The following is a 72089-nucleotide window of genomic DNA, read 5'->3' as shown; positions in this document are numbered from 1 at the left end:
TTCCAGATCCTGCGAATGAATGGACATGCCAATAAACAGTGTATGAGATTAGCTTTGGTTTGTCCACATTTTGGGCAATCACTACTCTCCCTTCTATGCATTTTAAAAAGCACTTTCGGGGTCAGATAGGTTCTGTGCAGCAGATTAAGAAACATTTCCCTATATATGCTTGAAGGTAAGGTGTGCCATAATTGTTTGTACATTTTGAGTATATCTTCCATTCCTAATTCTGGTATATCTATTGTCCACTGTTTAGGTCCTGTGGGTAAACTGTCATAATCAATATTGTCCTGTAGGAATCTATAATTTTGTGATATAACTCCTCTGGTAGAATTGGTTCGTAAGAGGTATCTGTCCAGAGAGTTATCCCAGTCTTTGTCTGCTAAAAGTCTTATAGTCCTGCTAGTGTACGTCTGAGCTTGTAGAAAGGCAAATATATTGTGCATTATGGGTGGAAATTTGGTTTGAAACTGCGCAAGTGTTAGAAGTTTGTGAGTATCATTTTTCGTCAATTGACGCACCGTTGTCACCCCTTCTTGTCTCCAGCTTTGATATATCGCTAGTGCCCGCCCACTCTGGAAGTCAGGATTCAATAGAAGGGGTAGGTATAGAGAATGATTGCTATTTAAATTGTTTTGTTTTCTCAATTCCTTCCAGGTTAGCCATGTAGAATATAGTAAGGGGTTTTCTGTGATGTCAGTTGAAAGTTCCGCTTTGTGCATATGTAGAATATGTAGTAAATTTGTCTGAGGGATAAACTGTTGTTCTTGGTATGTGTTAGTGTAAATGTCCAAATTGTGAATCCAGTGTTTTATTGTAGCTGCCATGTTATATTGTTTGATGTTGGGAAAATTGAGGCCTCCATTTAAAGTGCTTTGCTGGAGTTTTTTTAGGCTAATTCATGCTTTTTTTCCCATTCCATATAAAGTTCCTAAACATTTTATAGACTCATCTTGGATGAGAAAGTTTAATTTTTGCCTTTTTTTGAAGGTCCCAGGGATCTTCTGTATCAACGCTTCCATAAATGTCAAACAATGTGATATTTCTAGTCCTGCAGAAAATTGCTCAATGAGAGTCAGAGAGTTTGCATGGATTTTATTCTGATTAATTTACTTTGAACCCGGACAGAAGTGCAACAGCTCCAAGGGGCACAAATGGGGTGTAAAATCAATTGGTTGATATCTAAGGTGACGCAGTGCTTAGCAAGGCACACTGGGGCTGCAGAGAGTGGTGAGGTTTCCCTTACTTCCACCCCCTCCCATCTGCTTGTGTCTGGCATTGGCGCTCACAACCTCCAATACACTCAGAGGAGCACAGCATAATTCCCTCTCCCCACAAGGTAACAAGCACCATCTTACATTGCGAGGACAGCAGCGCCTTTCTCCTCGCTGCTTCTGCCACTGAGTCAAGGGGGCATTGTAAATATAATTAAGGGATTTACCAGCATGGTATAGGGCCCCCCTCCCCCTGCCATGACTAGTTTATTAGAACAATTGCATGCCAGAATGGCTGTAGAAGGGGTTGATTGGCTCCAGGATATTAGCAATCTTAAGCAAAAACCTGTTGAAAGACCAGGGAGAAAGGCAACTAAAAATGATTGACCGGCTCACCGCTTCTGCCCGCCTTCTGCACTAGTTCACCTAGGTCCAAATAGGGGGGCACCTTCTTATTCTGTGTCCAAGTCCTTGCCTACAGGAGAGTCTGGGGGCATTCCCTCTGTTTGTTCTCTCCTCCAGTTAGGTCTAGCAAGAGAAAGGCCCACCCATAGCTCTGGTCGGCGTATCAGCCACCAGGCTGCTGATAAGATGGCACAGCCTAGCAGCCTTTAGTTAGGCTAGGATAGTAAATAATAATAATAACAACCAGGATAATAAAGCGACATATGTTTGGTTGTGTTTAGTGACAATGCAGCTGACTTGAGAGAATGAGAATGCTCATTCTGTGGCAGAGCACATGGAACTCTAAACCAGATTGGTCTTACCCACCTGACGGAGGTAGTCTAAGCTCTGCCAGCACAGAATTCTATACAGGATCTGGGGTTACACAAGTAGGGTTACAGCATTACACAGTAAGTAACACTTATGTTTTGGGAAAATTTCTTCTGTAGGAATGCCCTTTACAAGCTCCCTTGATACAGTTTGTTTTGTTTATTATATATAATAGCAATCAATCTATAATTTTTGTTTAATGAAAACAAGTGAATCAAGGGTGTGAACAACGAGCCAATCTTCTTTTTCTTCTGGGGAATTGTCTTTACAGGAATTGAACATATAAATAATTTTCCTCCACGCATTGCCTTTGTACTTCTAGACACTCTATTTATGAAAAAATACAACTGATTTTAACTTTTAGAAGATGCTGTATTTTAACCGTCGTAAGGGTTCTTTATGGGGTGACCTTGACCCTTTTGGGGTCACTAATTGGGACCAGTGTGTGACTAGACCTCCTTTGTTCCACTCTCACAGGCATTACATTTAAATCATGGCAAATGGTTAAAGTGTTACAGGACCAGCTTTGGGATCTTCTTCATGGCGTCGGGGGACAGACAGAGAGGAGACGTCCAATGAGGAGGACCCATCTCGCTCAGCCCAGGATTGCCACGCATCCCATCAGTCGGGGCCGGACATCATGGAGAGCAGGAGACGAGCACCGCGCTGGGTCAAGGCGGCAGTGGAAGGAAGCAGTTGTCGGTCTGGGTGGAAGATGAGGTAGATTCTGATCATGGCAGCCAGGTAATCGAGGTAAGGCCAGGCACTCAGGGGGGCCCAGAGGCAGCAATCCACGGGCGGGTATGGGCCCTACGGAATCCACCCCTCCCCCCCATGTCACCAAGCAGCACCGGGGGGTGGCGATGACAGTGGACCGCACTCGCCAAGGAGCGAGATGTCATTGGGGGGGGCCCAGGAGCACTGGAATAAGGGGAGATAGGGGGGGCACCAGTCCCTCCCCTCCTCCAATGTCCCACAGCAGTACTGGAGGGGAGGGTGGGAAGGGGGCTAAAGTCCACGGGGGTTTCAGGGGACTGCAGGGCCCGCCCCCCCGGATCTCATACTACCACTGGTGAGGGCAGTGTACACGGGCCCTGTTCACCTGGGGCCAGTGGGTCTCAGAGGGGCCCAGGAGCGGCAGTCTACGAGGGGGTAGGGGGGATACAGGTCTCGCCCTTCCCCCCAGGTCCCATACCTCAAAAAGAAAGGCCAAGACTTCCGGGCCTGGTTCACCAGGGGCCGGCAGATCGCAGGGCGAACCCAGGATCAGCAGCCCACGGAGGAGTAGTTGGGATACAGAACATTCATCGCCCCCGGGCCCACAGTCAGGCAGCAGCAGGGGGCGCAAAAGAGCCACCAGGGTCAACAGTCCACATGGGGTAAGGGGAGTGAGGGATCTGCCCCTCCCTCTGGGCACAGTGCAGGCAGGGGCCCCCTATCTGCAGGCAAGGGGAAACAGCCGGCTACCCGGAAGGGTGCCCAGGGTCAATCCGGACGGGGACAAGGCAGTGGTCTAACGGCCAGGGCACATTTGCCTGACCAGGGAAATGAGGCGGCCCTGGAGGAGGGGCATGGCTCATGCCAGGACCAAGCACCCCATGCAAATGTCGGTCTCCACCACTCGGGAAGGGAATGGGGGATGTAGTAGTAGTAGGGCCAAGATAACTAGACCAGGGGACACCAGGAACAGAGGTCGGCACAGCAGGTCCAGGAGCAGGTGGTTGGGGCGAGATCGGCGGCGACCATCTAGGTCCAGTAGTGGGTCCCGCACCCGGGAGAGATCACGGAGGAGCAATACAGCCCAGCGAGGGGCCAGGGCGGGCAAGGAAAGGGCCACCAGGACCAGAACCCCCCCAGGGAGCGGGGTGGTGGGAGGAGGAAGGAACGCTATCACTCTTACATGTCTTGCAGGAATGGTTCCAGTAAGCGAAGTGGAGACCGGGATAGGATCGATGGATCACGGCGCAGACTGACTACTAAAGACAACTCTCCCAGTCGGGGTACAAGATTCCACAGGGGCCATTCCTCCATCAGCCATAGAAGGACCATCAGAGGCCGCTCATCAGGCAGGGGGACCACGAGGAGCCGGTCCCATAGCAGGTCCATGAGGGACATCGGGAGTGGTCCATCCGGTGGCAGATGGCGAGTCAGCGTTCACAGGTCACCCAGCAGAATGAGTACGGTGGACAGGCAGACAACTTTGCAGAGGCCGCAAACGGGCCAAGGAGTATCAACACGGCTGGCAAGTCTGGTTACAGTCCCTGAGGTTTCGACGGCCAAGGGGCCAGGAGGTGAGATCCGGGGCTTAACACAAGGGGCAGGGCAAGGGGAGGACACCGCTACACTTCTGAACGGGTTAAAGCAGTTCCTAGCTGGCTGGGAGGGCCAGAGGCCTGGTTCAGCGGGTGGCCCATCACAAGTTTGGGACTCGGGGGCGAAGGTGGCAGCCGCCGTGGTGCCCTGGGCGTCAGCAGTCGCGGCGGGGTAGATGACGCAGCAGTGGCAAGCGCGGGTAAGGATCCGGCACCGGGGGAAAAAGGGGAAGTGGAGAAAAGGGAATCAGAGAGGGAGGTTTTAAGAGGCATAATGGAAACGGCCAGACAGAATGCCTATGTGGCATTTGCTGGCCCCCTAGGAGTTTATGTTAAATGGGAGGTGAAGGAAAAGATTTGGAAAGTCGAGTTCATGGAATTGTTTTCCCTTCTCCCCTTGGATGAGACTATAGAGTTAAAGGAGGAGGATAAAAAAGATAGCAAAAAAGAGGAGGAAGAGTAAAAGAAGAGGTATTCCAGATTGCCCAAAACCTTTGGTAACTGGCTGAGGGCGTTTTGTATTTTGCCCAGTATTATAGGGGAAAAGCACCCAGAGAAATGCTCTCCACTGTTCTGTTATGTTGATGGGGCTTGGGAAGCATTTAAGGTGTATGACAGCCTGACCTGGTGGCGTTACGGTGAACACTTCCGGCAGCAGCTGGCAGCTAACCCTACCATGAGATGGAAACCAGATGGACATTACCCTCTTGCTCAAACTCATGATGGCCCAGAAGGCATCCCCCTTTCAGAGGGGGGCCGGGGGTTGCAACATGCCACCTGTTCGGCCCCAATTAAGCAGGGATACTGTTGGCTTTTTAACGACAGTCACTGTAAGTTCGGCAATTCCTGTAAGTACAAACACGAATTTTCAGGTTGCGGGGTTGCACATTCTTACGTCCGCTGCTTTAAGAAAGGAAAGGGAGGAGGGCGTGGCCTGGACGCTGAAGGAGATGGCCGCCTAATCCCGCAGCTCCGCTTCAATGCCCACCCTAAGCTATCATTAGCACCCTAAGCACCTTGTACTCTGCTGCCCTTACACAGCGTTGATTCCCGCAGACACCCCGAGCCCTCCGATGCTCATCGTTGGCAGCCAGAAGTCCTCAGTGACCCCTTCCCGGCGGATCTGTAGGAAGGGAGTGGAACGCGGCGGCCATTTTTCAGCGTGGCTCGCTTAGCCGGCTCCCCCGCAGTCCCTCACGTGATCCGGAACGGGAGGTGAGCGCCGCCTGCTACATAACTGTACTGCCGGTATACTGGGAATCGGCGATTACGGCCCAAGTGCCCTGACCACGTGGATGCCGTGACGTCCCCCCACGAGGCGGCTCATTAGGCCATTGACCCTCTCCACGCTGCTGAGCACCGGGTCCCTCCGGAAGTCGGCAGGGGAGTTGTTGAGCCTGCTTCTATATATGTGGGCCACAGCCTAGCACCCCTCAGTTGGGACGCAGAGACACATTCTGCACACTTTATTGCCTTACCAGCAACTGACTATAAAGGCCTTCCCTTGGCTAACCCCCTCTCAAGGGTCACCTTGTGCAGCTAATGTAGAGGCGGTTAGGGCGAAGTACGCATCACCTGGCTACTTCGGTCTCCCCCTGCTGAGAGATCAAGTTCAGTCTCACTGGGGATCTCGGACAAGATTGGAGAGTACCAAACCTGTTGTCCACACTTACCTCCACCAGGTTTCGATCATTTCACTTGGGACACATACCGATCTTTCTAAGAGACTCTCCCCACTTACCATCGGCTCACCATGTCGAGCAGACGACAGCAACAGACAGCTAACCCCCCTGATGGTGCGTCTGATTTTTTCAAAAGCAAATCTACCAAACCTGCCAAAACTCCGAGCACACCTATGGAACCGGAATCTGATTCGCCTTGCACTAAAAAAGATATAAATGAACTCAAAGCTCTCCTCCTGGGATTCAAGGAAGAGATCCAAAACGAAATACGGAACTCTCTTACGGATGTTAAATCTGACATTGCAACATTGGACACTAGAGTTCAAGTGTTGGAACAGGCTCAAGACACTGTCCAAGAATCCACGTCTACCATGGAGACTCTGCTTCAGGATCTACAGACACAATTGCGAGACCTCCAGGATGCTCATGAGGACCTTGAGAATCGCACTAGGCGAAACAACTTGCGCTTTCGGGATATTCCGGAAACGGTACATTTGGACACTTTTTTTCCGAAACTTTTTAAGGCCTATTACCAGGAGTTGACGACAAATACCATCTGCTGGATAGAGCCCACAGAGCCCTTCGTGCTAGACCACACCCGAATATGCCGCCCAGAGATGTAATTGTCCGGTTCCATTATTTTCAGACCAAGGAGGCTGTCCTGAAGGCGTCCCGAACCGCACACATGGAACTTGATGGTGTGTTTCCGAAAATTTACGCTGACTTGGCCTCCTCAACATTGCAAAAACGGAAAGACCTCAAACCTTTGACAGAAGTGCTGAGACAAAAAGGCATCCCTTACAGGTGGGGGTTCCCCTTTAAACTCACGTACCAACATAATGGCCTTACATATACCGTTAAACATCCTAGCGAAATTGAGGAGGCACTGCCTTATCTTCAGGACCCTCCAATGGACTCTTCGGAGACGGAGCCACAGGATCCTAGGGAGCAGGATACTCTAGCATGACCGGAGACTGAGTCCGCTTTGTAGTGTGGTCGACGATTTCTTGAGACGATTATAGAAAGATATTTTGTCCATTGCACCGAACCATTGACTCATTGCTGATGCCTGCCTACGGCTACACTTCGGTGGCCCATATACCACTTCCAATCGTACCTTAAGGTCGGATGAAAGCTGGGCTCTGGGCCCTTAGACTCGGCAGCTGGGAACCTGGGTAACCCCTAAGTTGCTTGCTACAGTACTAAAGCACTGACAATCTCTGCCTGAGATCCCTAAAGTTAATATGCTATCGATCCGTTCAACTTCTTAGTCGGACCACGACACAACTTTACTTAAGGCTTTCTGATGTTTCCATGCCTTGATACTTTCTGAACAGTTAAACTCCTACGACTATGAGGAACTGTTGAATCTCTTGTGGATATTCTCTAGTTACAGCTGACATAGCTTACATGTTTTCTAGTTAGTTATAAATTGAATCTGCTAATACTTGTCATCATTTGTGTTAAACTATATTATCGCTTAGATATAGGGTATAGATTGCATTATTATGGGGTGGGCTACGCGGACTGGCTTCCTTTTTAGTCTCCACTCCGTGACCCCACCTATTGAAGGTTTCCTAGAGAGGGGCGTCAAACCTGCCCTCTCTCCTCCTCCTTTTTTCCATATTTTCCATTTTTATTTTTAATTTTAGGAACCTTCACCAATCTTCCCCCTTTTTGGAAGATTATACGTCGCTTGACGTGTACTTAGTTTTGTGTTTTTTTTGTTTTTTGTTTTTTTTTAATCTTCTGTCTTCCCCCCTTTCTCCCCTTTCTGTTTCCTGACCTATCACTACATTCTTACTTCTGTTTTTCTTCCTTCCCCCTTCCTTTCTCCCTCACCTACCACCTTTTCTCTACTGTTTTGCCAAAGCAATTCCATTACCCCCTGTCTTCAACTCCTCTCACTGTGTGTTTCCCCCTCCCTTATTTTTTCCTTTCTTTTCTTTATCACTAGCATATCGTCGCGGTGACGTCTTGCTCCCTCGACACTCTCCCGAGATGGCTGCACGGGTACCCCCGGATCCCCGCTCATTTGACCTGAAGGTAGGCTCGCACAATGTTAATGGCCTCAATGTGCCTCAAAAACGCACTATGGCCTTCACTGAATATTTCAAATTAAAGCTTGATATCTTGCTGCTGCAGGAGACACATTTCAGTAGAACTTCATCACCCAAATACCTTTCCAAACACTTTCCCCAGATCTATTTGGCCAACTCGACCACAAAAACGAGAGGGGTAGCCATCCTTATTGCTAAACAGGTAAAATTTCAACTTATACAGCAGTATATAGATCCCGATGGCCGATTCATCATCTTAAAGGGACACCTCCAGAACCACCTGACTACGCTCGCTTCAGTTTACGCCCCCAATAACTCTAAACAGAAATTTTTCAGAATTTTTTTTAAAAAATTATCAGAAATCTCGGAGGGCAGAATCATTGTGGGGGGTGATTTTAACACGACCCTGAATAACAATTTAGATAGATCTCGGGACATTTTGGACACACAGCCAACTGGCACAGGTGATAGAGACGCGAAACATCTTCTCACTCATCTGAAAGAGGAGGCGCTAGTGGACGTTTGGAGAGAGAAACACCCAATAGATAGAGACTATACTTTCTACTCCTCTGTTCATGCCACCTATTCACGTATAGATTTCATCCTCACCACACCTACGTTATTACACTATATCCACTCGGTTAAAATTCACGATATTACTTGGTCAGACCACGGAATGGTGGAAACACTTTTCAAAAGATGGGACAAGATCAGGGGAGGAGGGAACTGGAGACTAAATGATTCCTTACTGCTAGATAGGGATATCTGTATGGAGATATCCACTTCCATTAAAGACTACTTTCATGATAACACTCCGGCGGATACTTCCCTCGCTATCAGATGGGACGCCCACAAAGCTGTAATTAGGGGAATCTTAATTAAACACGCTTCCCGAAAAAAGCGGACTAAGGCAGAGAAGATTACACAGTTATCCCAAAAACTCCACGATGTAGCCACGACACATAAAAAACTCCCCACCCCGGAAAAATACAGGGAAATACAGGAACTTAGGACGAACCTAATACAATTGCTTTCGGATACAGCTGCCTACACAATGCGCAGAACTAAATACCACTACTATGAATACGCAAACAAGCCCCATACAATGTTAGCACGCAAACTAAGGGCTCTCCACACTACACAAACCATCCATGCCATTAGAACTCATTCAGGGACTGTGACGAGAGACACGACACAAATTCTCAATATGTTTCATTCCTTCTATACGGAATTGTACTCCGCAGATAAGGCCCCACAAGCTCACCTAGCCCGAGAATCCGACTTCTTGTCTACATGGACCCCACCTCGGCTCACTAAAGAAGACCAGGACATGCTAGCTGCACCCATAGCAAAAGAGGAGATTGAACATGTAATTAAAATTTCCAAATCTAATAAAGCCCCAGGCCCAGACGGCTACACGGCACGGTATTACAAAAACTTTGCCACACTTTTAGGCCCACACCTACAGGATCTATTTCAGTCGCTCCTAGATGGCTCTCCCTTGACAAAACATATGCAATCGGCAACCATAACGATGATATTAAAACCAGGAAAAGACCCCTGTAATTGTGACAGCTATAGACCGATTTCATTAATAAATACTGATATCAAGCTGTTCGCTAAAATACTGGCCAACAGACTCGCTCCGCTCCTTCCCAAGTTAGTTCACAGGGACCAAGTGGGGTTTATACCGGGGCGACAGGCAGCAGATGGCATACGCACGGTGATCGATCTGATAAGCATAGCGCATACGATTCCCGCTTCCTCCCTTCTATTATCTCTAGACGCACAAAAGGCATTCGACAGGGTAGATTGGAGATACATGTTTGCAGTCCTCGAAAAGTTGGACATACCACGACCTTTCCTTGCGGGGCTCAAGCAACTATATGACTCCCCTTCCGCACAGGTACTTAGCATGGGCTTGTTGTCCACACCTATTGAGATCAAGGGAGGGACGCGGCAGGGATGCCCCCTATCACCATTAATCTTTGCATTGTCCCTAGAGCCTCTGGCCAATGCTATTAGACAAAACCCAGATATCAAAGGCATCCCTGTATCAAATGAGGAACATAAAATAAATTTATTTGCCGACGACATTCTCCTTACACTTGCTTCTCCCCAAACTTCCCTACCTAATCTACTACGTACCTTAGAACACTTCCAACAGATTTCGGGATATAAAATCAATTCTACAAAAACGCATGCTCTTCCATTAACAATGCCCGAAACCGAACTGAAGCTACTCCAACTTAACTTTGACTATAAATGGGAAAGCGTTCATCTAGAATATTTGGGAATCAATCTCACCCCGTCTTACAAATCCTTATACAAGGCTAATTATCCGCCGTTGATAGATAAGCTTACGAAGGATCTATCTGTCTGGCATACTTACTCTCTGTCCTGGTTTGGCAGAATTGCATCTGTGAAGATGACTCTATTGCCCAGACTCCTATATCTCTTCCGGGTTCTACCTATTAACTTTCCTGAAAAAACGTCTCTCTCGCTTCAAAAAGCTATTTCGACCTTTGTATGGGGAGGAAAGAAACCCAGAATTAAGTCGGTGATTATGACCAAACCGAAAACAATAGGGGGTCTTGGAGTCCCACATATATATCGATACTACCTGGCAAGTAGATTAGAATCCATGGTGCACATACACGCTCCTACGGAGGAATCTTGGAAGTTGATTGAAAATCACTTCTCTGCACCCATGCAATTAGCGCACCTGTTTTGGATTCCTAGAGCGCATAGAGACGTCCCCAAGGGCCTCTTGCCCTCCTCGCAACAAGCTCTGGATTTATGGGACTCCGTAGCCCTTAAGGTGAAATTGAGCACACGTTTCACTAGATGTAGGACAATATTTTGCAATAAGACCTTTCTACCGGGATGCCACCCCCTAGATTTTAAGCCGTGGATAGATGAAAACATGGTCACTATAGCGGACTTCTGTCCAGATAAAGTCACTCTCTCATTCCAACAGCTTAAGGAACAACATAACATTCCCCAGCCACAATTTTTTCGCTACTTACAAATCCGACACTATGTTGAGACCGAAACCAAATCTCAGAACACCCAACCTATGACATACTTTGAAAACATCTGTCTCAACCGCAAATACCCGACACATCTAATATCCACACTATACGGCCGCATAGCATCAGATACCACTGATATATGCCAACCTTACATGTCTAAATGGGAAACAGACCTGGATCTCCCAATTACGGATAAGACATGGTTATATATCTGGGAACAGGCCAAAAAAACATCTATTTGTGCATGTTCCAGCGAAAGGGCGTATAAAATCATCTATCGCTGGTATTATACCCCAACACGCTTAAGTAAATTTAGTGGCAACCCAGGACATGCTAAATGTTTTCGAGGTTGTGGTGCTCAAGGATCCTTCCTACAGATGCAGCCACTTTGGTTTGTCTGTTTGACACAGAATAACTAAACACAGATATCCCATTTATCTCATTTAACACAGAAAACTGTGACATAACATCCCATCTAATTAAAGCATTCACCATTGTGAACAATGGTGCTTTGGTATGCTAATGAAAAGGTTAAATGCATTAAATGAGTTAAGATAACTTTAGATAACACAGTTTCTTCAATTAACTCTGAGTCATGACGCATTTAACTCACAAATCCAAGTGGCTTCATCTGTACATACATGGTGGACCTGCTTAGTAGCCCGGGAATTCTGGACGATGATCGCCTCTCTGCTCTCCGAGATTCTAAACAGCACTATCCCGGCCACCCCACAAACCTTTCTATTGGGCATGAAAATTGAGAACATTAATTCCAAATTGTCCCATAGATTAGCCACACACATCTTGACAGCAGCAAGATCTCTCCTAGCTGCTAATTGGAAACGTCCACAATTGCCTGGTTTACAATCACTGATAGCCAAGGTAAACTGGATCCGCGCGATGGAATCCATCAGAAATATTCTCTTAGACAGGGCCTATGGGGGGGAGCTGGAGTGGTACCCGTGGACCCGATACTTGGAAGACACCCATTCTGAGCCTCATTCCCCTGACTCTGGAACTATTTGATCATTATGGTAATTGAGTTATCATTCGGTAAATATGCATTGTAGTTACGATTCCTGTTTCTCTTCTTACCCTTTCTTCTCCCTCTCCTTTTTTCCTCTCTTCTAATACCTGCTTCTCCCTCCCCCCTACAAGCCAGCTATGCGAATAGCATTACACTGAGCTATCTCGAGCAGGGCAGGTTTTCCTTCACGTGAGCCCCTACGGCCAATGCTATTATCCGGACCTACGCCTGTTAGATCACGGGCTGTGGTCGACCATTGAAATCATTCTGTGAAGAATTGCTTAATATATTTGGCCATAAACAGACCTGCGGCTGTGAATATGTTATACTTTGTTGCATCTTTTTTACCTGTTATGTTGAAAAACAATAAAAACTTTGAATAATAAAAAAAAGAAAGGAAAGGGAAGCCCCAAAGCCAGCGAGGCTTCCAAAGGGGAAAACACTGGTGAGGCTAGACGTGATGCGGTCGTGGCTCGACCGCTATGGCAAGCGGAAGGAGGCCATGTTGTTAGAACAGGGGTTTCGGGAAGGGTTTAAGATTCCATTCCGGGAAAAAGTGGGGAACAGGTTTTACATAATTTGAAGTCGGCCCAAGAATTTCCAGAGGTGGTGAGGGCCAAGTTGGCCAAGGAGGTGGAGTTGGGGTGGGTGGTGGGCCAATCTCCCAGCCCACCACTGAGCAATTTGAGGGTTTCCCTGCTCGGAGTAGTCCCCAAAAAAGACCCCGGGAAATTCCGGTTGATACACCACTTGTCGTACCCTAAGGGAGGGTTGGTTAGCGATGATATCGACAGGGACTTGTGTTCAGTCTCGTATACTTCCTTCAACCAAGCTGTTGCGATGGTACTGGGGGCAGGTTGGGGGGCCCTTATGGCCAAGGCCGACATTAAGGCCGCTTTTCCCTTTCTCCCCATATACCCTGAATGCCATCACTTGTTAGGTTGCTGGTTTGAAGGAGCCTTTTTTGTGGACCTGTGTTTGCCGATGGGGTGCTCCATTTCTTGCGCATACATTCGAGGCATTTAGCACATTTTTGTAATGGGTTGTGCGAAAGCAGTCAGGTTTACACACAGTGGTCCATTATTTGGACGACTTCCTTTGCATGGGTCCAGCGAAGACGGATATTTGCTTCCACATCTTACAAACATTGCAAGAGGTTATGGAGCGATTTGGGGTTCCTATGGCAACGGAGAAAACTGAGGGTCCTGCGACCACTATGCAGTTTTTAGGATTGGCCGGGGAATGTCATCTTCCATTCAGCAAAGTGCGGGATTTAAGGGACGAGGTCAGCAGGATCATGCTGGTTAGTAAACCCACTTTGCGGAAAATCCAGTCTTTACTAGGGAAGTTAAACTTTGCCTGCCGAGTCATACCAGTGAGCAGGGTTTTTAGTAGGAGATTGGCGCAAGCGACGTCAGGCGTGACCTCGCCCCACCACCATGTGTGGCTTAACAAGGAGGTACGGGCGGATTTGGAGGTTTGGGACACATTCTTGAGGGACTTTAATGGTACCATCCTGTTCCAGGCGTCAGAAACGTTGGAACTACAAATTTTCCTGACGCGGCTGGGAGCGTGGGGTTTGGGGCATACCTAGCCAGGCAGTGGTGTGCGCAAAAATGGCCCAAGGATTGGGTTGATTCGGATTTGGTCTGGAACTTGGCGATCCTCGAGTTATTCCCGATAGTGGTGGAGTTGTTTGTTTGGGAGGCTGAGCTGCGCGACCGGAGTATTGTCTTCTTTTCGGATAACATGAGTGTGGTGCATGGGATCAACAGTTGGTCAGCATCTTCACTGCCGGTTGTTAGGCTGCTTAGGGTTCTTGCCTTAACTTGAACATTCGGTGCAGGGCACATCATGTGGCGGGGGAAATTAAAGTCATTGCTGACGCACTTTCTCGCTTTCAGTGGGAATGGTTTTGGCAGGAGGCGCTGGACATGAAAAAGGAGGGCTCCCATTTCCCAGATCATCTTTGGCAGCTCGGGAACGGAAATTGGAGTTGGTGGAAAAGTCAGTGGCCAAATCGACATGGGCGGCATATAGTAAGGTGTGGGATGAATGGAAACAGTTGGAGGAATGGTCAGGTGGTTTCCACTCAAAGGAGGATAGGAGGGCTGTGTTGATTTGGTATGTGACTTGGTTGGCGGAGGCCGGCAAGTCTGCGGCAGTAATCGCGAAGCACATGGCGGCTTTAGCGTTCCTTTTTAAGTAGTCCCCAGAGGGATCTGGGGACTACACAAAAGACTTTCTCATCAAGCAGGGTATCCATGCCCTTAAGAGGAGAAGGGTCTCTCGGAACACTAGGTGGGCAATTTCCTTTGAATTGCTCTTAAGACTACAGGCAGTGATGTCACATTGCTGCAGTTCAGTTTTTGGGACGTTGCTATTCCAAGCGGCTTTTGTGCTGGCCTTTTTTGGAACATTTCGGGTGGGCGAGTTGGTGAGCAGCAGAAAAAAAGTGCCAGGAGGATTGGGGGTGATGGACCTGAGCATCAACGACTCTTCGGTCCAAGTATGGCGTCGTAAGTCCAAGACAGACGTACGGGGAAAAGGCGTGGATGTGGTTTTGTACAGAATGAATGGCGAGTTAGCTTGTCCGGTGGGGGGCATGGAGAGGTACTTGGACGTGAGGCCCAACATTGGGACATCCTTGCACGTTCACGAGGACGGGTCCCCGCTGACTCAATTTAGATTTTTGAGTGTGCTATGAAAAGGCTTGCAAGAAGTTGGTGTGCAGCCGGCCGACTTTGGTATGCATTCATTCAGAATTCAGCAGTGACCGAAGTGCCGCCGTTGGGTTTAGGTGATGACATGGTCAAAAAGATAGGAAGATGGGAATCAAGATGGTTCCAGGGATTTAAAAGGCCGGGGTTGCTGCTCTAGAATGCACTATGAAGTTTCATTTACTGTTAACACTTACGATTTTAAGCTCATGTTATTAAACGTGGTTGGTTTGATTTTGAGGATGTATTTAATATTCTTTGGAAAATGCTTATGTTCTTCATTGTATGGAAAAAAAAGGGTTGTTTTATGTGCAAATATGTACTTATGGTTTTGTTTTAACAGGTGGTGCAATTTTGGTGTGGCTACTTGGTCATTCTTTCAACTACTGGGCTAGAAGGGGAGTTAAGACATTGGGTTCGCAGCTGGGCTTTCCAGAAGGTCGGGTGAACATACACTGGTTTGGTGTTCCAGGCCTGCGGTGGCCTGGAGTATGGCCGTTGTTATTACAGAACGTGTTGGAAAAGAAGCAGGACTTAGATAAAATTTGGCAATTGTTCCCGGATTTAATACTGCTTTGGTCTGAGATGATACCGCGTTTGGTTTGGAGGTTTGCCAGGGATGGGGACAAAATGGATAAGAGCAGGGGCAAGGTGAACAAGTTGATAGCCTCTTTTGTGAGAAAGTTCGGGGGAATTGTGGTACGGCACACAAACCTAGACAATAAGATGCCAGAGTATTATAGAGAGGACGCAGCGCACTTGTCAGTGTTGGGCATGTCCTTTTTTACATTGGCCCTTATGAAGGGCATTGAACAGGCCCTAGGTCACTTGGATGGGGGGTCGTGCCACACTTAAGGTTTCAAGCGGCCACGCCAGTGGTGGAGGGCACCTTTAAAAGGACCCCAGGGTATTTCATAGTGAGTGGAAGTATCCTGGTAGGCCTGGGTCCTCATGGGAAGGTAGGCAGCCCGGTTTAGGGCTTGGGAGAAATGCAACAGGAACCTATCTTGGCAGTTGGGGTACAGCCACCCCACCCCCATTCCCCTTTCCCACGGGTGGGGGAATAATATTATAAAGGTTTGTTATAGAAACGGTTGGTAAAAGTTTAACATGTTATACATGTTAATTATTTTTATTACTGTGTTAAAATAAACAACTGTGGCCATCTCTTTCCAAACCAGTGGTGTGTATGTATTATTTGGGGTAGAAGGTATGTGGTATGTGGAAGGGAGAGGTGCAGAATCGACACTGTACCTGTCATGTAAAAATGAAAAGAATTGATGAGCGTTATTTTACAGCTGGGTCCGCTAGGACATTTCCTGGTACCATGTCAGGCCAGTTGGACCCTGATTGAGACTGCCATTCCAAAATAACAACAGCCAAGATGTATACAAGCATTCTTGGGTACATCAGTCAACATTGGTACTAAATATATTTTACAGGATATTCATGGTTATGTAGTAACTGCAATTAATTTTGCCTTGTAGAACTAACATAAATGTCAAATGTTCAGATAAATGAGCAACAAGGCAGATCAGCTTATATAAGGGGCCAATAACAACCTATAGGTCTGCAAATCTAACTGCAGTACTTGCATCAACATGCACTCCTTACACTTCAATAGTTGTGTTCTGTGCCGCTTCCTTAAACTTGCCTCCTGCTTCAAATTAAATGCAGTATGCAGTATAGTCGCAGGGGAACCCTAAGCTACCACCACTTCCAAACCAGGTAGTAGCTCCAGGGTTCTAACAGCAGCATATGCTAATTGTCACAGTGCAGTTGTGCTGCAAGAATATGGGGCACCTGAACCGTCCCACTGAATGACAACAATTAAACAAACCGGGCATAGGAAATTTTTAGGGCTACTGTGTATGATTTGTAACAAAGTGCAAGCGCAACTGCAATTTTGATGCATCAGTGTAATTGTGTCAGATTCAACACCACCTGGCGACCGCAATTTCAGTGCATTGTATGTAAAAAAACATGGTGATTACACTAAAGGTTCAAAGCTCAAATTTTAGAGTTTTTTTAGACCTCAAATAAACTAAGATGAAATCACAACTGGAATGGTTTCTAACTTAAGAAAAACTTGAATTGAATAAACTCGAATTAGCGAGTTCAGGGTTAACAACCTGACAACTGAATTGATGGAGATTTCAGCAAAAAAAACATAAATAAAAGTGGAACCAATACAGAACCTTATAGAATCTCTAGGTGTCTTGCCAGCTTAGGTATTGAAGGTATGAAGGTATGAAGGTATTGCTCTTACTCATGAATAAAACACATGTTCATCAAAACTGCAGGATGCTTACACATGCATAAAGTCTGTTGTGCAGTACTTAAACAAACATGTGCAAGGGGTTTTTGTTTTAATAACAACTATCAAGAAAAGACTGATATGCATTTATGCATTCCATTGAAAACTTGAATCGCTTGAATTGATTGCGTTTTTCTGGCAAAACCCTCTGAAAAAAACTCGAACATCATGAATGCTATAAACATCTTCAAATGGTTCAAGGGACCTCTGCCATAGACTTCTACACGACATCAACAGGTTTTAGATGATGTATTTTTGGATTCATGCTATTTGCAAGGTCGGAAGTATAATAAATATTGAAAAATGTAATTTTTTTTTTTAAATAAACTCGAAAAATTTGAGTTAAGACATTGGGTTCACAGCTGGGCTTTCCGGAACAGGCCCGGACTGGCAATCTGTGGATTCTGGCAAATGCCAGAGGGGCTGCTATAAGGTGCCATAGAAAGTCAGTATTTAGTGGGCTGGTGGGTCTGTTTGAGCCTCTATGTGGGCTGATTGGGCCTCTGTGTACCTGAAATGGCAGGGCCTATTTTAATTCTCAGTCCGGACCTGTTCCGGAAGGTCGGGTGAACCTACACTGGTTTGGTGTTCCAGGCCTGCGGTGGCCTGGAGTATGACTGTTGTTATTACAGAATGTCAGGTCAGGTCATCATCCAGATGTGCTAGTTATACACGCTGGAGGCAATGAGGGGGCTGCGTTCTCAGATGGAGTTGGTGTTGGAAATGAAGCAGGACTTAGATAAAATTCGGCAAGATGGACCCTGAGCACATATGAGCTTATCTTATATATTATTAAACACTGGCATTTAGTGTCTTAACTGGGGAAAGCTAGGGGTCATGCGTTGACCCTTGAAGAGGACCCTAGCTCCTGTATAACTAAGTAGTATAACTTCAGTAGCCAAAATTTAGGGGAATGCAATATAAAAGAAGACACATTTATAAGTCCCCTGTTATTGCAGGATTTTTACACCACACTATTTAGCCATGTGATACATCTTATATATGCCTATAAAAATCTAAAAGGGAAAAGAGGGTAGCAGATGTTACCTCTGGTGACCTGCGGTGAGATCTGTCTCTCTTTTTTTAACAAATATGTCTCGTTATTTTAAGGCTCAGAACCAGGAATAAGTACAGGCAACAAAAATGGATAATTACTGCTTTAAATTGGGATGACATTTGCAAATAACTTTAAAAAATGTTTTACAAATTTTCATCACTATATTTTAGAGTTTCTTGAAGGACCCCTTAAAATCAAGGCATAAGAAAATATTAGTTATGTATACAGCTTGACTTGATTAATGAAAGTCAATAAATCCTAGAGCATAAATACACTTTAATAATAATACACTTTAAACAGCTATGTAAATAAATCTGTGTATTCCCATTTATGTCACTCAGGCTATCACATCAGGCTAATCACTCACACACAGTGATTATAATCAATCGAAACCCCAGGCCGGTGCTCCTATTAGCAGAAAACTACACATACATGGGGAGGGCACCACAGAGCGATTGTCTTCTTATGCCTCTTTTTTCTCCAATGAAGCCATGACCTAATGCTGACTCAGAAGTACCCTGGGCCTGTGCTGTTTTATGCTTACAGGACCACCAGCCTGGGGTATCAACAGCCTGGGGTATCAGGTAAGTTATTATAATAACTGGGGGTGCCTAACATTTAGGTTTCCACAATTATGTTACCTTTAACGCCTTTAATATCTCCAAGGGGTCAGGTCCTTAGTATAAATGACACACAATGTCAGAGCCGGGCCAGGCCGGCCAGGCGACCTAAGCAACCTGGCCAGTCGTGTCACCAGCTGGTCGCACGTATGCGCAAGATGCCGCTTGTGGCACGCATGCATGAATCAATGTGCGCATTTGCAGAAGCGCAAGTACACAGGCAAATACAAAAGACAGTTGGAGAGAGGGGACCAGACATGGGTTAGGCAACAGAGGAGGTACGGCGCCCCCCCCAGCATTTGCGCCCTAGGCACGTGCCTACTCTGCCTACCCCTAGTTCCGGCCCTGCACAATGTAAATGGAACACACAATGTAAATGGAACACACAATGTAAATGAGAAATTCATTCAGTGTCAGATTGGAGATCCAAGGACCCAGCAGTGCGTGACTTCTAGGGCCCTATTCCACAAACCACCCCTCCCAGCTGCCAACCACCCACCAACTACAACCAAATTTAACTTTCCTTCAAACACCACCTCCCCCCAGCCACCACTTGCCCCGGCCCCAGGGTTTAACCCGCTGAATTCTTTAATGAAGAATGAATAAGATTGATATTGATATATATATAATGATAAAGGAAAAAAAATAACAAACATTTTAAAGGAGATTGAAAGGAAAAATTCCTCAGTACATCTAGTTAAGCACCCCTCTGTGACAATAATCACACATCTCCAATCCCAGACTAGTGCTCCTCTCTGTTAAAATACATCAGGGCCATTGTGATGGGCAAACCTGACCCATTTTGCTGAAAATTCACCGAAATGCATTGAAGTCTAGGGGCGACAAAATGTTTTTGACTCGCGGGGCGTTGTGACAAAAAAATTTTCATCTATTGGAGTTTGCGGGCATCATCTTTGCTGTATAACTCTGCAAAAAATGTAGCTAATAAGGGGATCTTTCATCCAGAAAGTCTAATTTCTCTGTGTATTTTATGTATATTTTATGACCTGGGTATCGTCAAGGCAACTGGTCATTCTTACCATACCTCATAAATATACAGTATATATATCATAAAAACACCATGAGCCCCAAGTGAATTTGAAAAGGCTGCAGTTTTTATTAACAATGTTATCAAACACAACTGTAAAATGACAGTTTAAAATGACAAACATTGCATACATTACTCCAACAGAAATGCTAGCCTATAGGACCCCACTGGAGTGAGCGAGGTACCTCCATGCCAGCCATCCAGATGCTGCTGCATTTAAATGGTCAAGTAAACGCAAAGTAAACCTCAATTGAACCCTTACCTCTTGGGACCAAAGTAGGTTACGACCAAACTCTACAATAGGGGAATACTCAACCATTCCCCTCTCCAGCAATCATTCCTCCTAACACACATGGTTAAGGGCTTTTCGGCTGTGCAGCTGTACCCTTCCTCTCTCTCCTTGCTATTTATCCCCTCCCCCTTGTACCAATTTTCAAATTACTCAACACCTTCTGATGGATGGTCTATGGCAGTGACCAGCAACCAGTGGTATACAAGCAGCATGTTGCTCACCAACCCATTGAATGTTCCTCCCAGTGGCCTCAAAGCAGGTGCTTACATTTGAATTCCTGGTTTAAAGGCAAGCTTTAGTTTCATAAAAAACATGTGTACAGCTAAACAGATATAGGCTGCCAGTCCACTTAGGGGCTATTTTGCAACCCCAGGATCTTTTTTCAGGCTTATGTTACGGTACAGCTTTTTTACATTTGAATGAGGCTCACGGGTAAAAAAGGTTGCAGACCCCCGTCTATGGCTTGAATCTAAACAAATTCTAAATGGACTCTTAGTTCTCTATGCCTTGAAGTCCAAATGCTGCCATGATCTAGGTTTTTTGATGACTGCATTGAATGGAATGCAGAAATGCATATCAGTCTTTTCTTGATAGTTGTTATTAAAACAAAAAACCCTTGCACATGTTTTTTGAAGAATGTAAGCACGTGTAAGCATCCTGCAGTTTTTATAAACGTGTTTTATGCACGAGGAAGAGCAATATCTTCATACCTGCATATGTTCAATACCCAAGCTGGCAAGACACCTAGGGATTCTATAGGGTTCTGTATTGGTTTCACTTTTATTTATTGATTAATGATTAATGATTTAGGGTCAAATATTATACAATTATTCATGCATTAGTGTTTGCAGATGACACAACCCTATGCAACCATATTAAATACATCCAGGATGTAGCATCCTTGCTGCAGGATCTTGAAAATTGCAAACTGGAGAGCTGCTGAATAAAAAGTAACTCAAAATAACTCAAAAACCACAATTAATAAAAAATGAAAGCCAATGGCAAATTGTCTTAGAATATCACCTTCTACATCATACTAAACTCAAAGGTGAACAACCCCTTTAATGAGAACTGTGGCACTAGGTGAATGACCCATTAAAGGAACAGTAACACCAAAAACTGAAAGTGTTTTAAAGTAATGAAAATATCATGTAGTGTTGCCCTGCACTGGTAAAAGTGATCTGTTTGCTTCAGAAACACTAGTATAGTTCATATAAACAAGCTGTCGAGTAGCAATGGCGGAAATTGAAAAACGGCTATATGGCACAGGTTAAATAGTGGATAACAGATAACAACATTATGTTCTACAGATCTTATCTGCTATCTGCTGCGTAACTTGAGCCTTTTCTCCTTTGAATAGCTGCCCCCATGGCTACACAGCAGCTTATTTATATAAACAATAGTAGAGTTTCTGAAGCAAACACAGCAGTTTTACTAGTGCAGGGCAACACTGCATTATATTTTTATTACTTTAAAACAACTTAATTTTTTGATGTTACTGGTCCTTTAAAAAGCAAACAACTGAAAAGAGAACCAGTAACAAGTGTCTGTTCAAATTGGAACAGAAAATAAGGGCAAATTAAGGGCAAAATTAAAAACCTAGAGAAACACAAAAAATTGCATAGATGCACTTGCAGAAAATAAAAAAAATGAAATGGATAAAACTATAGAAAATTGTAACTCCGTTCACAATGTAATTGAATATATTGATAGATTTAAATATGTGGGTGCACTTAGGCAACTGTTTTTATTTTACTCATAGAAATATGGATTAATAGCAGTAGAAGTAGGAGGAAACTCTATGAAAGCCCTGTACCAATAGGACCAGCCAACCATCCATTTTTGTACAGCACCATTGGAAAATGGGAAAAACCAGCCACATTCTTATTTCTTAAGATCTTATTAAGGAAGCATGGCAACATGTTGCATTGACAGCAAATTCACTACAAATTTCACCAGCTTCCAAAAACTTTAAAAAAAATATATACATTTCATGCGGTTAATGCGAACTGTGGCACTAGGTGAATGACCCATTAAAAAACAAACAACTGAAAAGAGAATCAGTAACCAGTGTCTGTTCAAATTTGGACAGAAAATAAGGCCTCACTAAGGGCAAAATTAAAAACCTTGAGGAACACAAATAATTGCATAGATGCACTTGCAGAAAGTAAAAAAAAATTAAAATGATAAAACTATAGAAAATTGTAACTCCGTTAACAATGCAATTGAATATATTGATAGATTTTAATATGTGGGTGCACTTAGGCAACTGTTTTTATTTTACTCATAGAAATATGGATTAAAAGCACTAGAAGTAGGAGGAAACTACATGAAAACCCTGTACCAAAAGGACCAGCCAACCATCAATTTTTGTACAGCACAATTGGAAAATGGGAAAAACCAGCCACGTTCTTATTCCTGCTACTTTAAATCTAAGAGGTATAAGTAAGGGTATAGAGAAGGGACTTTTGATAGGACCCTACATTTGTTTACTGCAATGAGGTAGCCTGAAGTGGTAAAGACTTTTATGATTCTTTTAGTTACCTATTAAGATTAAGATTTTTTTTTTACGTTTCTGAATAGGATTTACAAAATATATCAAAGATGAAATTATTAAAATATGTCTTTGACATTGCGGGACAAGTATGCAAATTAATTTTTAAAGGGAATTTTAAGATGTTTGCAGTCAATCAACTGTTTGGGCCCTCCAGCACTAAAGTCAAATATTCTCTGCTGTTTAATCTTGAATTCCACATAGCCCCATCCCCCATTTTTTCATTTGATAATGACAGATTGGCTATGCTTTAGGTTTGTATATAATATTATGTAAATATATATATATATATTTTTTTTACTAAAACACACCCCTTCCCATTTATCCTCAGTATTTATAGCACATTATTTTAGGAAGAGGTTGCTTATACCATTTACTGAGACCAGCATCTAAAAGCATCGGAACTCATTTCTTCATCTATATCAAGGGTAAAGTATTCATATACATAGATTTATGAATATCAAAATTATAAATGTTTGGTTAAGTTGCCCTTTTTAGGATAAATTAGCATGGAATCTAAGTTAGGCAAAGGAAACAAATCCACAGTGGCATATCATTTATTTATAACTGCATTAATGTAATTATAGAAGTGCAACATGCAAATTAATAAAAAATGAAGCAAATGTTTAAACAAGGGAGATTTCGGGATGATAGCATGCTTTAGGGGCAAATTTATCAAGGGTCGAAGTGAAAATGAAAATTTTTGATTTAGAATTTTTTTAAGTGGAATTCAAATAGGGAATGGTTAAAATTCAATTCGAGTTTTTTAAAAAATTAGATTTTTGAAATTTATTATGTACCAGCCCTTTAATAATTCAAATTCACTATTCGCCTCCTTAAACCTGCCGAATTGCTGTTTTAGCCTATGGGGGCCCCTTGATTTTTAGGAAGGGTCGATCCCATTTACCCAAGTTTGAAAAATTTGAATTTTTTGATAAATTTCAATTGGTAATTTTTTTCAAATTTCGAGTTAATGGGACATTATGGGAGTTTTTACAAACTCCCATGACCTCTAAATTCGACCCATGATAAATCTGCCCCTTAATGTAGTATGTACATCAGAGATGGAAATGTGCATATTTCTTTTCACTGTCATTTACACATGTTCATATGTGCGTACCTTCTCCTGCCGGTAAACCAAGGTAAAATAGGTCATACTTTATTTAGGCTTTATTTGACTTGAAACTAGATCTCAATAAGCAGATAATGCCCAACAAATAGCGATAATGGCACAGCAGCAATGTGCCTCCAAATGTGCCTCCAAACTTGTCCACCAAAGAGTGATATTCCCCCCCCCCTCAATAAGATGTCAATGAGCACCTACAGTAGCTCAGATCCTAAATATTTCTACAGAGACTGGTAATCAAGCAGAAAGGTGAGGACACTGTTTAACATTAAATAATAATTTAAAACTATTGTGTAATTAAAGGTTGGTAGACATATTTACTGTTGGTATTAGCTATATTTTTAGGGTCTGTCGAACAAATTCAATCATCTAGAGACTGCTATGTTTTGGCACACCATTCTGAGGCAGAGCACCGAAATTGTAACAGAAAAGAATGGAAGCACCTTTTGGTAGTGTAGTAGCAGTAGGTTACTTCTAGAACTCATCAGTAATTTTGTTTTTTTTATTATAGGTGATTATTGCCAGTACTTTACTTCCAGTACTAATGTATTTATCCCCAGCAAAGCAAAATATCAGTGTAGATCACAAATTCTTTATTTATTATTCATTGTTTATTGAAAATTCTGAAGGGAAACAAACTGAGGACCATTTACAATACTGTAAGATGTTTGTTTAAAAAAGTGTGTCAAGTAAATACTACTTGCTGATTGGTAGCTGTGAGTTAGTAGACCAGCAATGTTAAGCATTGAAATGGTGGCTGGTGGATGCTTAGAAACTTGGCAAATTCAGAACTCGTGAAAATTGGGGATACTTTTAGTCATTCCAAGGGGAATGTTCTGATTCCAACAAAAGCTAAATACACCAAAGCAAGGGATACTATGTTACAATTTTAGCTTTAGAAAGTTAAAATTATGAGAGTTTATATTAGATTACAAAATAAAAAAAAAATATATAAAATAGTGAATACACTCTAGCAAAAAGCATTAATGAGTCATTCCAATAAATGGCTCATAAAACCACTCCCTAGGCAGTTGGTGAAATTGTGTATGGCTGTGCCTTAGCAATACAAGCTGATTTTATATTCAAGCATGAACTACATGGTAACTTAGAACTTGTGCCTCATTAATTGATAAGCTCTATGTGCAGTGGTGCATGATATACAAAACATCACTATTTTCACATTTTAAAGCTATCATTATAATTTATTATTGTTTTTGTATTTTACCATACTTAACTCAAGTCCTTTTTTAGGGTATGAGCCATCTCTGCCTTTATAGTTCCACTACTGTATATGTTTTTATGGGAAAGGAAAGGTATAATAAATTGAGTATGGCTTTACAGTATATGTCCCAGCTAAAATATAGCAGATACATTCACCAACTACAGGGGAGTATTGATCTTTTATTCCAGTTTGTGAACGTTCTGGTTTCCTTATTGTACTGGTTTACTTAGATATGGGCTACCATAATATAACTATATATATATATATATATATATATATATATATATATATATATATATATATATATATATATATATATATATATATATATAAATGTAAATTATAGCATAAAAGAAAGTTTAACTAAGAACAAAAAAACAGCAATGATATTTTTCTACCCCTGAACTTGTCCCATTTACAGTTTTATGTGTGAAATTATAATTGTAAACTATTGGTCCAGAGGTTTTAATTGAATTAGAGTAAAGGAGTTGTTCACGTTTAAATTAACTTTTAGTATTATGTAGACACTGATATTCTTAGACAATTTGCAATTTGTTTTCATTTTTTATTATTTGTGGTTTTGAGTTATTTAGATTTTTATTCATCAGATTTCCAGTTTGCAATCTGGTTGCTAGGATCCAAATTACCCTAGCAACCATGCTCTAATTTGAATAAGATACTGGAAAATTAATAGAAGAGGGCCTGAATAGAAAAATGAGTAATCATAAGTAGCAATAACAATAAATGCATAGCCTTACAAAGCATTTGTTTAGCATTTGTTTTCAAAAAGTGACCCCATTTGAAAAAAAAATTAGAATTTGTTTTAATTTTTTACTGATTTTAGTCTGCAAATAAATGGCTTTTGCAAACATATGCAGTTTATGTAATAAAATTTAACAAATCATTTAACAAAACTCCAAGCAGGAGTTAACTCTAACCTTGATTAGCAGTAATAAGCAATGTAATATTCACCAGCGAATCCCAACATATCTATTTTGCTTACATTCTTTAGTGTAGGCTGCCAACAATTAATAGTTGCAATCTATATGTCTCCACAGCCTGTGAAAATGAAGTTATATCTGGAATTCTTCCTTATTCTGTGCAGCTTTACTACAGGTAATATGGTGATATTAACTGATACCAATAGTCCAGTCTTCTTGTGAAAAAATATGCTTATGCATTTTCATACAGTATGAAGTGCCAGTTTGTTTTCTTTATTGAAATTACAATTTTCTTTGATATTCATAAGAGAAAATATTGAATTCCAACTACAAAAATAAAATAAGGAAGGTGAAGGAAATGTTCAGAATATACTTTCCCAAGATAATTCGTTCTGGGTTTCTTTTCTAGGGTCCTACTAAGCATAATATTAAACATCAAGTTCAGTTCAGTTATCATAGCTAACGTGTGGTTACCTACTGGTGATTACTCTCTTTCCAGCACAAATTAACATTGGCAGAGAGCAGGAAAAGGCAAAGGAATTGTTTCACACTGTTGAATTATACTAACATGTACTATACTAGATTCTCAGATGGAATATCATGACATGAGATAAACTAGCAACAAACTAGTCCCATTTGCATAGATAGGGTGAAGGTAAATCCTTCATCCTACCTATACTTTTATAGCTAAGCAACCCTCACTGCAAAACTTTTACTTACAAAGGCTTTTACATTGGGCAAAAGTTTTGTTACATTAAGACTATGTTATATTTAGAACATACTCTGAACATCAGATGTATTAGTAGAAGGAATAGTATTATCAAACCCCTACAGATATGGGCAAATATGCTTGGAATCATGATGAGATGAGCTTGCACTGCCTTATACTTCATGTGTATTTGCAATTCTTATGTCTCTTACTTTAGTTTTTACACTCTGTCCATCATGCGTTTCGGATGAGACCTGCAACACTACAACCAATAGTTGTGATTGTAATCCTTCAAAGTACTCTGAAACAGGTAAACACTTTCTCTGAACCAGAATTCATGGTGAATTAGTTTCTGAATATCTATTGACAATACTCTAGGAAGCTACTGTATTGAACATATGCAGCTCATGCTATTTAAACTAGGGATGCTGAATCTAGATTCAAAGGACCTTTTTCAGGCCGAATCAAAGTGCCTGGCCGAACAGAATCCCAATCCAAAAAATCATGTGACTTTTCATCATACAAACAAGGAACTCAAAATTTTTTAGCCCCACATTGCGTGCATGGTTCTTTTCTCCTTGTTTCCATAATTTACATATGCAAATTAGGGTTCGGTATTCAGTCAAACCTTTCACAATGGATTCAGAATTTGGCTGAATCCTAAAAAAGTGGATTAGGTGCATCCCTAATTTAAACTGAATTTACTAGTGTGCATTTGTGCTTGCATGTTGATAAGATATAACTATAACTGTGGGTATTATACTTTTATTCTTCCCTTGATGACTCAGTTATTATTCTGACTTCCTTCTGTGTGTTTGTAGAGCAAAACCCACTACCAGAAATTACATGCAACTATAACATGGTTTTGCGGATGCCAAGATGTCAGATGGAGAAAAATGGATATGACTCTTCCAGTTATGCTCTGAATAATCCAAACTGCAAACTTACTCCATACTTGGATAATATCTCATTCTTGGGTATTTTGTGGCACATAGGGGCAGGAGATTGTGGTAACATTAAAACGGTGAGTTTACTATAATCCAAGTGCATAAAAGCATTGAATAACATTGCTTCACAAAATGGATATATGTCTATTGTCTGCATGGGGAGGGTGAGGTGGCCAGCTGGTATGTCTAGGGTGCCTGGCACTGCTGTTATTGGCTTGATTTGATAGACTCGTAGAATACCAGCCTACAAGAGCTTCTGTTTGGAATAAGCCTGTATTATAAAAATAAGCATCTACTTTAGGCCACTGCGAAAAACATCAAAAAAGGGTGATGAGCACCCTGTTGGTCTCAAGCCCCTGGTTGGGGATCACTGACCTAGAGTATGAGGTTACTAAAATTGATAAACAGTACTCAGCCTTCCAAAACATGCAATGCTCAGTTGTTAATCCCATCGGCACAAGTGCTGGAGTTGTGTCCCTCAGGATGAAAAGTGCAATTCTGTGGATAAAGTGTGGCCCTGTTCTTATTGCCTGCCACAGGCATGTTCTAAGTACAGGGTCCCAGTGCACACCCGTTGGTGTTCCCAATGTTAAATGTCTAAATGGCATGCAAGCTAAGGGGCATCCAAGGGAACACCAATGTACTATGGGAAAAGGAAAGATTTTTGCACTCCATTCTGGTGAGAGGTAGGGTACATATATACTGGCAAATGACAAGGCAACAGCACTCTATTAAGTATGTTGCATGAACGCTTGACAAAGAGTGCGAAACATGTTGCGTGTTTTACCCAAATAGAAGGGCTGAGGTTTAATACAGGTACAATTTTCTGTACAGTGACACATCAGATAAGGGTGAGTCTTCAAGGCAGTTTGATCTGCTGGGACACATTACTGAATTATACCTAGCAATATACTGTTGTACCAAAACACAAGGCTGGATGCTCTGACAAAAATAAGCACTACAGATGAATGGCCAGTCTAGTGATGGGCGAGTCTGTCCTGTTTCACTGAAAATTCACAAATTCTTTCAAGCCTCGCAATTATTTTTTTTAATTATTTTTACAATACATTGGAGTCTATGGGCATTTTTACAGCAAAGCATTATGATTATATTGCTTATATAATATCCACACTAGGGGGCAGATCTATTAAGGGTCGAATTGAAAATTCGAATTAGATTTTTCAATTTTTTTTTATGGTCAAACTCTCAAATTCAAATTGTGAATTATCCAAACTTGATTCGAGTTTTAATTCGAATTTCGAGATTTATCATACTCAGGCCCTTTAAGAACTCGAATTTGTCTATTAGCCATTAATCAATGGGAGAGGTCCAGGGACCAATTTGGACATGTTACTAGCCTTCCTGGCATTCAAGTTTAGTCAAATTCGATTCAAGTCTATTCAAATTCTAAACGAGTTTTCGTGTTGGTCAGTAGAATTTAAATATAAGTAACCCCCCAGTCGAATTTCAAGTGCATTCAAATTTAATAGGCTTTTAAAAAAACTCAAATGAATTCGAAATTCGACCATTAATAAATGTGCCTCCAAATGTGAAAGTCAGCAGGGACTTATATGAATGATAAGTTATCAAGAATAAGTTAGCACAGTACAAATAAAACCTAATATTAATAAATGCAGTTTACTAATGTAGTCTGATTAATACTTTCATTTTTTAATAGGAGAATTCAACTCATATAACTTACAACAATAGTTTGTACATAAGCCCAAAACCATCTGCATTCATCACAAAAAATAAATTCATATATAATTTTTCCTGCATTTATCCACGAAACATGGATACTGCACTTTTTCCATTGAACGTTGCAACAGGGTGAGTGATGAACCTTATAACAATCACAATATTGAGAAAGGTCAGTCTTGAAAATGTAGTTGAAAATCCATTTGACATGCTTTACTGAAGAAGATAAATATTGAATTAAAATGTGCATAAGATGGGAAAAGCAGAAATACTATGTGGTTATGTACATGAAAGTATTGCTGAAAATGTGGCTTACTGGATCATATTTACACAATAACAACAGAGAAGTAACACTTGGAGAGACTAGCAAGCCATGCAGCAGTGCTTTTTCAGCTGCATTCGTATACACTAATTTTCCTGTTCTATGCTTCAGGCCTTGCAAAGTTTAAAGAAAAACAACAAATTATTAATATCCTATTTTGTCCTGTAGTGTTTTATTTATGGAAACAATGATAGCTATTTTTTTTTAAATAAAACTGCTTTGAGCTATCGGGATATCTTTCTATTTTTTCCATTTTGGGTACAGACACCTTTGATTCAGCAGGCCTGAAAAATGTTTTTTGGAACTATTAGCAGTGATTTTGTATTTATACTTATTGTACACATTTATACACATAGGGGGTCATTTTCCAATGGCCCAGATGCAAGGTGGTGCAAAATTATACCACTTTATTCATTCACCCAGCACTTGCATCTGGGACATTGATGTACTCTGCACCTTGTGACAAATTAGAAACCTGGCATAGACCATAGCAGTGGTAGGCCCAAGACAGCCCTGCATTTATATTTATACCTTGCCATAGGGGAGGTAGTAAGAAAATGGCTCTTGAGTACCCAGCACCCATGAGTGCAGGTTAGGGGGGGGTGTAGGATGGGTTATGCCTATGTACTTCTTCCAGCCCACTGCATAGCTACTTGCACGATATTCATGGGGGGAAGTGCAAGTCTGCAGCTGTTCTTTGCATCTTGCATCTTGCCTAACACTTTGTAAATGAACTCTACAGAATCATATAGACTCTCACAAAAAATTTATTTTCTTATGCAGAAGTAATATGGTAGTTTAGGTGTTTATGAGTATACTTATATTTCAGGATCAATACAACTATTCTCCCTGGAGTAATTGGCAAAATCACTGTAAGCATGGCGGTTTTCACAGATTCTTCATTTACCAATGCTGTCACCGTTAACACCTTATTGGTGGTGGAGCAAATGGTTTATGTCTCAGTGCTGATGCAAACAGTGGACAACTACGCCCTAAAAGTGGTCAATTTGTACACCTCTGCATCAAATCGCTCTACTGATGTAAAGTATTATCTGCTCCAGAATGGGTAGGTTATGTCATTCCTTATATCCTTTAAATACCGAAAAATAATTAATTTATTTTTTGTAGATGAAAATAGAATAAAAAAATTAACCAGATGCAATGTATAATTTTACACTATGCAACAATAATATGACACGACTATGGCAAAAAATAAGTCATTATTTACATTTTGGGCTTAATTAATTACAAAACAATATTTCAGTAAGGAAAATAATCTTTACCTGGCTTGATAGTCAAACAGGTTAGTATATCATTCTAGAGATCTCTCACTAATACACATTTCTGTCTCTTGCCAGCTGTCCAAACACTGCCCTTGGAAACTTCCTATTCAAAACTATATGGAATGGACAGTTCACTGAAGCACGATTTCAAATGAAAATGGCCAAGATTTCTGGCTCAGATGTTATTTATCTATTTGCAGATCTTGTGCTGTGTAATAATTCCTGTACACCGGTAATATCTTTTAAGGGACCGTTTAAAAATGTCTTTCATGAACTGAAGTGCATTTTAAAAAACCTGCATAACCCTTTATAAAGTGTGATATTTGTATTTAGATTAGACATATGATTTGACATTGTAGGTGTTCCTGGTCCAAGTTTTGTTTATTATTTAAAGTAATATTGCCCAAATTTGGAAAGGGTGAAGGATGGCTTAGGCAATAGAATACGTCTCCACGAATGAAAAATGGACACCTGTATCAAAGGGAATATTGTTAGATGCTGGATCTATTATTTTGAAGCAGCTCTGGAAACGAAGCATTACCAACCCTGTAAACACTTCTAAAGTGATTAGGGATGGGCGAATTTGACCCGATTCGTCAAAAAATTTGCCGCTGACGAAATGTCATCGACTCCCATTAAAGTCTATGGGCATCAAAAAAATGTTGTCGTGCAGTGAAATTTTTTTGACACGCATCTTATGGGCGTCATTTTTGCGGCGAAACAAGGTGAAAAAATGCGCCCATCCCTAAAAGTGATACATTAGTTGATACATTTCTTATCTTTATCCCACTAAGCAGAATCCCTGAGTTTTATTGAAGGAATTATGCCATGATTTTTCTGGTTTACTTTTTAATTCTAAATTTCACTGTTTACATTGCAAATAATTCATTTTAACATATAAAATTTTACTCTTGAATGAACAAATGTATTTTTTTTAACTGTAATATTGGTGTGGAGGCAGCCATCTCAATGCAATGATATCCTTGCAGTGAGCACCAACCATTTAGTTTTTTTGCATGCTGCCACCAAAAATGTGGTTATGGTTTTAACATTTTTTTTGTGATAAAAGGGGCGTGGTTTAAAGTGGGTGTGGTTAAATGGGGATTGGTCAACAATGGCTTCCATTATTAGGCCTCAACCACATAGACCATAAAAATTCCCTCCCTACCACAGAAGTTGGACAGCACTGAGCTATTTTTTCTCCTACTCAATGTAACTGGATGAATCTCAGTGGGACTGCTGTTATCCTGTTACCTTCCCATTGTTCTATTGTTAGGCTGCCGGGGGGGGTGATATCACTCCAATTTGCAGTGTAGCAGTAAAGAGCAACTGAAGTTTATCAGAGCACAAGTCAAATGGCCTGAGGGCACCTGGGAAACTGACAAGATGTCTAACCCCATGCCAAATTTCATAATTACATTTTTTTTAAAAAATCAGTTCTTTTAAAAAATGGATTTTATTGCAGAGTTCTCTTGGAGCAGCATTAACGTATGCATTTTGAAAAAAACATGTTATATCTGGTGAATAGTGATGGGTGAATCTGACCAACTTCGCAAAAAATTCGCAAAATGGTGAAATATCTATGTGTGTACCTGATATAAAAATGCAAAGTTACATAGCAGACACAGACTGGCTGATGCCATTTTGCACCACTTTTGACATTGTAGTAACAAGTTATATGGGAAGGGAGCTAATGGAGGGGGTCTGGGGTGTGTTTACTTTAAAAATGTTATTCATTTGCTTGCATATTACAATATCTAACTCTCTTCTGTCTATTCTTGAAATAGAACTGCAACAGCCGCTCAACAATCGATCAGAGCTATGATACAACAGTCAGCATGCGCCTCCAATTTGGTAAGTGGTCACTTGTTTTTGCCACCTTGCTTGTACAACACAGGAGTTAATACCTACTGCATTAATTGTTAGTGTGAATAGATTACATACATTATTTTAAGAATATATCTATTTAAGTCTTGAAACAATGATTTGAATTGTGTCTAGGTAAAACATCAATACCACACATTGTTTTTTTAAAGACAATTGAATTACTGTTGAAAAGGAGAGGAGGGTAACATTTATTTTTGGTGAGGTTACTAACAGTTGATCTGATTTTGGGGAGAATAATTCTCCATTCATTATTTTCCACCTATGTTACATAGTTACATAGTTAAATTGGGTTGAAAAAAGTCCATCAAGTTCAACCCCTCCAAATGAAAACCCAGCATCCATACACACACCCCTCCCTACTTTTAATTAAATTCTATATACCCAAACCTATACTAACTATAGAGTTTAGTATCACAATAGCCTTTGATATTATGTCTGTCCAAAAAATCATCCAAGCCATTCTTAAAGGCATTAACAGAATCAGCCATCACAACATCACCCGGCAGTGCATTCCACAACCTCACTGTCCTGACTGTGAAGAACCCTCTACATTGCTTCAAATAAAATTTATCTACTTCTAATCTGAAGGGGTGGCCTCTGGTATGGTGATCCTCTTTATGGGTAAAAAGGTCCCCTGCTATTTGTCTATAATGTCCTCTAATGTACTTGTAAAGTGTAATCATGTTGTCAAACAGAATTAGGAAAGATAATAGTTCTGGCACAGTCACAGAATAACAAAACAGGCCCAACCATTATTATAATTACTGAGCAGGGAGATACAATTAAAGAGGACCTGTCACCTTGAGACATAAGTAATAGATATCTTTTCCCTCCTTGGTTTAACCCTTTAGTCAGCTGTTTTTGTCTATATCTGAAACGGATTCGAAAATATCCTACATGTAAAAAGTGCTTCATAGGCGCTGCCATGTTGAAACAGGACCCCTTTGTTTTCTGTGTGTGGATTGTGCCAAACTACCAAATCTCATGTATGCTTAGTCATAGAGTATACTCTGTGATAGACTGGCTCTGTACAACTCATGTCACACCAGGACTTGATATTCTATTAGGATTGTTTGAAACACATTGTTCTATTCAGATTGTGTGGGCTTTTACTAAAAATCTCATAAACTATGAAATTATCGAACCGCTAAAACCTGCTAAGAATGTGCAGTTCTTGGGGCTCATTCATAAACACTGGGCAAATCTGCACCTGGACAATAACCAATTAAATGTTTGCTTTCAAAGTTCAACCTGCAGCTGCCTGTAAAAAGCCAGTCACCGATTGGTTGCTATGGGCTACTGCCCAGGTGCACATTTGCCCAGTGTTTATAAATGAGCCCCCTTTATCTTAAAGTCAACCCACAAAATAAAAATGTGCCTAATAAAATAAATAAATAAATAAATAAATAAATAAAGACACTGCTGGGATTTAGGGTTAAATATAAAAATCAGGAAAGTGTGTGTGTGAAGGGTAAAGTAACTCAAGACTTTTGCTTGTCAAGAGTAGACTAATTGTTTACATGAAGAGCAGAAAGCAGCAGCATTATGGTTAAACTTTAGCTGCTACTTCTGCTCTGTAATGCCAGCAAACGGAGCTCCTTATCTGACACCCCCTCCCTTCTCCCTCCTCCGTTCTGATAAACTTTACCGAATGTGCTTCCTCGTTCTGTCTGTGCTTTTGAACACTTACACTACATGCGCTGTAGTCCTCCAGCCCCTGACAACTGCAGAAACTGGAGATATCGCGAGAGGAGTGTGCAGGGCTGATTCTACCCATGATGCCTTGCTCTCCTGACTTTCAGAAAGTCGGGCTTCAGTCAGTATCTCGTGGACATTTTCAGAAGTAGCTATAAATTTAGATTTAGTGAGATTTGAGTTGAATAAATTGAGGTATGTGGTTTGTTTTAACAGTTTTATTGCCTTCCTAGTATTAACTCAATCGTGACAGGTTTCCTTTAAGGAAGAAAAGTTTACAACATCAAAGCATCTTCTATTGCCTACCAAGAATTTGTGTGGAATTCGTGTACTGAATTTTGCTGCTAGAGATACTAGGGGCGCATATTTATCAAGGGTCGAAATTTCGAAGTTAAAAAACTTCGAAAATCGACCATTGAATAGGCCAAATTCGATAGTCAAACTTTTCTTTTTGAATTTTTTTGTCCGTTTTCGGTCGAAGTAAAATCGTTCGAATCGATCGATCAAACAATTTTCAAAAAAAAACTTTGACTTTTTAAAACTTTTGGCTCTAGGTTCTAGGAGGTCTCCATAGGCTAACGTAGCAATTTGACAGGTTTAAAGTGGCGAAGTGTCGAAGTCGAAGTTTTTTTTAAAGAAACAGTACTTCGATTTTCGAATGGTCAAATATTCAAAGTATTTTCTATTCATGTCGAAGTCGAATTTGGTCTATTCGATGGTCGAAGTACCCAAAAAATAATTCAACGTTTTTTAATTCGAAAATTCACTTCGACCCTTAGTAAATGTGACCCTAGGTGTACCTAGACCATAATAGGCACCACTGCAATAATTTTTGGGCCCACCAAACTTCAACAAAATTCCTTTTTTTTATATACATACTGTATATTCAAACTACACAAGGTGACGTTCCATGACTTCTTATCACCAGCATCCCTGGATTTGTTTCCACTAGTTTAAGCCAATAATGAGGTGTTAAATCATTATAGTGTCCGTTTGAGAATCCTGTTTGAGGGCACATTTAGTTTTTACCTTTCTCAAGTGACAAAAGCTTCTTTGTTTTACAGCTTCAGCTTCCAGCGACCTCGGCAGTAAGTAAAATATAACCTCTATGGTGTTGTGGCAAAAGGCATTATGATCAGATATAGCATAATGTCTGAAATGCTCTATCCCCCAAATGTAATAAAAGGCACTAAATTTGCCCAGGAGCAGTAATCCATAGCAACAAATAAGATGTTTCTATTTAACCAGGTGACCAGTAAATGCTAGCTGCTGATTGGTTGCTATGATTTACTGCTCCCGGGAAAATGTAGTGCCTTTTATTACATAATACCCATATATATATATATATATATATATATATATATATATATATATATATATATATATATATATATATATATATATATATATATATATATATATATATATATATATATTTGTGCAAAATGGAGTGGAGTCTAATCCCAGTCCGTGACTTAGTCCAAAAATGGACAAATTATATATTGAACAAAAAAGTCCAGACAACTTGCTTAATGTAACAAAAAGGGTTTTACCAAGCAAGAATACGCAACGTTTCAAAGCTCCCACTTCTTTTTCAAGCATAAATGATTACAATGACATCACATCCTATTTAAAGTCATAGGCATTAGTCACACCCATAAGCATATAATGAGTTAACTATAATGAATTAAGCACAACCCCATGATGTTAAACGAACACCCTGTGTTTTACAAGAAAATAAAATAAGATTAAGCAACTTCTCCCTTTTCTGGAGTTGCAAGAGTCTGTTGCCCCCCCCCGACGTGGGGGGGGCAACAGACTCCAACACAAGAAACCTCAAGGTTGTTACTGAATGTCGTGCTGTGTGGAAATGTGCAGGAACAGGTAGTTTAAGTACCCCCTTTCTAATGATAGATTTGTGCTAGCTAATCCTGTCACGTATAGGCTGAATGGTCTCCCCAATATAGGCAAGCCGACAAGGACATTTGAGCATATACACCACGTATTCAGCGTCACATGTATAGTGGTCTTGTATCTCGAATTTCCGCCCTGTGTGGGGATGTGTAAAAACATTTGTGCGTATAGCACTTGAGCACTGATTACATCTACCACATGGATACATGCCATTTCTCAAAGGTGCTAAAGTCCTCTGTGGGTTAATCCGTGCCAAACCAAATCTGCCTTTACTAGTCTGTCCCTCAAATTCCTTGGGCGCTTATATGATAAAAGTGGGGGTTCTAGGAATTCCGGAATATCAGGATAGGCTTTTTGTAATAAAGGCCAATGTTTATAAATGATTTGATGGATTTTGTGTGCACTAGGATGGTAAGTGTGCACAAAGGGTATACATCCTTTTTTGCAACACGCCTGGTACCCTTTCCTGTATAGTGGAATCCCGGTGCAGCTCTTTAACCTGTGCTACTTCTTGATTAAGCATTTGACTTGGTTACCCTCTCTGTGTGAATTTTGTTGTTATCTCAGTCAAGCGTACGGTAAGTTTCTCCTCCTCTGAAACTATCCGTTTGACTCGCAACAGTTGTGATCTGGGGAGAGAGGAAACATTAGCCCTCGGGTGTGCACTGTCAAACCGTAATAAATTGTTCCGATCAGTTGATTTAACAAATAAATCAGTGTATAGATATCTGCCTTTACGGTACACCGTTGTGTCTAGGAATGTGACCATCTCCTCACTACATGTGTGTGTAAATTTGATAGTTGGGATACACGTATCTAAGTATGTCTTAAACCCCATTAGGGATCCAACGTCACTCCTCCATATTACCAACAAATCATCAATATAGTGCTACCATTTAAGGCAATGCCTCTTGAATAATTCATGTGTATAAACATATACATCCTCAAGTGATTCATGAAAATATTGCCGTAGGTAGGGGTGACGTTGGACCCCATCGCAGTCCCACGTAACTGGAGATAGAACCTATCCTGAAACAAGAAGTAATTCTTATGCAAGACAACAGATAGGAGTTCCATAAAGAAGTTAATCTGTGTTACATCATACTCTGATCTCTCCAGCACCAAACGGACCGCTGCCATGCCAAACTCATGAGGGATGGAAGTGTACAAGCTACTTACATCGAAGGCTGCCAGTAATATCCTATCTTCCCCCAGATCCAGACTCTGAATAGATCGTAAAAAGTGGGAGGTATCCTTAATATATGAATCCCCCAAGGATACAAAGGGGGCTAGTACTTTATCCAAAAATATTGATAAGGGAGATGATATAGAGTTAACCCTGGCTACAATGGGTCGCCCTGGAGGAGATTGTAAGCTTTTATGCACTTTAGGCAAGGTATAAAATACTGGAATACATGGGAACTCCTGTGTAAGAAAATCCTTAAGTCCCTCGTTAATTATACCATGGTCCTGGTAGCATAACGACATTTCAGATATCAGACCTGCAATCTCTTCTGTGGGATCCTTATCTAAACGTACATATGTATTACCGTCACTTAATTGACTTAGGATTTCCCGTATATAATAATCCCTTTCCAGAATTACTAATGCTCCCCCTTTATCAGCAGGTTTATATATCACCGTTTTATCCCCCATAAGTGAGCACAAAGAGTCCTGTTCAGTCTTTGTCAAATTATTATTAAATCGCATTGCCCTCAGTCCCTTAGGGTCCTGCGTCAGATGGTTAATGTCTCTGGTGGGATGTTAAAAGTGTATACTATATTGTTACTAAATTGCTACATTTCCTTCCTGATGCATGACCAGAATGTTACAAGTAACCTTTTCTGATAGTATTGCTCGGCAGTAAGTAAAATATAACCTCTATGGTGTTGTGGCAAAAGGCATTATGATCAGATATAGCATAACGTCTGAAATGCTTTATCCCCCAAATGTAATAAAAGGCACTACATTTACCCAGGAACAGTATTGTAATAAAAGGCACTAAGTTTGCCCAGGAGCAGTAATCCATAGCAACCAATAAGATGTTTCCATTTAAACAGGTGACCAGTAAATGCTACCTGCTGATTGGTTGCTATGGGTTATTTAGTGCCTTTTTTACATAATCCCCAATTGGGGGAATGTAATAAAAGTTGCAAAGAGCAAAACAATTAGCACAAAAAGAAAGTCTAATTTCACAATGTAATACTCGTCCTTAAACTGTTATTACATTGTGAATTTTAATTGCGCATTGCTTACTTTTAAGAAGTGCTTGAAGGTGTCATAATCTTTTGGAGCAAAACTTTTTCAGTAAGAACTTTGATTACATTCACTGCACACTGGCGCTAACTGTAAAATTCACAAACCTTCTTCCACTGTCGGAAGAGGTCGCTAAACAGTTTCCGGGTTTGCAAAAGCTATATTAAATTCGCACAAAGGCAAATTTGTTCGCACAGAGGCATAACTTTTCGCATTGCGAATATTTTTTCCGTTACCGACTTTTATTACATTCCCCCATATATCTTTTATCTGTATATTTGTATTCAGCAACTGTAGTATTACAGCACATACAAAATGTCACCATTCTTCTTTGTTTTACAGATTCAGCTTCGAGCAACCTCGGCAGTAAGTAAAATATAACCTGTATAGTGTTGTGGCAAAAGGCATTATGATCAGATATAGCATAAAGTCTGAAATGCTCTATCCAAAGTTAATAAAAGGCACTACGTTTGCCCAGGAGCAGTATTGTAATAAAAGGCACTACGTTTGCCCAGGAGCAGCAGTAATCCATAGCAACCTAGATGTTTCCATTTAGGTGACCAGTAAATGCTACCTGCTGATTGATATGCTATGGGTTACTGCTCCCGGGGGGCGAACTTAGTGCCTTTAATTACACAATCCCCATATATATATCTTTTATTCATATATTTGTATTCAGCAACTGTAGTATTACAGCACATACAGAATGTCACCATTCTCACTGATAACTGACTTTATTATTCTCTCCTGTAAATAAGGATGCTTATAAAAATTGCAGATGTACATTGTTAGAGTGTCCCATTTTACAGAGAATAGAGATGGGTAGCATCATTATAAAGTGTTTTCCTACACGATTTTCAAAAGAACAGTTCAGTGTAAAAATAAAATCTGGGTAAATATATAGCCTGTGCAAAATAAAAAATGTTTCTAATATATTTAGCCAAAAAAGTAATCTCTAAAGGCTGGCGTGAACAGCTGTCTAACATAACAGAGCAGAACACAACTTCCTGCTTTTCAGCTCTCTAACTCTGAGTTAGTCAGCGACTTGAAGGGTGCCTTCATGGGACATTGTGCATGTTCAATGAGTTTGCTTTTGATCCTTAGCACGCAGGTCAGATTCAAAAGCAAACAGGTATGACTGGTGAAAAATCATTGGAAACCAAAAGAGCTGCAAAGCAGGACTATACTAACTAACTAATTAACTAACTATATTAGAAACATTTTTTATTTTGCACAGCCTATCTTTTTATCCAGTTTTTATTATTACACTGAACAATTTCTTTCAAATATATAAATTTTAAAACAGATATACATAAATGTACTCTTAGGCTGGGGACTTGGCAACCCTGTACATGTCTTATTTCATATACAGTATATTGTACTTTTTACAGGTTTCTCCATGAAGTGGGCTTTGAGTTCACTTCTTTTGCCCCTAATACTTATGGCAATCATGTAACGTTTTCATCTCATGGAGTTCCAGAATACTATGACATTGTGAAGTGTGGTGTCGGTGAAGATTATGGTGAAGATTCTTTCACTTCAAACCCAGTTTAATTTGTATGATATTTGGAATGCATACTGCTGCTGGTTATATTTTACTATTAAGTTTACTTATGTTTATTATTATTGGAACTATTAGTACAATATATATTTTTATACAGGGCTAATTGTATGGCATACTGTTTTTACAAATGAAATTACTTGAAACAAGTTATTCACATGAGCCTGGGACTGCTTTAATCATAATCAATTTACTTTATAACTGAACTTTTCTCTGTAACTGGCATGTTGTTTCCTTTGTTTGTGGTCAATTGGCACACACTGACCACAGAACCCAGTGGTCACTGTTAATGAGTGGAACTGATTGGTGGACCCCCATTGCCCAAATACATATTTAATAGACGTACCCTAAAGCAGGTAAACCTCAATATAAAAAGGCAGACAATGAAGAAATGGTCTGTGCTTATGGATACACAGATGTGCTGCCCTTGACCATAATAATATAAACCTATAAGGACAAAATAATACAAAGCAAGATTCTAAAAATTGTATATTTAACTGTTACCTTCAAACCAATAGCAGGCTTTATAAACATTTTGAGCCAATATTCTTGTGTAGCATCTCCGCCGTGAATGCAATCCAATAAAGTGGATGCAATCCAATAAAGTGAAGTTCACAAGAAAAAGGCAATACTGAAGATTTAACTGCTCAAACTTCAGTGTTTATTGCCAACGCAACATGTTTCGAGCCCTGTGAGGCTCTTTGTCAAGTGTGAAAACAAATTGGAGATTAACATATTTAAGGTGCTATACAGGTTGCTATACAGGTGCTATACAGGAAGTGAATGGTCCTCACTAAGAGTTAAAAGGGTTTGAAATAGATGGTTCCAGTTATTAAAGAATGGAAACCAATGGAATGTTTGTTTGTATTACTATTTGTCTCTATCACCCAGAATGTCAGGTTTTTCTAAATAGGACCTGCAGCATTTAACTTCTTATCTTGCTTTGAAATTGTATAATTTCAGCTCCTAATAAATTTCAGATAACTTCTCAAAGGACCAGTAACATCAAATCTTTTCTTTGAAATTCATTAGTATACAACGAAAAAACACAAAGACAAATGAAACTTTGAAATCGCCAAGTCTTTATTAAGAAATAACTTACCAAAAGTCCACTTGCGCTCCTCTTCAGAAAAGGTGACAGGGCGAGGATCCATCATGTGGCGCTCCCTTTCTCCTCCCTGGCTATCTCCAATAAGGAAGGAAGGGAGGAGAAATTAAGCGCCGCACGATGGATCGCCGGATAGCCTTTTCTGAAGAGGAGCGCAAGCGGAGTTTCGGTAAGTTATTTTTTAATAAAGACTTAGCGATTTCAATGTTTAATTTGTCTTTGTGGGGTTTTTTTCATTGTATACTAACTATTTTTTTTTTTTTTAAAAAAAAAAATTTATGTTAATGGTCCTAAACTTTGGTTTAAATTTTTTTTTAAAAAAAAATATGATTTAAAATATATTAATAGATATTATATAACCACATGACATGATTTGCAAATCAAAATTCTCTGTTTGGTATAATTTATCAAAAATAATAAGGCCATGAAGATTTTGTAGGCATGTCATCCAAGGTGTTAAATGCAAAAACTGAATGATGTTTATGTTCAAAATGTTTGTTGTGTTGATGTTTAGGAAAGATAAAAAAACATTTCATTTGTACATTAGTATGGTTACATACTGTATCACAAGTTATGTAAATGTAAATAACCAATAAAGTCATTTTGATTATTATAAAAGACTTGTTTGTGCATTCTCCCCCCCCCAAACATGGATGGTCTATATACAGATTCCATAGGGTATGGGGTAAATGGAGTCTGGAGCTATTTGAGATGGGGTAACAGTGTTCACACTTTCAAATTCACCACTACACCTGGTTAAAGCAGTTGTGAGGAACATATTTTTGTAATGTAAAACAAATAACAACAAAACTATGTAATAAACGCTTTAGAATCAAATAAGCCCGTTGTTTGCCATATCTGTGGGCATTTAAGAATCAATTACTACCTGTGTATTAGTGTGTTCTGGGAGGCAGTTAGTTTTATCATCAGATTAAAGTCATTGTGGCTGGAATCAGGGGATTGGTACCTCAAAGACTTTCCAAATTGTACCACGTAGTATGACAGAATGTAGAGATTGTGAGTTGTCTGATGTTGGGAGGAAGACTTAAAATATAGGTGGTCCAGATGTCAAAGAATTTACTAGTTTGGAACATTTTGTTGAGGGAGCTTCCAGCCAGTCCATATGAAATAAAAAGTGTAATTTGTTTTTCACTAGGTTCATGGAAGGTGGGGTAGGGGATAGCCACTCCTGTAATACATCTTATCTAGCTGCTACTGATGCTAGCCTTTCTGTTAGGGCCTTATTAGCTTTAGTTATTTGTTGTGCCCCCCCCCCAAGTTTGCTTAAGAGGACCCATTCTATATTTGGTTGAAATTGTTGTTTGGTTAGTGAGCACCAATACTCATATACTTCTAGCCAGAAAGTCTTGATAACTGGACAAAGCCACATACAGTGAATCACAGGGAGGCTTCTGTTTCTGGGCATCTCAGGCATGATGAACTGTGTTATGTTTTGGGTAGCCGAGGATGAAGAGAGTATAATAGTGCTTTATTAGCAGAGACTCATGCAGGCATTACACAACAGTTACTTTCACTTTCACTCTTAAACTGTCCAGGAAGTATGCACAGTATGTCTGAACACAGTGACATCTATAGGCCATTTGTATAAACACCACATATTCCCCCTATAGTAGGAAAGCATTTGGACAACTATAATAAAGAGCCACAATTAAACAGTATGCATTTTAAAACAATATTATGCATTAGTCACATCACATAGTCCTGGGTCCATGCAGGTAGTTTTCTGATTCTCTCAGTATGCCTTATAGGTTTACTTTCTTCAGGCCTATTGCAGTTGACATCAGGAGTAGGAAAATGTCCTTCAACAAATGGAGTTTCTCCAAAGTTATATCTAACAGGAGCAAGACGATTGCATTCTATATGCGTCCATCAGATAGTTCATATGTGTATGGTCCTCGCTGGCATCTCACTTCAAGTGGTGTAGTAAATTACATTGTCCTTGTTTCAGTATTCCTGGTTTCTTAATTCTGTTGAATCGCTCGATTTCTCCATTTGCTTGTGGGTAATACACTGAAGATTTCATATGCACAATATTCCTCTCTCTCAGAAAGGATTCTAACTCATATGAGACAAACTGTGGTCCGTTGTCTGATATCAACACCTTTGGATTACCTTCTCTGCTGAAGACTGTAGACAGAAATGTTATTACTATAGCTGATGTTATATGAGAAACAAATGCAATTTCAGGCCATTTACTGCAATAGTCCATCAAGGTTATAGCAAATCTACAATCTATAGGAGCATCTGTAAAAGGACCGACAATATCAATGGCAAGTTTTTCCCATGCTGAATCAGGAAATGGTACTGGTTTTACATCTGGTCTCTTGTGTACAAGGTTCTTTGCACAGCCCAGTAAAGTGTTGCTTTGTGGTGAAATTTTAGACACTGGCTGTGTGTAGAGATGTCGCGAACTGTTCGCCGGCGAACTTGTTCGCGCGAACATCGGGTGTTCGCGCTCGCCGGAAGTTCGCGAACGTCGCGCGACGTTCGCCATTTTGGGTTCGCCATTGTTGGCGCTTTTTTTTGCCCTCTCACCCCAGACCAGCAGGTACATGGCAGCCAATCAGGAAGCTCTCCCCTGGACCACTCCCCTTCCCTATAAAAACCGAAGCCCTGCAGCGTTTTTTCACTCTGCCTGTGTGTGCTGAAGAGATAGTGTAGGGAGAGAGCTGCTGCCTGTTAGTGATTTCAGGGACAGTTGAAAGTTTGCTGGCTAGTAATCGTTTTGATACTGCTCTGTTATTGGAGGGACAGAAGTCTGCAGGGGTTTGAGGGACATTTAAGCTTAGGTAGCTTTGCTGGCTAGTAATCTACCTTCTACTGCAGTGCTCTGTATGTAGCTGCAGTGGGCAGCTGTCCTGCTTCTGATCTCATCTGCTGACTGCTGCAATAACAGTAGTCCTTGTAAGGACTGCTTTTATTTATTTTTTTGTTGTTTTACTACTACTACTACTACTACTACTATAAGAGCCCAGTGCTATTAGTCTAGCAGTGTTGGGGAGTGGGACTGGTGTGCTAATCTGCTGCTCCTAGTAGTTCAGCAGCACCAACTTTAATTTTTTTTTTTAATATTCATTTTTTTTTTATTTTACTTTTTTTTATTTTACTACCGCTGTAGTAGTGTATAAGTTGACCTTTTAGGCATTATTTGCCCTGTAGGCATTATTTGCACACTGTTTTCTTCAACCCGCCATCGAGCTGTGTGACCTTGTTCACATTCTGTCTAAATATCCATAATATTACCGTCTCCAGAAAAAACACCGGAGTCACTTTTTTCAAGCAGCCATAATATATTTTACGTAATCCGTATCCACCGCTGTAGTAGTGTATACGTTGGCCTTGTAGGCATTATTTGCACACTGTTTTCTTCAACCCGCCATCGAGCTGTGTGACCTTGTTCCCATTCTGTCTAAATATCCATAATATTACCGTCTCCAGAAAAAACACCGGAGTCACTTTTTTCAAGCAGCATTCATATATTTTACGTAATCCGTATCCACCGCTGTAGTAGTGTATACGTTGGCCTTGTAGGCATTATTTGCACACTGTTTTCTTCAACCCGCCATCGAGCTGTGTGACCTTGTTCACATTCTGTCTAAATATCCATAATATTACCGTCTCCAGAAAAAACACCGGAGTCACTTTTTTCAAGCAGCATTCATATATTTTACGTAATCCGTATCCACCGCTGTAGTAGTGTATACGTTGGCCTTGTAGGCATTATTTGCACACTGTTTTCTTCAACCCGCCATCGAGCTGTGTGACCTTGTTCACATTCTGTCTAAATATCCATAATATTACCGTCTCCAGAAAAAACACCGGAGTCACTTTTTTCAAGCAGCATTCATATATTTTACGTAATCCGTATCCACCGCTGTAGTAGTGTATACGTTGGCCTTGTAGGCCATTATTTGCACACTGTTTTCTTCAACCCGCCATCGAGCTGTGTGACCTTGTTCCCATTCTGTCTAAATATCCATAATATTACCGTCTCCAGAAAAAACACCGGAGTCACTTTTTTCAAGCAGCATTCATATATTTTACGTAATCCGTATCCACCGCTGTAGTAGTGAATACGTTGGCCTTGTAGGCATTATTTGCACACTGTTTTCTTCAACCCGCCATCGAGCTGTGTGACCTTGTTCACATTCTGTCTAAATATCCATAATATTACCGTCTCCAGAAAAAACACCGGAGTCACTTTTTTCAAGCAGCATTCATATATTTTACGTAATCCGTATCCACCGCTGTAGTAGTGTATACGTTGGCCTTGTAGGCATTATTTGCACAGTGTTTTCTTCAACCCGCCATCGAGCTGTGTGAGCTTGTTCACATTTTGTCTAAATATTGATAATATTATCGTCTCTAGAAAAACCACTTGAGTTACTTTTTTTCAAGCAGCATTCATATATTTTACGTAATCCGTATCCACCGCTGTAGTAGTGTATACGTTGACTTTGTAGGCATTATTTGCACAGTGTTTTCTTCAACCCGCCATCTAGCTGTGTGTATTATCGTTTCCAGAAAAACCAACTGAGTTTTTGTTGTTGTTGTTGTTTTTTTAAAAATAATGCCAGGCAAAGGCAGGCCGCCACGCAGAGGCCGTGCTAGGGGCCGTGCTGCTATGCAATCCTGTGGCCCTAGCAAATTGCCCAGTTTTAAAAAGCCAATGACCCTGAACTCCCAAAATGCTGAAGAGGTAGTTGACTGGCTTACACAGCACACCCCATCCTCTACCGTTTCTAACTTTACCACAACATCCTCCTCATCCTCCACTGCTATGGCCACCCCACGTAACACTTCCTCCACCACCGGTGCCCCTTCTTCACTGGGGTCAGAGGAGTTATTTTCCAATGAGTTTCTTGAACTGAGTAATGCGCAACCATTATTGCCAGAAGAAGATGAAGGAGATGAGGACCTTACACCAGATTTAATTCTGGCAGAGAACACGATAGAGATGGACATAATGAGTGATGAGGAGGAGGTCCCCGCTGCTGCTTCCTTCTGTGATGTGTCAGAAGAAATTGATGCATCTGAGGAGAATGATGATGAGGAGATTGATGTTTTGTGGGTGCCTAGTAGAAGAGAGCAAGAGGAGGGTAGTTCAGATGGAGAGACGGAGAGTCAGAGAGGCAGTAGGAGAATAAGACTTAGAAGAAGCAGGGAGGACAGCCCGCAGGGATCAGCAGGGCAACAACATGTATCGGCACCTGTGTTCAGCCGGCCAACGCACCCGCCATTGCCGCCAATACCGCCAACTCCGCCAACTTCTACTGTTACCGCCAGATCGCACACTTCCAAAAAGTCAGCAGTGTGGGATTTTTTTAATGTGTGTGCCTCTGACAAAAGCATTGTAATTTGCAATGAGTGCAGTCAGAAACTGAGCCTTGGTAAGCCCAACAGCCACATAGGTACAACTTCTATGCGAAGGCACATGAGCGGCAAGCACAAAGCACTTTGGGAGCAACACCTCAAAGGCAACAGGCAAACTAAAAGCCACACTCCTTCTGGTCCAGCATCTTACTGCTCTACCTCTGCTCTCCTTGACCCGTCTGAACCACCCTCCACTCCGCCTTCCACCTTGACCACCTGTTCCCATTCCCAGTCATCTGCCACCAGCCAAGTTTCTGTGAAGGCCATGTTTGAGCGTAAGAAGCCAATGTCTGACTGTCACCCCCTTGCCCGGCGTCTGACAGCTGGCTTGTCTGCACTCTTAGCCCGCCAGCTTTTACCATACCAGCTGGTGGACTCTGAGGCCTTCCGCAAATTTGTAGCAATTGGGACACCGCAGTGGAAGGTACCCAGCCGCAATTTTTTTCTAAAAAGGGAATACCACACCTGTACCAACATGTGCAGAGCCAAGTTACCGCATCTCTGTCACTTAGTGTTGGGCCAAAGGTCCATATGACTACTGACGCATGGTCCTCCAAGCATGGTCAGGGCAGGTATGTCACCTACACTGCCCACTGGGTGAACTTGGTAATGGCTGGGAAGCAGGGAATGGGTAGCTCAACAACAACAGTGGAGTTGGTGTCACCGCCACGGATTGCACGCGGTTCTGCCACCACCTCTACTCCTCCATCGCTCTCTACCTCGTCTTCTTCTTCTTCTTACTCTGCTGCTGGGTCCTCCTTCTCCTCCTCCACACCTGTGCACCCCCAGCTCCCCCTAGGCTATTCGACGTGCCAGGTACGCCGTTGTCACGCTGTCTTGGGGATGACGTGCCTGGAAAGCAAAAACCATACCGGATCTGTACTCCTGTCATCTCTGCAGTCACAGGCCGATCGGTGGCTGACCCCACACCAACTGCAGATCGGAAAAGTGGTGTGTGACAATGGAAGCAATCTGTTGGCAGCGTTGAGACTAGGCAATTTAACACATGTGCCCTGCATGGCACATGTGTTAAATTTAATAGTCCAACGTTTTGTCTCCAAGTACCCAGGATTCCAGGACGTTCTCACCCAGTCCAGAAAGGTGTCGGCCCATTTCAGACGTTCCTACACAGCCATGGCACGCCTTGCTGACATTCAGCAGCGCTACAACATGCCAGTCAGGCGTTTGATTTCTGACAGCCAGACTCGCTGGAATTCAACGCTCCTTATGTTGGAACGTCTGCTGCAACAACAAAGGGCCGTCAACGAGTACCTTTTTGAACTGGGTGGTAGGACTGGATCTGCACAGCTGGGGATTTTTTTCCCCCGTTACTGGGTGCTTATGCGCGATGCCTGCAGGCTCATGCGACCTTTTGAAGAGGTGACAAATATGGTCAGTCGCACCGAAGGCACCATCAGCGACCTAATACCCTTCGCTTTCTTCCTGGAGCGTGCCGTGCGACGAGTGACAGATGAGGCTGTAGACCAGCGTGACGAGGAGCTGGAAGCGCACGATTTCTGGTCGGAATCACCAGAACGAACCCAGGCACCTGCTGCAACGCAGGGAGAGGTGCCAGAAGTGGAGTCAGAGGAGGAAGGTGGCTTTGTGGAGGAGGAGGAGGAGGACCAACAGGAGCAGGCTTCCCAGGGGGCTAGTGGTGACCTTTTGGGGACCCCTGGTCTTGTACGTGGCTGGGGGAGGAGACCGTGGATGATGCAGTCCTTGATAATGAGGAAGCGGAGATGGATAGCTCTGCATCCAACCTTGTGAGAATGGGGTCTTTCATGCTGTCATGCCTGTTGAAGGACCCCCGTATCAAGAGGCTTAAGGAGAAGGACCTGTACTGGGTCGCAACGCTACTAGACCCTCGGTACAAGCATAAAGTGTCAGAAATGTTACCAACATACCACAAGTCCGAAAAGATGCGGCATTTACAAACCAGCCTGCAAAACATGTTGTACAATGCTTTTAAGGGTGATGTCACTTCAGGAACTCATCAACATTCCAGGGGCAGAGGTGCCAGTAATCCTGCCACGAGCACACCTGCAAGGACAAAGCCCTTTGGCCAGTCTGTAACGTCAGACATGCAAATGTTTTTCTGTCCAAGGCAGCGCCACAACCCTTCTGGATCCACCCTCAAAGAACGCCTCGACCGGCAGGTAGCGGACTACCTGGCATTAACTGCAGATATCGACACTCTGAGGAGCGATGAACCCCTGGACTACTGGGTGCGCAGGCTTGATCTGTGGCCAGAGCTGTCACAATTTGCCATGAACCTCTTGTCTTGCCCAGCCTCAAGTGTGCTCTCAGAAAGGACCTTCAGTGCAGCAGGAGGGATTGTAACTGAGAAGAGAACTCGCCTAGGTCACAAAAGTGTCGATTACCTGACCTTTATTAAAATGAATGAGGGGTGGATCTCGGAGGGTTACTGCACGCCGGAAGACTTGTTCTGACTTCTATGCAGCTGTCCTTCTCTTCAAGCCTCATGACTCCACACACAGCTGTCCTTTAGCGTCCTCCTCCTCCCTCCGCCACCGTTACAAACTAGGGTGCAAACCCTACTGGTTTAATTTTTTCTGGCCTCTGTGCTTCAGTGGCTGCAACCAAAAAAACTGGGCAAACAATGTCTACAAGGTCAACGTATGGCAAAAAATGACTATTTTCAGCATTTATATGGCATATTTTTTCTGGCAACTGTGCTTCAGTGGCTGCATCCAAAAAAATGCATATTTTCTGCATTTATATGGCATAATTTTTCTGGCCTCTGTGCTTCAGTGGCTGCAACCAAAAAAATGCATATTTTCTGCATTTATATGGCATAATTTTTCTGGCCTCTGTGCTTCAGTGGCTGCAACCAAAAAAATTTATATTTTCAGCATTTATATGGCATAATTTTTCTGGCAACTGTGCTTCAGTGGCTGCGACCAAAAAAATGACTATTTTCAGCATTTATATGGCATATTTTTTCTGGCCTCTGTGCTTCAGTGGCTGCGGCCAAAAAAACTGGGCAAACAATGCCTACAAGGTCAACGACGTTGACCTTGTAGGCATTGTTTGCCCAGTTTTTTTGGCCGCAGCCACTGAAGCACAGAGGCCAGAAAAAATATGCCATATAAATGCTGAAAATAGTCATTTTTTGCCATACGTTGACTCAACGTATATGGCAAAAAATGACTATTTTCAGCATTTATATGGCATATTTTTTCTGGCAACTGTGCTTCAGTGGCTGCGACCAAAAAAATGCATATTTTCTGCATTTATATGGCATAATTTTTCTGGCCTCTGTGCTTCAGTGGCTGCAACCAAAAAAATTTATATTTTCAGCATTTATATGGCATAATTTTTCTGTCAACTGTGCTTCAGTGGCTGCGACCAAAAAAATGCACGTTTTCTGCATTTATATGGCATAATTTTTCTGGCCTCTGTGCTTCAGTGGCTGCAACCAAAAAAGTTTATATTTTCAGCATTTATATGGCATAATTTTTCTGTCAACTGTGCTTCAGTGGCTGCGACCAAAAAAATGCATATTTTCTGCATTTATATGGCGTAATTTTTCTGGCCTCTGTGCTTCAGTGGCTGCAACCAAAAAAATTTATATTTTCAGCATTTATATGGCATAATTTTTCTGGCAACTGTGCTTCAGTGGCTGCGTCCAAAAAAACTGGGCAAACAATGTCTACAAGGTCAACGTATGGCGAAAAATGACTATTTTCAGCATTTATATGGCATATTTTTTCTGGCAACTGTGCTTCAGTGGCTGCGTCCAAAAAAAACTGGGCAAACAATGCCTACAAGGTCAACGTATGGCAGTTGTTTAAAGAGAACAGTAGATTACTAGCCAGCAAAGCTACCTAAGCTAAAATGTCCCTCAAATCCCTGCAGACTTCTGTCCCTCCAATACAGAGCAGTATCAAGCAGATTACTAGCCAGCAAACTTACTATCATCTGTCCCTGAAATCACTAACAGCTCTCCCCCTACACTATCTCTTCCAAGCACACACAGGCAGATTTTTCAGATACATTTTTGCCCTTGATCCCCCTCTGGCATGCCACTGTCCAGGTCGTTGCACCCTTTAAACAACTTTAAAATCATTTTTCTGGCCAGAAATGTCTTTTCTAGATGTTAAAGTTCGCCTTCCCATTGAAGTCTATGGGGTTCGCGAACCGTTCGCGAACCGCTCGCGTTTTTGCGCAAGTTCGCGAATATGTTCGCGAACTTTTTTTCCGACGTTCGCTACATCCCTAGCTGTGTGGCAGGCACTGGTGCTGTAGTAATGAGACCATCAACTAATTGTAGGTTTAATGCAGCAAAGAGATCCCTTCCAAATATATGCAGTACCCTTATTCACATGTAAAAGTCACATTTTGCAGTATTTGATTCAAATTGTACAGTCACTGGCAAGCAACCAAGCACAGAGATTGGATCCTTTAAGTAACTGACCAGTTCCAGAGCAGGTGAAACAAGCGGATCTTTTGCAAAGTATTTCAAGACATTATCCTTTGGTAGTATAGAATCAGCTGAACCTGTATCAAGCATCAGGTTAATGGAGTGTCCCTTGTCAGCAGAAGCAGTACTGACACTGACAGTGCATATAAACTTGTCTGGAATAAATGTACCAGCTTTATCTACACTTAATACTGTGACATTTGTTGTAGTGACTTCATGAACATCTTTAGCAGAACTACTGCAGATCTTAGCAAAATGTCCTACTTTTGTGCATTTGCGGCACCGTTTAGCTTTTGCAGGACATGTAACATGATTTGCAGTGTGTTGTGTGGAACCACAGTGAAAGCAGTATTTTCTATTTGTATTTGCTGTATGGTTTTGCAGTGTAGGTGATTCCCTTTCCTTAGCACTGTATTTTGCCTGTAACTGTGCATTATTAGGCCACAATGTTGAATTCACAGACTGTACATTCCCAGCAGTTCCCTGACTGAGAGTTTTATCCTCTGCTACTGCTGTTTCAAATTGGCTAGCAACTGTAATAGCCTTTGCAAGGGTTAAATCCTGTTCTAGCAGTCTCTCTCTCTAATGTGAGGTGAGTTTGTTTTTTCCACTATTTGGTCTCTTAGCATTTCATCTGTTAGATTCCCAAACTCACAGGTAACAACCAGCTCTCTCAAAGCTGCTGCAAATTGTTCTGTGGATTCGCCATTACGCTGTCCAAGTTGGCGGAATTTATATCTTTCAGCAACCACATTTACTCTTGGCACGAAAAAGTTTTTTATAGCAGTAAGAGCAGTTTCAAAGGTATCATCAGGTAATGGTAATGTATAGAATATACGCTGTCCCTCTGCTCCCAGGCAGTGAATAAGTAAAGCACGCTTTCTAGCAGCAGAAATCTCCCCTTGGTCAGCAGCAATAATGTAATTTTCAAACATACGGATCCAAGCAGTAAAACGTATGGTAGGCTCACTAGGGTTTGGAAGAAAAGGTGCAGGCTGCTGCAGAGGTAGAATAGCCATCTCGTTATCAATATTGTTATGTTTTGGGTAGCCGAGGATGAGGAGAGTATAACAGTGCTTTATTAGCAGAGTCAGACAGCCATTACACAACAGTAACTTTCACTTTTAAGATGTCCAGGAAGTATGCACAGTATGTCTGAACACAGTGACATCTACAGGCCAACTGTATAAACACCAAAGACTGGCTAGCAGACCCATTTTGAATCTCCATAGTGGGGTTAAGTAAGCTTGATGTAAGAGTTGTAAAGTCATTGTCTGATATTGAATGGATGGTACTATTCTCATAGAGTGAGAGTGGAGTTTGATGATGTGGGGTATTGTGGCATTTGGGATTATATCCGACCACTTCCCAAAAGGGGTATCACATTCGGAGGGGTCTAAATTTGTTCTGAGTTTATGGATGTAGGAGGTGGAGTGTGGTGTGTTGGTTCCTTTCCATATATGGTTTAAACGGTTGGAAATATCTTGCTCTGTCATTTTGTGTAAGACTTCTCTCACTTAGTGGGTGCCTTGTACATGATAAAAGTGTTGGTTACAAAGCAATGGGTATTTGGTGGAGGCCTCTGTGAATGTCAACATATCTTTTAAAAAATATATATAATATGGTCTGGTGCAAAAGAAGGGACTTACGAGAACTTTACTATGTATAGAGCATAGTAAAGTAGTAGAGCATAGTACCTTGATTCCCTCTGTAATTTCCCTTTGCCTGGTACTGTTTTTGATCCCTTAAATTTCCAACTCCCTTTCCAAATTCTTTTGACCCTTTTGGCTGGTACACTAAAGAAATATTCTCTTTGTTTTGCTTAAAGAAAAACTACAGCTCCAAACAATGTAGGTCTCTAAAAAAATATATTAATTAATGAATATTTATATTAATGAACAAAGTTCTGTCTTTTACATCTACACTTCCTGTTACAATTAGAGTTGCAGTATTTCTGGTCAGATGATCAGGTGGTCAGGGAGCACACAAACCATCATGGCTCAAAATAAAAAGATGTAAAAGGGCAATAATTACACACACATATATATATATTCCAGTTTTGTTAGATACTTTAATATAAGATTTCCTTTAACACATTAGGGAGGGTTTCCACAAATATTGTTAGATGATTTTGCATCTGACAAATCAGTACATTTAAGAATTTGTTGCTCCAGCAATTTATCAGACAGCATTTTTCATTTAAATCTGATTGTTGTGGGTTAATAACCCAGAAAACAATTTGTCATACTACTGAAACCAGTTGTACAGAATTATGAAAATATGTAATCAAAGAGCCCTGGCTTATTGCAGTAGAGTCACTGTATATAGTGGATGTCTCAAATACTGAATTACTAACATGCCACTAAATAAAGAGACTGAAATTTCACCTTCATTACTAAACCAGAAAAAGGAGTTGAATGTATCACAAAAGGCTACAAATACTATAAAAATATCAATTTATTATAATCTGCCTCATGTATTAAAATATACCTTAACCCTTAAAAACAAGGCAGTATTACATAGTAACATAGTCAGTTGGGTTAAAAAAAAAGACACATCCATCAAGTGCAACCTTTTAAAGAGATTCTGACACTAGAAATTAAACTCTTTTTTACAGTACATCTATCATAATATTGCCTTTGAAAGCTACTTATAACTTTGACATTAAGTATTTGTACAATGCTTTTATATTACCTGTCTGATGCCCCATGTTCCTGTATGAGGGGCTGCCATATTTGTGCAGCAGGAGTCCTTTAGCATTGGAAACTACAACTGAAAGCCTGAGATGGGACAGTCAGGTTTTGCAAAACAGTCAGGTTTAGAAACTTCAACTAACAACAACCTAGATAACCAAACATCTCAGCACAAAATGATCAACATGACATATAGGTAACTTTTAATGTACATTCATATTTTAAAAAGTAGTTTTTTAGGGGGGTATTTACTAAACTCGGAATGCAAAAATCACAAAAAATTTGTACATTTTTTTTTTATAAAATCGGACTTTTAAAAAAATCACAAATTTTTCAGAATCTATTAAACCCCAAGGATGGAAAAGTCAGAATCAGAAAATCCGGCATCTCAGACCTGTCGAGGTTCCAAGTCAGTGAGAGAAGTCCCAATGATTTTTTGATGTGCGCCGGGTTTCGTGCAATACCCCGAAGTTTTCAAAGCAAATTTGGGAAAATGTAATAATAAATAAGAGTAAAAAACCAGTGCAGTTTGAGTGTCAGTATTTGTCACTTTTGGGGAGTTATTTATCAAGGTCCGAATTTATCTCATATCGGCTGCTACAAACTCCCATCTAACCTACTTGGGTTTTCCACACTTAATAATTATTAAATTTTCCAGAAAATTACCTTTGTGGGAAAAGATCTGAATTTTTCGTGAATTTTCCCTGAAAACGCAGAATTTTTTGGAGTTTCCTCCAAAAGCTCCGAAAACATTGTGAATTGCCCGAAACCCCCGACACAACCAAAAATCAATGGGACTGTTCCCATTGACTTTTATGCAACCTCAACAGGTTTGAGATGCCGTGGTTTTATATTCGGGCTTTTTAGCCATCAGGGTTTAATAAATTCCAAAAAAAAAATTAAGCCTATTATAACACAATTTTTTTTTTAGGATTTCAGGGAATTTTGGGCATTCAGAGCTTAGTAAATAACCCCCTAAGTCTATATATAACCTGCTTAACTGCTAGTTGATCCAGAGGAAACCCATTTGAAGACTCTCCAATTTGCCTCAGAGGGGGGAAATTCCTTCCTGACTCCAAAATGGCAATTGGACCAGTTCCTGGATCAACTTGTTCTATGAACTATGTTCCATAACCCTGTATTCCCTCACTTGCTAAAAAAACATGCAACCCATTTTTAAAGCTGCCTAATGCATTGCTGTCCAACTTCTGTGGTACAGAGGGCCGGAATTTTTCTGAATTAGATGGTGGAGGGCCGATAATGGAAGTCAGTGTTGGCCACTCCCTGTTTTTAAAACCACACCCACTTAAAACCACACCCATGTTTTCACAAGTAAGTAGGGACCATGTCCACATTAATTGTGGTAGCGTACCAAAAAACCAAATGGTTGATGCTCAGGGCAGGGATATCACTCATCACTCATATGTGAAAAAAGTTGTCATATTAAGACATACCCTTAAATCCATATGCCTTATCCTCCCCTGTGGATAACACAGCACCTCCCACACCACATGATTAAACACCTTTAAACATCCTAACAATAATTTTCAAATGCTAACAAACCCCCAGAAAATATACCAGGCTTATGTTGCACAGGCATAGTGGAGCACAGGGAGGACGCATAAGGAAAGCAGAGTATGACACACCCAGGGAGCACGGGGCATGGAGAGTATGGCACACACAGGTGGCATAGGGCAGGTAGCATATGGAACACCCAGGGAGCATGAGGCAGGCAGAGTATAGCACACAGGGAGCACGGGCAGACAGAGCATGACACACAGGCAGAGTAGGACAGGCAAAGTATTGCACACAGAGGGGACCTGGGGCAGGCAGAATATGCCACACCCATGGAGCATAGGGCGGGAAGAGTACGGCATACACAGGGAGCATAGGGCAGGCAGAGTATGGCACACACAGGGAGCATAGGGAAGGCAGAACAGAGCAGAAGACAGGGAAACCTATCAGGACCACTCTAAGATGTACTACATACACATAGTGCTGGTGCCCCTTAAGCAGTTTGTTTGTGAACAGGTGAACAATGTGGCCAGTTTCAGTTTGGGACAGTGTAGAAGTGTTAAAAGTGGGAACAATGCAGGGGGGGATTACAAGTTTGAATTTGAGGTTTAAACAATGCAGGGGCCAGTTAATCTCTGCAGTGATACCTTTTAAAGTTTACACATGATAAGAAGACACAGGCATACTTTCATGTGGTGGGCCAACCATGGGGGCAGTGGGTTGCCAATTGGACAGCCCTGATCTAATGTATCAGGCAGTATGACTGATTCATGGAAATAATTCCACATCTTCACAGCTTTCAGTGTAAAAAATCCCTTCCCAATATTTAGCTGGAACCTCCTTTCTTCAAATCAGAATGGGTGCCCTCTTGTCAGCTGGAAGGACCTACTGGTAAATAAAGCATTAGAGAGGTTATTGTACAATCTCCTTATATAGTTATATATATATATATATATATATAATTAGTATATCCCCCCTTAAGCACCTCTTCTCTAGTGTGAACATCTCCAACTTGGCCAATCTTTACTCATAGCTGAAATTTTCCATACCTTTTACAGGCTTAGTTGCCCTTCTCTGGACCCTCTCTAATTCAATAACATCCTGTTTGAGGGCTGGAGACCAAAACTGCACAGAATATTCTAGATGGGACCTTACCAGTGCTCTGCACAGTGGAAGAATAACCCCTTCCTGCCATGAATCTCTGCCCCTTTTAATCCAGCTCAAGACCTTATTTGCCCTTGAAGCTGCTGATTGGCATTACTTGCTACAGCCAAGGTCATTATCTACAAGGACTCCAAGGTCCTTTTCCATTATGGATTTGCCTAGTGCAGTCCCATTAAGGGTATAAGTGGCTTGGATATTTTAACATCCCAGGTGCATGACTTTACATTTATCAACATGGAATCTGCCACTTAGCTGCTCATATTGCCAGTTTGTCAAGATTCTGCTGCAAAGATATTGCATCCTGGATGAAATTAATTGGGGTGCTTAGTTTTGTGTCATCTGCAAACACTGATACATTACTTACAATACCTTCCCTTAAGTCATTAATGAAAAATTAAATAAAAGTGGCTCCAATACAGAGCCCTGAGGGACTCCACTTAGAACCTTACTCCAAGTAGAGAATGCACCATTAACAACCACCCTCTGTACCTGATCCTATAGCCAGTTTCCTATCCATAAGCAAATTAAGCCTAACAGACCTTAGTTAAAAAAGCAGCTGTTTGTGGGACACTGTATCAAACGCTTTGCCAAAATCCTAATAGATTATATCTACTGCTCCAGCATTTTACTTATCTCATCATAAAAAGCAATCAAATTTGTCTGACATGACCTATCCTTCATAATGTCATGCTGATTGCTACTCAAAATGCTATTCACCAGGACAAAACTTTGAATGAGATCTATTAACAATTCTTCAAATAATTTGCCCATCAAGGATGTCACATTTACTGGCCTCTAACTGCTGGGCTGAGATTGTAATCCCTTTTAAAATATAGGAATTACATCAGTTTTCCTCCAATTCATAGGTATCATACCAGATGAAAGTGAGTCTGAAAAAATCAGAAATAGAGGCCAGTCTAAAACTGAACTAAGCTCTCTTAGAACTGGAGGGTGTATTCCATTTAGCCCTGGTGCCTTGTTTACATTAATTTTTGGTAAAGCTTTATGAACCATATCCTGAGTCAGCCACTGATTAGATTGAGTTGCGCTAACAGTGCAACTATGAGGTGGGTCTGGGAACTCTTGACTGAAATATGAATAGGAGAGGGCCTGAATAGAAAGAAAAGTAATAAAAATTAGCAATAACAATACATTTGTAGCCCTTATGTTGCAGTAGTTTTTATAATTGTGTAAATAAGAACATTTGTTTAAATCAACTTTATTGCATGAGAAGAATCACACACTGAGTACTGCAGTGAATTTGGTGCTCCAAACTCCACTGTTTTTGACATTTGGATACATCCCTTTCTTTACCAGATTGCTGAAAAGCACAATAGTTTGCAATACATCTTTTCAGTATAGTTTAAATTGAGTTTATTGAGGACCCTGTTGAATACTATAATATGCTAGATATGCAACTGGTCTTGTTTCAAACAGGTAACCTAAAAATTCTACCTTCAGATTGGTTGCAGATTGTATTATCCCATATATACAGCATTATGTTGGGCTATGGCCAACATATAAACACCCAGTTTTAGCAACAAGTTTTTATACCCATCTCAGAAGATAAGGCTTTTCTGTCTAGCCTCATCAACATGAGTGGTTCTGTATTTTCTGAGGTACAGTTAGGCCCATAAATCTTTGGACAGAGATAACTTTATTCTAATTTTGGTTCTGTACATTACCACAATGAATTTTAAATAAAACAACTCAGATGCAGTTGAACTGCAGACTTTCAGCTTTAATTCAGTGTGTTGAACAAAATTATTGCATAAAAATGTGAGGAACTAATCTGAGGAACTAAAGCCTATTTTTTAACACAATCACTTAATTTCAGGGGACTCAAAAGCAATTGGACAAATTAAAAAACTGAAAACAAATTGTTAATTTCTAATATTTGGTTGAAAATGACAGCCTGAAGTCTTGAACTCATGGACATCACCAGATTCTGGGTTTCCTCCTTTTTAATTCTCTGCCAGGCCTTTACTACAGCAGCTTTCAGTTGCTGTTTGTTTGTGGGCCTTTCTGTCCGAAGTTTAGTCTTCAACAAGTGAAATGCATGCTCAATTGGGTTCAGATCAGGTGACTCACTTGGCCATTCAAGAATATTCCACTTCTTTGCTTTAGTAAACTCCTGGGTTACTTTGGCTGTATGTTTTGGGTCATTGTCCATCTGTATTATGAAACGCCTCCCAATCAATTTGACTGCATTTAGCTGGATATGAGCAGACAGTGGTGCTCATTTATCAACATGGGCAGTTACCTATAGCAACCAATTGGTCATTAGCTTTTTAAAGCCAGCTGCAAGTAGAACAATGAATGCAGCAATTTGATTGGTTGCCATGGGTTACTGATCATGGGCAAATTTAATCAGTGTTGACACCCCCAATATGCCTCTGAACACCTCAGAATTCATTTGACTGCTTCTGTCCTGTGTCACATCATTGATAAACACTAGTGTTCCAGTGCCACTGGCAGCCATGCACGCCCAAGCCATCACACTGCCTCCACCATGTTTTATAGAAGATGTGGTATGCTTTGGATCACGAGCTGTTCCACGCCTCCTCCATACTTTTTTCTTGCCATCATTCTGGTAGAGGTTGATCTTGGTTTCATCTGTCCAAAGAATGTTTTTCCAGAACTGTGCTGGGTTTTTTAGATGTTTTTAGCAAAGTCCAATACAGCCTTTCTATTCTTGATGCTTATGAGTAGCTTGCACCTTGCAGTGCAGCCTCTGTATTTACTTTTATGCAGTCTTCTCTTTATGGTAGACTTGGATATCGATACGCCCAGTGCTTGAATTGGGGCGGGATGCAGCGGGATGGCATGCCGCCACTTCTTTTTTTTCACTTCTTTTTTTTAATCTCACATAGCAGCCCTACTGTCAAAGCAGAACAGCTACTCCTACTTCCGCTCGCACTTTCAGTTCCAGGATGGAACTCCGGCGCCTATTGGCCACTACACATAAGATGGGAAGATGGGCGGGCTGGCGACGTAAGATCTGCGTGCAATTCGGTTTAGCAAACCTTTCGGCATATTCGCCATTTCCATGGTAAAGTGCAGTGCCGCAGCCGGCGGGGCTGCCTAGTGCCGATTGGGCGCAATTGGGAACATGTCAGACAGAGGACAAGTAGGACTGATAGGAATGATGGGGATAGATCAAGTAAGTCGGACTATTTTTTTTAAAAAAAAGCACATGATGAGAGTAATGGGAGCAGTAAGTCTCTCAGATATACACTTGTCCTGTAGTGTAACGCACTGCATGCTGCTCTAATAGGCCGCGTGAATTGGTTACGCACCTTCTCCGCGGGTTTCCGGAGAGTAACTCTCCATGGCTCTCCCTCACTGTTCACAGCGCGATATCGCACAAGAAACCAGTCAGACCCTGCAGATCTGCCATATGTTCTTTGCCTACTAAATATATTTATATGTTGCTGGGACATTGGTCTGGCTGATGGAAGGCTCACGTGTGGGGTTTTTCTTAGGCCTTTTCATCATTATAAAGGGTTATTTGTTTTCTCCAATATACCTGGTACCGTAGGTGTGAGATATATTTTGATATTCTGAGGCTTTTTGACATCATATGTTATTCTTTGCTGTTTTCTTTTTCTGACCATTTTCTGCCTAAAATAAAAAATGTCTGGTTGTTGGGGGTCAGTGGCCATAGCAACCTGAGAACAGATTACATTTTTTTTTAATTGTTATTATGTTTCTTAATATTCATATTATTATCTTTCTATTCACCTCCACTGCCTGGTGGGTGCTTGTATTGGTCTGATTATTCTCATTTTCAGTGATTGGGGTAGATTGATCCAATGACCCTACATCTACGTATATAATGAGTTTCCTATTTAAGGGTCGCAGAACGTAGCGTAAAGTGTTTCCTGGACTCTTTAAGAAATAAAATAGACTGTGAAGGGGCAAAGCCTAAATAATGACTGAAACAGGTATAAAGTATAGTACATAATAAAAAGCAGAAACGTGGTTTCTATAAACTAAACATATTTCACTTTCAAAATAAAAATGAAAGTTCTTCAATACATTATTCTGCATGTAGCTCAAAAAAAAAAGGCTACATTCTACTCTCTGAAGTTTTAAATAAGAACACGTAATTTCATCACCAACCTCATTTTATTTTTATATAGAAAGGATTTATTCATTTTGTTGTCACTCTCTGTACATTGGATCCACATTGTGGCATACAAATGTGCATACACATTAAACTCAGTGTCACGGGCATATTTCATTTTATATCCCATAGAGTGAGCCAAACTTTCTGCTTCAATAAAAACCTCTGCATCCGCTGGGCTCCACACTGAAACACTAGTGGATCACTTTTTAACTGTCAGACGCAGAGATGTACGTATAATGATGTATTGCAATGACATCATCACTCTTTATGGGTTTGTTGTGCTTGAGGAATGTTTGTAAGGGCAGAAACACACACTCAGATTTGGGGAGAATAGTCGCCCAGCGACAAATCTCCTTTTCTTTTGGGCAATTAATCTCCCCGAACTGCCTCCCGCCGGCTAAAATGTAAATCGCCGCGGGATGGCAATCAAGAAGCTTAATTTTCCGAAGTCACCCAAAGTTACCTCACAAGGAAACTTCTGGTGATTTCGGAAAAAGAAACAATCCGAGTGCCATCCCGTCGGTGATTTAGATTCTAGCAGGTGGGAGGCAGTTTAGCAAAGTCCAATACAGCCTTTCTATTCTTGATGCTTATGAGTAGCTTGCACCTTGCAGTGCAGCCTCTGTATTTACTTTTATGCAGTCTTCTCTTTATGGTAGACTTGGATATCGATACGCCCAGTGCTTGAATTGGGGCGGGATGCAGCGGGATGGCATGCCGCCACTTCTTTTTTTTCCACTTCTTTTTTTTAATCTCACATAGCAGCCCTACTGTCAAAACAGAACAGCTACTCCTACTTCCGCTCGCACTTTCAGTTCCAGGATGGAACTCCGGCGCCTATTGGCCACTACACATAAGAAGGGAAGATGGGCGGGCTGGCGACGTAAGATCTGCGTGCAATTCGGTTTAGCAAACCTTTCGGCATATTCGCCGTTTCCATGGTAAAGTGCAGTGCCGCAGCCGGCGGGGCTGCCTAGTGCCGATTGGGCGCAATTGGGAACATGTCAGACAGAGGACAAGTAGGACTGATAGGAATGATGGGGATAGATCAAGTAAGTCGGACTATTTTTTTTTTTTTTTTAAAAAAGCACATGATGAGAGTAATGGGAGCAGTAAGTCTCTCAGATATACACTTGTCCTGTAGTGTAACGCACTGCATGCTGCTCTAATAGGCCGCGTGAATTGGTTACGCACCTTCTCCGCGGGTTTCCGGAGAGTAACTCTCCATGGCTCTCCCTCACTGTTCACAGCGCGATATCGCACAAGAAACCAGTCAGACCCTGCAGATCTGCCATATGTTCTTTGCCTACTAAATATATTTATATGTTGCTGGGACATTGGTCTGGCTGATGGAAGGCTCACATGTGGGTTTTTTCTTAGGCCTTTTCATCATTATAAAGGGTTATTTGTTTTCTCCAATATACCTGGTACCGTAGGTGTGAGATATATTTTGATATTCTGAGGCTTTTTGACATCATATGTTATTCTTTGCTGTTTTCTTTTTCTGACCATTTTCTGCCTAAAATAAAAAATGTCTGGTTGTTGGGGGTCAGTGGCCATAGCAACCTGAGAACAGATTACATTTTTTTTTTAATTGTTATTATGTTTCTTAATATTCATATTATTATCTTTCTATTCACCTCCACTGCCTGGTGGGTGCTTGTATTGGTCTGATTATTCTCATTTTCAGTGATTGGGGTAGATTGATCCAATGACCCTACATCTACGTATATAATGAGTTTCCTATTTAAGGGTCGCAGAACGTAGCGTAAAGTGTTTCCTGGACTCTTTAAGAAATAAAATAGACTGTGAAGGGGCAAAGCCTAAATAATGACTGAAACAGGTATAAAGTATAGTACATAATAAAAAGCAGAAACGTGGTTTCTATAAACTAAACATATTTCACTTTCAAAATAAAAATGAAAGTTCTTCAATACATTATTCTGCATGTAGCTCAAAAAAAAAAAGGCTACATTCTACTCTCTGAAGTTTCAAATAAGAACACGTAATTTCATCACCAACCTCATTTTATTTTTATATAGAAATTATTTATTCATTTTGTTGTCACTCTCTGTACATTGGATCCACATTGTGGCATACAAATGTGCATACACATTAAACTCAGTGTCACGGGCATATTTCATTTTATATCCCATAGAGTGAGCCAAACTTTATGCTTCAATAAAAACCTCTGCATCCGCTGGGCTCCACACTGAAACACTAGTGGATCACTTTTTAACTGTCAGACGCAGAGATGTACGTATAATGATGTATTGCAATGACATCATCACTCTTTATGGGTTTGTTGTGCTTGAGGAATGTTTGTAAGGGCAGAAACACACACTCAGATTTGGGGAGAATAGTCGCCCAGCGACAAATCTCCTTTTCTTTTGGGCAATTAATCTCCCCGAACTGCCTCCCGCCGGCTAAAATGTAAATCGCCGCGGGATGGCAATCAGGAAGCTTAATTTTCCGAAGTCACCCAAAGTTACCTCACAAGGAAACTTCTGGTGATTTCGGAAAAAGAAACAATCCGAGTGCCATCCCGTCGGTGATTTAGATTCTAGCAGGTGGGAGGCAGTTTGGGGAGATTAGTTGCTCTGAAGAAGAGATGATTTATCGCCAGTCGACTAAGGGCAGAGACATTTTTAAAGCCAGCTGCAAGTAGAACAATGAATGCAGCAGTCTGATTGGTTGCCATGGGTTACTGCCCATGGGCAAAATTGCCTAGTGTTGATAAATGACCTCTGTCCCACCCTGCTATGGGTTCTGGGTATTTATACATGAAATTGCCACTACGCCATCCTGGTTTAGTTGGGGGCGTGGCCCGTAGAAAAATTTTCTCTCCAGCTTTTGCCTGTGGGTGGGCCTACATCTGACACACCCCCATCCCTTCACCTTTTTGTTCCCAATTCAAGCACTGTATACGCCTTGTTGTTATATTTGTACCTCTATGACCTCGTACGTAAAGCAAAACCACGAAATAGTGCAAGTTCAAATACAATGAGGTAGTTTATTGTGTCCAAAATACAAGACAATAGGTTTTGCCTGGGGAAACAGTCGTGTGTCACCTGGGTGGTACCCGAATGCTTTCCAAGGATACTCCCATATAACATAAGTTTATATACCCATTTTGATGTCATAGATGGGGGTGATAACAAATGGGAGTATGCCAATACCATACATAGTCTGATTCCTCCTTGTACAATTAATGTCTAAATGATTTACTTAGTCTTACATGTTATCAAAGGAATGTTGTAACATACTGTGCCTAGCTCCAACGGTCCACAACCTCGCAATCAGCTATTGGCTAACCAAGGCCATTGTGGTATTTCCAGTAATTTGAGCAGCACTTCTGCAAAATGGGGCCCCACCAGACAGGCTGGCGTTATGCTGACACTCTGGAATTTAAGTAACAGAGTGATGATCTTTTGTTTGTATGGCCTAGTATAAGCTATATGAGTGACCATTGTCCACAGTAGACCATTAGCCCTTATAGTCCATCTTGCCTTGGGCCCTATAGCGTTATGGCGTCATAGAGGGCGGGGGTGACAAATATCAACCCTCTGACACTAGCCATTCGTCCGTCATAGGAATTAGACCGTTCCAGATATATTTTTTAATTACATTACCTCTCTTGAAACGTTGAAAGACGTTTCATATTAATAATTGCAGGCACAGGGAGAGTGCTGAGAGGACCCCCAGGAACAAGGGAGGTCTATTATAAATGGGACAGTGGTGTATGCTGTTGTGAGTTACAGTTCAACTGTTGTGGCAGCACCAATACAGAAGTGCAGCTGAAAAGCTGAAATGAATAAAAACAAAGAAAACAGGAAGCTAGAGGGCTAGAGGTATTTCCTGTTTTTGAGGAACTAACTTGGCTAGGAACCGCTGGAACCGCACAATGAAGCAAGAGCTGTCTGAATATAACATGTAGCCTAAGATTTAAGCAAATATATGATTATAGTGAACTTAGGTTTCAAAATAAAGCAAAATAAAGCATTACAGAGAGATAATAAAAGGAAATCATTGCATAGAGATAATGAGACATAGTAATAATCATCCTGAGTAAGATAATACTGATATTGTAAAATAATACTGATTACATTAAGGTTAAAATTCAAGTTAGATTCAAAAATACCATGAAATTAAGATAAAAATGGAAATAAAAATCAAAAATTAAAATTAAAAAATTTAAAAATGTAAGATAAAAGTTAAAAATTTAAAAAATTTAAAAACGAAAATAAATGAAAAATACTAAAATGAAGCTAAAAATGCTAAGATCCCACTTTTTTTTTTTTTGGTCAAACCTCCCCTATAAGGCTGAGAAAAGTTATATCTTATAAATGTAAATCAAGGTAGAGCAGAAGCTGGGGAGGAGGTACAGCGGCTTATGGCACATATCATTACTTTAACAACAAGATACAGGCCAAGGGCCAAAGCTAAAATAACTAGGATGGGTTTAAAGAAACTTCCAAGGAAATCATTTAACCATCCACCAATATTACCTAACCATGTAAAGGGATTAAAACCATTTTTAGAAATATCCCTGGCTTGTTTTTGTAATTCGAAAACCTTGGCCATATGAGATTCAACCAGCGATTCAGAGTCATTAATGTAGGTACAACATTCTTCTCCTACTAAAACACAGACTCCACCTTGTTCTGCTAACAAATAATCTAGGGCCATTCTATTCTGAAGGGCTACTTTACGAATCTGAGCTAGTTCTACATTAATTGCAAGGACCGATATTACAGTGTTGTTAATCATGCGGTCAAGAAGGGAAGCATATTCATTAAGGCGAACCATCATTTCTATTCCCCAACCTGTCCAGGCAGGGAAGAAAGCCCAAGCCTTATCTTTATCATTAAAGAGTTCCCTTTTCTGTATCTTAAGGTTTAAAACTGCAGATGAGTGTGTATCAATAAGTGAGGTAGCAGATAATTCTGTTCTAGTTCTAACAGCTGGGACTACATTTCCTATAGCACATCTACCTTCGGCTCCCATGGGCAACCAAGCATAGGCTTTCTTACCACAGATGTAATAAGTCCCTGAAGGAAGCACCATGGGGCGGTGAAAACCCTGATTTCTAATCTGAAGTGTTAAAAATTTTATGTTATAGTGAACAGGACCATCTATATAATCTAAATCCCATTCTAAACTCTTATTGGCCCAAGAAAGGCAGGGCTCAATAGTAGAAGATACTTTTGTTTCATCAACACAATGTGCATATGTGGTGGCTGCTTCATAATGTGTGGGGACCTGAGTAATATTTAAATCGGTTGAGTTACATGTAGTTTCTCCTATAAGGATTTTAGGAATCCTTATTTGTTTACCATTAATGGTCACCCGTGTTTTCCTACTAAAAACAGTGAAACATACTGAAGGATGGCGTACTATTCCTGCCAAAATAAGAGCTGGGGGTGCTTTCATTATTTCATCACCTTTACCAGAAATTTCCCTATATTTAGACAATTCTGGATCAAGAGTTGAAAAGTCCATCACATATCTGTCTTCAAAATCAGTCCATGTAAAGGGGACCCCAAGGATAGGGGTACCGAGGCTGTGAGTAGGAATATGTGAGCAAACCCAACAGTCAGTCTTATTTTCAATCATGGCAGCAGTACTGTGCAGTTTTAAAAGTTCATTGTCAGCCCATAATGCTGTTATGGGGGTGGAGAGGAAGTAGGAAACACAGAAGGACAAGGCAAGCAGTCTCGAAGATGAATCCATGTCCCGTGGTTTTCAAGTAATACGGCAGTGGGGGAGAGCTGTTGTATTTTAAAAGGACCGGAATATATAGGTTGGTCCCAACGGCTACGAGTAAAATTTCTCTTGTAGACTAGATCTCCGACCTGTATCCTTTGCAAGGAGTTACCATGTCCGTGAAATCGATATGCCATTCTCTGAAGGGGCCAGCAGGCCTTGGAATCGCTCCAGGAGGAATCCTTGGAGTTTGATGACTGGTGTTGGTAAAACAAACATTACAAGTATTGACCACAGCTTTACAAATATCTTTTAAATCTGGGCACCAGTACATTTCCCTTATAGTATTGATCAAGTCATTTGTTGGCATATGTGACCCGTAGTGTAACTGGTGGGCCAATAGGTGGCACTCACCTATGGGTAATGCTGGTACACCTGAAGGGTGCATCCAAATATATGGAGGCTCGTTATTGTGATAGTAATGAGAGCATTCATTAGCCACCCATTTGTCTGTTTCTGCACTAGTGGCGCTTTCTTGCATTACTCTGATGGGTGCAAAAGGGTTAGAAGTGGAAAGATATTTCTTAGCTCGTGTTTGTACAAAAATGGTTAGTGGGTTTGTGGTTTGTTTTGCTAGTTCGTCAACTATCTGATTGCCGTATGCGACAATATCTGTGACATTATGTTGGTGTGCTTTTACCCATTCACAGGATGTTTTTAAACCTTTGTTGTGTCTTTCCTGTAGTACTTCCATTATAGCAAGAATCGTGATGTTGTAGTGGGGTTCCTTTTCCTGTAACAAAACCTCTCTTGTGCCATTTAGATGCATTTGTATGTATGGTGGTAGTGACGTAAGCTGAGTCTGTATACAGAACTCCGTTTTTGTCATTCATGAGCCGGAAACCTTCTAAGGCGGCGGCTATCTCTGCTAATTGGGCTGATGTATCTGGTGGTAATGCATATTGTTTTTTCTGTATAATTTCTTTGGTGTTAGGATCTATTTGACACACGGCAAAGCCCGTATGTGTTTCTGTCTGTGAACCATCAGAGAAAATTACAACATGTGACGGTGGTAAATCTGTTACTGGGACAATACCCATAAAGGGACGTTCCTCTGGAATTTCCTCAGAGGTACAATCATGGTTCTCAGCCGAGAACAACAATAAGTCTTTAAGATTATTGAAAGGATTAGTTGGAGGCATTCCTTTGAAAGAAATGTGACTTCGTAGGAGCACAGCCGTGCATTGTCCTACGCGTGCAGGCACAAAGTGTAATGTATTACTTTTGAGTAGTGCTGGCACGTCATGTGAGGTGTATATGATAACACTGGGAACAATCACATGTGAATAGAGTTTTTCTACAGATGCTGCACAAGCGCATATGTTACGTTCACAGGAAGTGAAAGCTTGTTCTATGGGTGTAAAAATTCCTGAAAAGTGTCCTATAATACATCCCTCTTGTTGGGTGGCTACTGCCGCCCAACAGATTGCGTTTGCAAAAACGTACATGTAGATAGGCTCACAGCTGTTCGGCAAATGGAGTTGTGGGGCCTGCAAAATATCAGACATTAGACATTCAAGAGCTGTAGAGTCAGATTGAGACAGAGAGACAAAAGCATAGCCAGGAGGATTGCCTTTGAGGTATTTTCTGAAAGGAAGTATGCGAGAACTGTAAGCAGGAATCCATAAGCGACAGAAGTTAAACAGACCCAAAACACTGCGTAATTCTTTGACTGAGGTAGGTAGATGCTGAGGTAGGTAGATGCATACGTTGGACATCAGTGAGCACCTGGGGACCCATGAGTTTGGCTCCCTTGCTGAGTGTCATGCCTAGAAATGTAACTGAGGTTTGACAAAATTGCAGCTTTGAACGATTGACCTTATAACCACATGTATGCAAATGCAAAAGTAAGGCACGAGTGTAGTATTGGCACAGTTCAGCAGTGTCTGCAGAAAGCAGAAGGTCGTCAACATACTGTATTAGAAAAACAGAAGTAGGTAAAAGGTCAGTGAAAGTTTGCAGATCAGTCGCGAGTACACGGCTGAAGATCGAGGGACTGTCAGCTCCGCCCATTACGAGGCGGGTCCACTGGTAACGGTTATTGTTGTAGGTGAATGCAAAAAGTGGTCTGGATTGTTGAGATAAAGGAATGCAATAAAATGCTTGGGATAAATCCAAAACTGAATTATATTCCTTTAAGGGGTTGTCTTGTAAGAGAGTGGCAGGGTTGGCAACAACGGGGAACTCTGCTGCGACTACTTCATTTAACTTCCGTAAGTCATGGACTATACGGTAGGAGCCATTTGGCTTCTGTACTGGGTACAAAGGAGTGTTATAAGGAGAGTCGCTTGGTTCAATTATGCCGTGTTGCAAAAGTAGGTTAATTTCATCTGCCACACCCTGAATGGACTGGGCTTTAAGTGGGTACTGTGGTACCTTGGGGCCATCACACCCTGGACGTATATCTTCAAATGGATCAACTGAATCTGCAGGAGAAGGGACAGTAGTTGCAAACAATACAGTTGGACGTGAGACAGCAAAATCAAGAATGATGTTAGCTTTGGTTAACAGGTCTCTGCCTAGCAAATTGACAGGACATGCAGGTGCATAGACAAAAGCATGTAAACAGGTGATATTCCCAATTGTCACTGGAACTTCAGAGGTGAATTGGTTTAGCTGAGGCTTACCATCAAATCCTGTAGTGGAGACTGTTTGGGAAGAAAGGGTTAAACCAGCAGGAAGTACAGAGAGAACAGATACTGTAGCGCCTGAGTCAAGCAAAAAACATGTAGGCATTTCTGCTATAGAAACAGTGAGAAAAGGTTCTTCCGTGGACATGGGAACCCGTAAAAGCATAGACAGTCATTGAGATTGGTTCCTGGGTGGAGACCAATTAGGAAAAGATTGAACATTGGAATTGTTGCGAGATTGAAAGTTAGGAGAGTTATACTGATTGCCAAATCGTTTTGGACTACGGCATACACGGGCATAATGTCCTGGCTTGTGACAGTTGAAACAGACACCCTTGGGTGTGTTATTAGCTTTAAAATCACCAGATTTCCCTCTATTAGGGTTGTTAAATTGACCACCGGACTGAACATTTGCAAAAAAGGTAGGGAAATCTTTTAAAAATTCCCTGAAAGAATAGGACTCAGTGGTGGGTGTTGGTTCTGGTGTTTGTTCTGCGGGCTTGCTTTTGGGCTTGATTTCTCCCTCTTGGAGTTCCTTAATTTGCAAGGACATGAGTTTATGCTGGGTGTTTTTGAAATCCTTCTCTGCCTTTTTACTGTCTTCCTCATAGATTTTATGGTAGTGAAGGATATGAGTATAAATCTCCTTCCATGATTTGGCATCTAAGCCGACTATAGCATCTAATTTTTTCTGTAAGGCGGCTGGGAAACCTTTACGGAGGGCCTGATAAACAAGTGGCACTACATTTGGTTCGTAAGGATCCATTCCTGTTTCTTGTGCCCATTGATCTAAGAATTCTGAAATGTGTTTAGTTATGTCTGCACTTTCAGGGAGAGAAGTATTCATTAGTTTCCCGAAATCCTTGTGAGTGGGATAACAAACTCTGAGAGCTGCAAAAATTCTAGGTCTGTAAGGGTTAAATTCAGCTCCGTCGTGAGAATCTGAGGACAGAACAATATGAGGAAGTCCTGCCTCGTTCCATATGGACTGCGCTGAGCGTCCAAGAATTTGAGCTAGTAATGCTTTTAGATCGCCTAAGCATAGAGGCATGCCGGCAGTTAGATATCCAGGGGTCTGCCCCCCTTAACAGAGGCGGCAGAGCCCTGATTATCCCTTCCACATTGGCAAAGTTCCAAGGGACATATTTAAGTCCTTTGGTAGTATGCATAAGAGGATACATCTGTTTGGGTGAGGGTGAGACAATGTTAGCAAGTGCGCTCAGATTTTCATATTTCTCCCAAATGCTAAGACCATTAATCATGTATTGTCTATCCCAATTTGGATCTCCCATGCCTCCTCGGATACAGAGGCGTGCTGTATTCAAGTTACGGGTGTCCAGAGCTCCCTCTCTAGGAAATGGGGTAACATTAGGTTTTAAAGATTCTGACCAGCCGGCCAGATTGTCAACCCATGGATCTACAAAAGTGCTATCCCCCCCTTCTCCTCGGATTACTACATCCTTTGGGGAGAAGGAATTTTGTTTTGGAGTGGTGTTTTTTGGTCTTGTAACAATAGTTGCCAAGACTCTATTTGTCGGGGCTTCTGCATCTTCTAATATGGGCATTTCATCCTCTTCCTCGTCAAAAGACATGCTAGCGAGAGGTGTAGGTGCCCTGACTTCAGGGCGATTTCCGGTAGGAGTCTGAAAACCCTGACGAGGAGGTGCTGTGTTAACGGGGGTTTGGTGTGCAGCATCCTCAATAGGACGAAAGGGGTTGGTTTTGCTAAGCTTAAGACGCCCTGAGACGTCTGCCCAGTATGAGTCCTCATTACTGGCATGTGGTACTGTCTGCAAGTTTGTTGGTGGGGGAAGTGCCGGGGCAGTATAGCCCTGTGCTACCCTAGGATTGCCAATAGGCGTGTTTAGGGCAGTCTGTAATTGCTCCTGTGCGTCCATGTTAAGGACGGGATATAATTTGGCTGAACTCGGAGCAGTGTCTATGTTGGCTTGTACAGCTGGGGCATATGCAGGTGGTTTTTCTGGGTATTGCTGAGCATATGCTTGCCAGACATCATGGCATGCGGTATGTGCTATTAATTCTTTGCCCTTACATTTAACATTGATCTGTTCTAACAGGCTAGCTAGATCTGTAGGGAGAATGCTGCAGTTTTCTGGCCAGGAAAACGTGGCATCCTTACTTGTACCCCACTTAACCCATGCTTTGTGACATGTTACAAGAGCCTTACGACATAAGAGGTTTTGGGCACACACCTTAGCCAGAAGTTCTGGGGGAGGTTTAGGTTTAAGCATATTAAACATATCGCCTCCAATAGTAAATAAGAAAAACCAAATTTAACAAGGCGAAAAAAATAAGATTGCTTCAAACGCTAGGTTGTACTTGGAAGAATTACTATCTTCTTCTGTTGAAAGCATAAGAAATCTCCCTAACAAAGAAAGTGGGAGTGTGTCTGTAGTATTTTTACAGTGTGGGACTTACAAACTGAGTGTAAGGGGAGAAAATAGATTTGAAGCTGCAGATGTTTGACACCTAGATGCTTCTAGGGCTCTCTTTTGACATATGCAGATTCAAACAGACAGGAAAGTGATTCACACACCACACACTAAAGAATTTCCTTCAGAAAACCTAGTTTTCCGTTTTCTGGCCTGTTAGGTCGCCCTATAAACAGGAACCGCAGAAAAACTCCTAAACAGCAAGCAGACTCTGAGATAGAGTCGCGGATTCCCTTATGGACACTATCACACAATTTACGATTAAGCTAAAGTTATTCACGCACTCGGTTGATTCCGGAGGGTGTGGGTTCCAGTTTCAACCACAATCATTCAATCACAACAGTCAGGGATCCTTTGTCATTCATACATCAACATGCATGTGTAATTGCTATGACAGAATTTTTTTTTTTCTTCTTAATCTAACTGCTCATGATAAGGAACTAGGTACGTACAAATTACAAAAACAGTAAGGAAAAAAGCGTATTCCTATCATGAACGGCAGAATATCAGAACT

At 41.3% G+C, this 72089-nt stretch overlaps 1 protein-coding gene across 1 annotated transcript; it reads left to right on the top strand.

Moving 5' to 3' along the window:
- Positions 1-30555: 30555 nt before the first annotated feature.
- Positions 30556-40266, top strand: LOC108705542. Its single transcript, XM_041581261.1, has 5 exons — positions 30556-30743; positions 31036-31192; positions 32748-32814; positions 34650-34737; positions 40104-40266. Exons 1-5 carry the CDS (start codon positions 30556-30558, stop codon positions 40264-40266), a joined length of 663 nt encoding a protein of 220 aa, XP_041437195.1.
- Positions 40267-72089: the final 31823 nt, after the last annotated feature.

This window comes from Xenopus laevis, chromosome 2L (assembly GCF_017654675.1).
Source record: "Xenopus laevis strain J_2021 chromosome 2L, Xenopus_laevis_v10.1, whole genome shotgun sequence".
NCBI lineage: Eukaryota > Metazoa > Chordata > Amphibia > Anura > Pipidae > Xenopus > Xenopus laevis.
This window is presented reverse-complemented; position numbering and strand designations above follow the sequence as displayed.

What these genes read in the sequence shown, in the direction of transcription:
- LOC108705542 (XM_041581261.1), top strand. Translation starts at nt 30,556, where the DNA reads ATGGCGGTTTTCACAGATTCTTCATTTACCAATGCTGTCACCGTTAAC. An exon ending in GTAATAATTCCTGTACACCG is followed by an intron (nt 31,193 to 32,747) that starts GTAATATCTTTT and finishes TTCTTGAAATAG; the next exon opens with AACTGCAACAGCCGCTCAAC. An exon ending in CAGCATGCGCCTCCAATTTG is followed by an intron (nt 32,815 to 34,649) that starts GTAAGTGGTCAC and finishes CCTGACTTTCAG; the next exon opens with AAAGTCGGGCTTCAGTCAGT.